The following is a 72,089-nucleotide window of genomic DNA, read 5'->3' on the forward strand; positions in this document are numbered from 1 at the left end:
ATCTTACCGAAGTTACCCATTCATTAATAAAGTTTATGTGGCCTTAGCAGCTTTCTGAAAAAGCTGTATCAAGTCTTCATTTAAAGCAGAATTAATACTAAGTTAATCTATACCAATATATATTTAACACTGATACTAGAATTCATTGCGCATTACTACATGGTAAGTGTGGATGTCACCACGCTATCCCAGGTTTGAATTAAACAAAGGAGGTCAATTTTAACATCATAGGCCTCGTGAAAGATAGAATACTTCTGTGGCTCCGCCCTGAATAATCATAGGACCATCTAACCCCAAAGGAAACTATATCTGGCATTTGCAACAGATTATTGAATTAGAGTTTCTCAACACTACACTGCTAAACAATTTAGAATAAATATCAGATATTAGACTCAGGTGTTGTGGTAAGTGTGGATGTCACCACGCTATACCAAAAATATCCTTATAATCCAGGATATTCTAAGCTGACTGCACTTTCTTCTATATCAAACACAGCTTGTTGCATAATACTCAGACCCTTCTTACCGTGGACACTATAATCATATCTAGTGGTAAGTGTGGATGTCACCACGCTATACCAAAAACATCACCAGAACACGGGAATGTCTATACTAACTGCTAAGCTTCTCAATTCAAACACATCTAGCTGCAACTACATTAAGCCCTTTCTTGTCGTGGATATTAGTATTAGGTAAAGTGGTAAGTGTGGATGTCACCACCTATACCAAAATCCTCATCTTATTTCAGAGACATATATGCTAACTGCCTCCTCTAACATCTCAAACACATATGGTTGCATTTATATTCTGGAGGTCCGTCCTGTTGTGGAAATAAGCACAAAAAACCCAAAAATTTACGAATTAAAAACTATATCCAAACAAATAGACAACATAAAAGACTACTCATCTATCAATAAAAAAATTAGGGAAGAATGTATAAAATTGCAACAAACATCCGCAAAGGAAATAAACAAAACATCTTCTACTGCTATCCTGAACAACTTCTCTTCCGAATATCAATCTGTGGCTAACAACACCTCCTCTAAAGAGCTGACTGTGGCTAACAAAATCCACCAGGACACAGTAAACAAAGGCGCTGATAGACAAGAGCCGGACAATACTTGCCCTAAATGCAAGCGAAAACTACTATCAAGAGGTGTCTTCTGCATTAAAGGCAACCACTGGATTCACTATGCCTGTGAAAAGCTAAAAAAAGTTACAATTAATGATGCACTTAAAGACCAGTCACATCTCAAAACATAATCCCTCAGTCTAGAGGCCAAAGTAAAAGAATTGGAAAGCTCAAATAGGATATTGAGGATGAAAATTGTAGGAACACAACAACCATGAATAAACAACCTCCACCCTTCATTTTAGAAAATAGTCAATCAGTGTATACTCCTCAACATACAAAAACTATGGAAACTTATATCTCATCCTTAGAAAATAATATCATCAAAGATAGAATAACATATTGAAAACACTCGTGAGCTATATAGACAAATGCACGACACGGAACTGCAATCTATTCAACAGAGGCTCCAAAATTTAGAAAACACCTTATTATCACAACGAGCTAGGCCACACTAGCAGCCATATCATACAAGCCACTTAACAATGCAGAATCCTATTCCTCAAGGCCCTGCCTACAGGACTAGATTACCCACATATCCTTATCAATGCAGACCAATGAACCCAAACTGGCCAGGCCAACCCCAACACATGCCAGTTTACCTTCCAAACTTGCAAAGACCAATGTTTCCACAGAATGGATTGCCTCCCAATATTCCGCCGCCAACTTATCCTTATTATCAAACAATTGATTACGACCATCAAACCCTTACAGGAGCTAACTTGCAATTCAGGCATGAGAACAAAAACAACCAAACGGTAAATACTGATATTAATTCCACAACATGCAGGGTCTCATGCAACCATCACTGTCAACCATCCTCAAACATCTGTCACAACTACACCTACGACAGAAAAAGCAACACCAAACTTAGTAAAACCTTCAAACATTCTAACTTCAACAGATACCACTGCATGTCTTAATAAAGTTAATGAAATTAAAGAATCACAACAAGAACTCCAAACAGAGCCTGAGCAAGTCTACTTGACGGTACACAATGAACAAGTTAGCACAAACAAAGCAAAGAAATCTACACCTTTTGCCAGAACATCCAGAGGATCACATAGTACATGATACCTCTACTTCAACTCTACTAAGAATAGCCTCCTTCAATTGTAAAAATGTATATAACTCCCAAGCTTTGATAAAAGACATTTTAGATTTTAGTGATTTTATATGTATTCAGAAACATTGGATGTTCACGTTCGAACAGGACAATATTGGACAGCTCTTTAATAAAACTTCTTGGACATGCAAGTCAGTTGACGAAAACAACCCTATACCTCCAACACAAAAACCGAGAGGATTTGGTGGAGTAGATATACTATGGAAACAACATATAGATCATTTTGCAGAAAAAATGATCTTGGCTCAGAGAGAATCATATGTATAAAGCTAAATGTAAAACCAAAGCCGATTCTGTTAATCTGTGTTTATATGCCATGCAGAGGGTCAAAACAAGCAAATGAACACTTCGAAGAATGTCTAGACCAGCTTCATGAGATAATTCTCAAATACTCCGACACATGTACACCTCTCCTATGTAGAGAATGGAATTGTGATCTGATGAAAACAACGAATAAATCAGCACGAATAAATGAACTGGAAGACTTCATAAGTTCTAAGTAGCTAATGTTTAAAGCAACCCCATTAACATTCATTCATCCAAATGGCAATGACAATCACCAATTGACTATATCTTTGTACATGACAGCCTAGCGGATAAAGTTTACGCCATAAGTATGGATATGTTATCAAAGAACACCTCTGATCACTATTCACTGTTAACGGAAATCGAAACAGAGATTGTAAACAAGAAAAAGCAAGACCAACCTGTATTGTCAAATAAAATTAAATGGGGTAAAATAAATTTACAACAATATCAAGATAGTTTAACCAAGAGCCTTGAGGAAAATCCCATCGACTACATAAATGACTCGACCGCAATAACAAAACTAATGGATACCATAGTAACAGCTGAAAGAAATATAGTACCATCATCTAAAATATCAACTCAACGAAACAAACATATTTGGAATAACGAATAAATCATCACTTGATATATGGAAATTTGAAGGAAAACCAACAGCTGGCGAAACTTTGCATGAACGAAAAAAAAACATACAAAAACCACATCTTCCTATATCGAAAAAAAAGTACCTGCGCAAAGCCCGAAGACAAGAAATTGAACGGCAACGAGACGAGTCACTACAGAAGATCAGGAACATTAAACAGGGAGATATATTCCATGACTTGTGCATGCACAAATTAAAAAAAAACTCCCATATCAGACCTTACGGTAGAAGACAAAACCTATTCTTCTAAGGAAGAAATACTCCAAGGTTTGAACGAACATTCCAGCAAGCTCGCAACACCTGAGTCTAATACCCTAAATTCTGATCATACCAACAAAGAATTTAATATAGACATTATCGAAGAAATCGGCAAACAAAATGTTGTACCATTAACTTTTACAGCAGAAGAAATTGACAAAGCCATAAATCAGTAGAATACCAACAAGACATCTGGTATATGCGGTATCACAGTAGAATATATAAAATATGGTGGAGGTACATTACTGCAGGCAACCACATCTATAATAAACAACATATGTTCCTCTGCAACTTTACCAGACTGCATAAAACATGGAATTCTAGCTCCAATATTCAAAAACAAAGAACTACCAAGTGAGGCCAAACATTAAAGAGTAATCACTGTACTCCCAATTATTGGGAAAATTCTGGAAATATTACAGACGAAATTGCTAAGAGACATCATTGATATTCTCCAAAACCGGCTACAAAGAGGTTTCACTCCCGGGGTATCTCCTCTATACAGTGCCCTCATACTTCTAGAATCCATTGCAGAATCAATGGATCAAAAAATGCCTGTTTTTGTAGCTCTGTTGGACGCCAAATCCGCATTTGATGTTGTCAATCTTAACAGCTTACATCGTAAACTTTTCCTATCAAGAGTAGATGGGACCCTCTGGCTCCTAATCCGCCAACTGAGTACCTACGCCACAACCTCTATTAAATGGAATGGTCTTATGTCAAAACCGTTCACTGTGCAACAAGAAGTAAGACAAGGTGGGATACTTAGCACAGAACTGTAAAAAGTTTATATTAATGATATACTGGACCAACTAGAAAACAGCGATCTTGGTACCTACATCGGAAATATATATTGTGGATCCCCGACTTGTGCAGATGATGTTGCCCTCATTGTCAATTCTCCTAATGACCTCCAAACAATGATAAGTACGGTTGAGAATTATAGCACGCAAGAAAAATACTCACTCCAACCCACCAAAAGTGTTATATTAAAACATGGGCCACCTTCAAAAGATACAGGCTTCAACTTTAAAATAAAAAATATAGAAATGAACGAGCCAGATTCAGCTGTACATACTGGCATAAAACATAGCTCTGATTTGAAAAAAATCAGCATCCATGTTGACGAAAACATCTCAAAAGCAAGACGAACTATGTATAGCCTGATTGCGGCTAGTCTTTATGGAAAGAATGGGCTAAACTCACTAACAAGTCTACACATTTTCAACATTTATGTATTTCCTGTTCTTATCTACGGAATTGACATTCTACTACCAGACAATAATCACTTAGAGCCACTAGAAGTATTCTATCGAAAATAATTCAAACAGATCTTGTCGCTTCCTAACAACACAGCGGATGCAGCTATTTACACTATAGCTGAATTATTCCAGTCCAATAAAGGCAACAGTAGTATACCGCTGTTCGAAATTCATAAATCGATTGAGAAAAAAAACAAATCCGGGTTACAAACTAAAACTGAGGGAAACACATCAAATATAAGAGGAGAACTACGACACAACAGATTTGAAACACAACATTAAAATGTAACACACACAGAAACGAACTATAATATAACAATGGCCATTTTCCTGACTTGGTACAGGACATTTCAAGAATGAAATGGAGGGTTGAACCTGGTTTTGTGGCTAGCCAAACCTCCCGCTTTTATGGCAATGTTAAATATAACATTAAAATGAAAACATTACATGACAGGACTACAATACAAATAAATGGGAGAACATATAGGGCATTATATAAGGCATTTTACACAAAGCAGCTTTAAACATATACATGATTATAATGCAAAATTAGTTATTAGTGGCGGCATTTTGTGCACGGTTATGGTTGTCTTTCTGAAACTGTTTAACTTCATACCCCTTATTTCATTTATTTTGTATTTACATTAATTGTGTCATAGATCAAATGTATATTTATTTGTTTTGTGTTAATATGTATTTTGATTGAGTTAAGCCATTTCAGTTGATATCTCATAGTGTTGTGTTATTACACTATTGATTCAGGTAAGGGTGAATGTTGGTACCTTTTAAAACGTTTAAATCCGATGCATTTGTTTGCACCTGTTCAAGTCTGAAACCTGATGTTCAGGTTGTCGTTTGTTGATGTGGTTCATAAGTGTTTCTCGTTTCTCATTTTTTTTAAATTAGATTAGACCGTTGTTTTTCCTGTTTGAATGGTTTTTGCACATTTCATTTCTGGGGCCCTTTTTAGCTTGCTGTTCGATGTGAGCCAAGGTTCCGTGTTGAAGACCGTACTTTGACGTATAATGGTTTACTTTTACAAATTGTGATTTGGATGGAGAGCTGTTTCATTGGCACTCATACCCCATCCTTTATATCTATAATCTTTCATTCAGTTTAATTGAGGTCTGGATCTGGCATGTTAGTAACTTCTAGTAGTCCTTTGTTGATTTATGTTTCATTATCATTTTGCTTAGTTTCTTTTGTTACCTATTTGGACATGGGATTCTGATAAGTTTTACTGTTCGTATTGCTGTGTGTTTGTTTTTCCTACATTGGCTAGAGGTATTAGGGGGGGGGGTTGAAATCTCACAAAACATGTTTAACATACTCATTTTTGCGCCTGTCCCAAGTCAAGAGCCTCTGTCTTTTCGTAGTCTTGTATGAATTTAAATTTTAGTTCATTTATATGTTTTGGAGTTTATTATGAGGTCAATTTTCACTGAACTAGTACACATTATTGTTTAGGGGCCAGCTGAAGCCTCCTCCGAGTGCGGGATTTTTCTCGCAGTGTTTTTTTAACTTTCGTCGGGTTGTTCTCTCTTTGACACATTCCCAATTCCCATTCTCAATTTTTTTTAAAGTCTTTATATCCATTACATGTGAACACTTAATGTGTTAACGTAAAAATTTGTTTTAAATTAGATAATATCATTATCCTAAACACTTTTATAACTAAACATGTGATACAAGTGTTTATTTTGTAAGCACGAATTTAACAGTGCATGAAAACTTTTATAATATATGTTTCTGCTAACTTACAGGCTATGGAAGAAGAATGAGTAGCGGGATTGACGAGTAGAAATTCAGAGAATGAAGAAAACTTAACAGATAAAACACAGAACTTGAATAAATACACAGTATGTGAATTGAGTATATGGTAGGCAAGCAGGTTTTCAGACACAAGCAATTTCACTCAAAGGATTGTTTTCCATGTTAGTCCTGGCCTTCAAGGTTCCAAGACGAATCGCGTCCGAGAGGTCGCCAGAAACAGTGATAAAACTTTCATAAGCATATTTTTTTTAACAGATTGAAACTGATCCATCTAAAAGTCAGTGCTTGTTTTGAGCTTCTTGTTTGGATGTTGAATTGTTCCAGGTCCGGGACAACGGTAACAGTGCATCTATTGTCTGGATTAATGCTGTTTCCATTTTTGTAGTAGAAAAAACAACCTAAAGATAATTGACATAAAATCAGTCCATACACAGCAAAAAAGAAAACACAGAAAAAAGCACTTCTTCATTTCAAAGCTACAGTGACGCCTACAACACGGATAAAAAAAAACTCTCACCTCTTTCCTAGTTTTAGACAGTCCCAAGCAACGGTTTGAGTGGATTCGTTTGCAAAAGAATTCTTTTTTAGGTTTTACTGGAAAACGGATTGAAATAAATGATGTATCGGAATGATTTTCTCATTAAGCTGGGTTCACACATTCACGACTTTTACTGCCGTCCTTGAGAAGACCAAGCCGATTAAAATTTGTCAAAAGTTTGATCAAGATACTGTGAATCGTGGATGGAAATTGATAATTTTATTAAAAATTGTAAACACATTTACCTTTCTCGACAACAATCAGATATTGTTCAGGAAGCGTCCAAATTCAGCCGTTTCCAGCTGAATTTGTCCCGATTTATATACAATTCTCAATCTGACATTAATCCGCGCTGTATTTCTCACATGATAAAAACGACTGAATCTGTCCCGACAGCGTCCTGATTATACCGAATGTAATCCGACCAGACAGTGAACCGACGCTGACGGAAGATATCCGTTAGAAATCTGTCGCCATATTCGGGATGATTAGGTTCTGTCGGAACGCAATCCTATCACAGTCTGATTGCAAACGACTTGATCTAGACTCAGTCGTATTGTTTTCTGTAATTGTCGAGACTAAGACGTGGATATTATTGCCGAATTTCGTATTAATAAGGGACTGTTCGGGAACGGTTCTGGAAAGACTGTTCGCATTCTGCAAGATCTGGTGACAATCTTGACTCAATCGGAAAAACACAGCAATGAATTTCTCCAGATCATGCCCGTTTCACAGGACACTGTCCAGAAAACACTGAACATTGTTACTATATTGATCCGATACTGCAGAATCTTTCACAACATAGTCACGATTGTATTCTGATTAGACAAAATCGGCGGAGTCTCCCCGATTGCTACGGACGCATCTTACTGTCGTGCTGCTTGGCCGACCTCACGTGACCATTCCCGATCCGTAGTAATCTGCTACGAACGCATACAATTGCGTTCAGATAATGATAGGACATTCCAGATGATTAGGGTAGTAATCCTATTTTCACTTTCCGTGTATTATCGCTGTCTGATCTCAAGCGGGAGTCATAATCGGCACTGTTTGAACGCCGCATTATACCCCGTCACACTAGGCCACAATCGCACTACGATCTCTGAAAAAAAATGCAAATTTTGACGATCGTTTAAATCGCAGTAAGGTCGTGATACGGTTTTGGTGAGGTCTTCATGGTCGTGATGAGCATAGACAAACTGAATATGTTCAAAACAATCGTGGTGCGGTCATGCCGAATTCACGGCGTAGTAGAAGCGTAGTGAGAGCGCAGTAAGGTCGTGGTAAGATCGCTGTACCATCGTAGCGAGAGCGTAGCGAATGCACGATTCTAGTCAAAGAGACTCTGCTACTATCTCACAGCGACATTACTATGACCATCACGTTCTCACCGCGACCCAACCACGCTTCTACTATTCTCCAGGTTTTTTTAACCATCTATTTCAATTGAACCATGGCATTACAAGACCATGTACATGTAGTAATGCTTCTACAATCATTAACACAGATAAGAAATCTAAACAACCAGGTCATGTAATTGTCATTGCGACATTGTCATTTGATCTTGATTGACCAGCAATAGGTTGTGATTCAGGTCAGATTGGTCGGTCCGGCATCTCTACTGGATCAGGATTCATATCAAAGGCCCATCTGCCTCTACCTTTACCCCTACCACCACTACCGCGAGTTCTGGAAGATTTTGACTGCATGACTGTGATGTTTCCGAGAAATCTTACGTATTATTCAGAAATGAAAGGAATTAAACAGTATTTATACGGAACACGATGATGGCGTTATTGCTGAGAGCGTAGTAAGATCGCTGTATGAACGTGGTATGATCGTAGTATGAACGTGGTAAGAGTGTGCTATAATCGCAGTAGCAGTGTGGTAAGCTCGTTTTGCAATCGGATAAATCGTGGTATGGTCGTAGTGAGAACGTGATGAGTGTAGTAAGATCGTGATAATCGTAGTAAGGTTGCAGAATAAGCGTGGTTAGAACGTTGTATAATGAAAATGGGATCGTTGTCGAAGCGTAATGAGGACGTAGTAGCATCGTGAAAACAACGAAAATTTACATTCTCATGTTGCTGATACCGCGATCTCACCATGATCTAAATTTATTTTAGATCGCGGTGAGCGTGGTGAGATCGTGGTCCATTGTGACTGGGGCTTTAAGAAATAATATCTCTTTGTCAGTATAGCTATTTATTTCATGACCTCTGAAGCAATCGAATAGCTGAGGAGGCTAGTTAAAATAGCCACATTTGAATTGTGCCATTAAGCCACCAATAATTGAATAGCTTAGTGTAACCATAGGGTCGTATATAAGTCACTAGGAAAGAGGAAAATGCTGTGCAAAACTGATTGGAAAACCCAAAATTGACCAGTGGATAATGAACATCGTGTCTAAATGTACTTCTTTATAAGAGTACAATTGTACGTGTATATTCTACAAATGTCAGTGATAGTTTGTCTGTAATATCAAACCTGTCATGATTAATTGTCGAAGTTTCTACTTTGTTTGGATGTATTGCACCATATCATCGTATTTTTTCATATTAAAAAAGTATCGCATTTTTATTACATAAATATCGCATTGGAAAAGTTTTTCAAATAAGAAAAACAGCGGAATTATATAAGAAAATATTGCAGTTTTATCCAATTATCCGATTACAACTGATTATGAATGCAATCGAATACGCTCAAAGGCCATTTCACTGTCTTTGGTAAATGATTGACAAAGTATCTGGACACCTCAACATTTAAGATCGTGGAAATATTGTTGTATTTAATCTAAAAGCAAATTTACTCGAATAAATACTCGAATAAATACAACATACGTCCAGAACACATGGCAAGTTGTATTCCTACAAATGTCAACATTTGTCTGAGATTTTCCCATAATGCGCCTAGCTAGCTTACAAAAGAAAATATCACTACTCCACATAAGAAACGGGTTTCCTGATTCGCACTTTCCATGAACTGTTACCATCAATTTTCGTCTTGCTTTCTTGGATGGTCAAATTGTGATATGAAACGTCTGTGTCAATTTAAACAAAATTTGGTCATACTAATTCATAGTATCTTTTCAGAATATGTTCCTGGTGATTCTGTTGATCAATTAACGTGTCTGTTGTTATAATTAGAAGAACATGAAGGCTGAATTGAGGTAATTATCTTATATCTGGAAATATATAATAGACAGAGCAAAGACTTGAGCGTGTAGAAAACGATACGATCTTTTGTTACCTTGTTTAGTATCTATACATGAAATCTTTTGGAGGGCCAAAGAGCAATCCAATTGAAAGGTGGATTCTAATGAGTTGTTTATTATTTGTCTGTATTTTTCATGCAAATCTTAACTTAGCTGGATTTAAAGACCTAAAAAAAGGAAGAGAAAAAATACCCTTTATATGCAACTATTATTTACATTGGAAGGAAATAAAACTCAACGTGTTTCTGTTCATTTTTCTGTCCGTTTTATCACAATTTCCTATTTGTCGAGCCTGCCTTCGACTTTTGTCGAAAAAGCGAGACATAGCGATCCTACATTCCGTCGTCGTCGTCGGCGGCGTCCACAAATATTCACTCTGTGGTTAAAGTTTTTGAAATTTTAATAACTTTCTTAAACTTTCCTGGATTTCTACCAAACTTGGACAGAAGCTTGTTTATGATCATAAGATAGTATCCAGAAGTAAATTTTGTAAAAACAAATATCCTGTTTTTCCGTATTTTACTTATAAATGGACTTAGTTTTTCTGCCAGGAAACATTACATTCACTCTGTGGTTAAAGTTTAAAAATTTTTAATAACTTTCTTAAACTATCCTGGAGTTGTACCAAACATGGACAGAAGTTTGTTTATGATCAAAAGCTAGTATCTAGAAGGAAATTTTTATTAGAATTTTGTTCTTGTTTCTCCATATTTTACTTATGAATGGACTTAGTGTTTCTTCCAGTTAACATTACATACAGTCTGCAGTTAAATTTTTAAAAATATTTATTAGATTCATAAACTATCCTGATTTTTACCAAACTTGGACAGAAGCTTCTTACAATAAAAAAATTGTATCGAGAGGAATATTTTTATTAATTTTTTTCCTCATCTCATTTTGTTGAGCCTGCGATTAACAGAAAAAGTAGGCGAGACACTGGGTTCCGCGGAACCCTTACGATTTTTTTAGCTCACCTGGTCCAAAGGGCCAAGTGAGCTTTTCTCATCACTTGGTGTCCGTCGTCCGTTAACTTTTACAACAATCTTCTCCTCTGAAACTACTGGACCAAATTTAACCAAACTTAGCCACAATCCTCACTAGGGTATCTTGTTTTAAAAAATATATCCGATGATCCAGCTTGCCAACCAACATGGCCGCCATGGCTAAAAATAGAACATAGGGGTAAAATGCAGTTTTGGGCTTATATCTCTGAAACGAAAGCATTTAAAGCAAATATGACAAGGTGTAAAAATGTTTATCAGGTCAAGATCTATGTGCCCTGAAATTTTCAGATTAATCAGACAACCCGTTGTTGGGTTGCTGCCCCTGAATTGGTAAATTTAAGGACATTTTGCAGTTTTTTGTTATTATCTTGAATAGTATTATATATAGAGATAAACTGTAAACAGCAATAATGTTCAGCAAAGTAAGATCTACAAATAAGACAACATGACCAAAATGATCAATTGACCCCTTAAGGAGTTATTGCCCTTTATAGTAAATTTTAAATTTTTTGGTTAATTTTTGTAATCTTTTACAAAATATTTTCCTCTGAAACTACTGGGTCAAGTTCATTATAGATGGAGATAATTGTAAACAGCAAGAATGTTCAGTAAAGTAAGATTTACAAACACATCACCATTACCAAAACACAATTTTGTCATGAATTCTATTCTTGTCTATGTGTGTCCTTTGTTTAATATGGACATAGACCAAGGTGAGCGACACAGGCTCTTTAGAGCCTCTAGTTTTTTTTTTTCGGAAGGTGGGTGTAGATTGTTATTGAATAATCTAAATAGAACGAACTTGTCGCTTCTCAGTCCTGTTTCACCTTTTCATGACCAGTTAATTCAAATATTAGATTTAGATTTGTAGACATGCAGTTCTGATAATTATATATGTCACTAAATCCTTAATCTGACCTAGATTTAGTTAGACTTTAGCCGGTCATAGTACTTTCCAATTGTTTGTTGTTGAGTCAAGCGATACATTTACGTATGCCTAAAAATTATCTGCACTAGTCTTGCAGATCATGATATACAACTAAATTCTGTGATATTGATTAAACAAACTTAAAATGTAAGTAAGATGAATGAATTTGAAATATCAGAGGACACATCCCAATATTTTGGAGGTTCAGGTTTAAGAATGACAATAATGGTACCAATATTATATATTCATTTATGTTCGAGGACAAACTAGTTGAAAGTAAGAAACGTAATACAATTTAGAATTAAATGGTTTTTTTTTGTAAATTCATTGGGGTGTAAAAGCGTTGACCGAAGCACATTTTGTATGAAGCGCGGAAGCGCTTCATTCTAAAAATGTACGCACGGTCAACGCTTTTACAACCCTATGAAATTACCAAAAGAAGCATTCAATACTTGTAATTACATTTTTGTCGCTATGATCATGAAAATACAATTCCTATCAAGTTTTTCTTTTATTTGCCTGTGCACTTTGTTGTGAAAACGTGTGTCATCATGAATGTTACAATTCATGCAATTCATTTTTGAAATTTTTGAAATGAAGAATGACGCGAGATTTCTGTAAGCCAATCAAAATAACGTATAATAATGAAACATACATCTAATGTAATTATATTAAAGTTAAAGAGCTGATGAAATAACAATTGACAATTAGTCAAGTAAAATCCAGACCATCAGAGCTATGCATGATGAATATACATCCAATTTTGAGATAATTACAAAAGCGCAATTGTCTTCAGTGCAGATCATATAAAGGTTGCATGGATACGTATTCAAATGGATTGTATTATTGCCTTGCAAACCATTAATACACAAGTGATGATGTTTTTTTATCTCATATTGAAGAAACTGCATCAATCTGACTGCTAAAGGCATGAATAGCTAAATATTTTTATATTCCGCTTTTATAATGTTTGAAATAAAAATAAAAAATAAATCATATTTAAAAAACAAATAAAGGATTTTAGAATAACTCTACATGAACATGACTAGGTCAACCTAAGTGAAAGGTCCATGTAAAAGATCACAATGATATATGGTAGCTTTACAACTTTCTTTAAGTAAGATATATATGTTACAGGACATAAGTAACAAATCAATCAAATCATAGACCCTTATAAAATAGAAAGTTGAATGAACAACGGTAGGATACGAAGCAACATTACTTTACCGAGTTGGTGACAGTTGAAAGTAAAGATTGTTATTTACAAACCAAACCAGCTCTTTAAAACAAATTCTCCTTCTTTGTGACACCCTTCTTATTCAACTAAATTCAATTGATGTAAGCTTTTTTTTTTAATTGATGAATAATTCTTTTAAATGTGTAAACATTGAAAAAACAAGGATTTAATTTAAAATCCTTATAGTCATACGATTGACATCAAATATTGAATTTAGTTAGAAAATATATTTTAAAACCGACTGGTAAAACTGTTTTCAAAATGTTATTTATGGTCCCTTATTTTTTATATTGGTTCTTTGTCTTATCATTGACTCCGAATCAATGTAGTACCCGAGCTTATGATGATTTCATGGTTCAGCCAGCAATTTTGGTAACGAAAACATCTATTAACACAAATGTCAAAATCCAAGGTAAATTCACGAAGTGGAAAGTGCGTAAACCACGACAAAATCAAACGCGCAACTAAATTAGCCAACGGAACATCTGGAAACAATTGTCATATTCCTGACATGGAACAGATATGTTTTTGAAACAACAATGGTGGATCAAACCTTATTTTTTATCTAGTTAAAATTGCAATTTGTATCACACTTGTTTATAATTCCGTTATATTGAAAAAAAATAAGAGAATAACCCTAACAGACATAATTAGTTTAACTTGACAATAATTTGGATCGAGCAGCCAAAGCATGTCAACATATATTATATACAACCCAACTGGCTTACCAAATCCAAACACATGTACAATTTAGTCTAACAAAGACACTGATCAATGTATTTGTAGTTGAGAGTTCATTAAACAATGTACAGACATTTGGATGCACAAATAATAAGCCACGTCAGATATACTTCCAAATGGGAATTAGTAATTCAAACACTATAGTAGAAACTAAAACTAAAAGATCCTGTTTTTACTACACACTCAAGTATGTGTGCTGTTCTCAAAACATCACTATCTTCCACGTTATGTTCACATCTTAATTAATTACCAGGTAAATTAATCTATTGTATGAATTGTTGTTCCTAAAAGCATGTTATCTAACTTCAGCGTATTTCTGATATGTTGAAACCAATGCTGATAGACAGAAACTGTAAACAGGCAAGATAACCTCAATGTAAGAACAACAAAAATGTTAATACTACTAAAATTATCATTTGTATTCTTAAACTATTTAGTTCCCATTAAAGAAAGGGCGATGCTTTCTATTTAAATTTTTCAGTTTTGCAGATCCAATGCTAGAATTATTGAAATTCATATCCTACCAATGTAGTTATTGCTCTTCAATGACGATATTTTGAAAAAAAAAAATTTTTGCTTATTACTCCCAACATCATGACAGTGGTTACAAAGCTGATTGTCAATTTCAACTTTATTTTGAATTAGGATTAAACATTCTGATATTATGTAGTAGCCCCTTTTGTTGTTTATACAACATTGTCATTTATTTATGACAATGTCATTCGATGTGTTTAAGCATATTCACCGCTCTACAAAAAAAGTAAAATCACAAAAATACTGAAACCGAGGAAAATTCAAAACGGAAAGTCCCTAATCAAATGGCTAAATCAAATGATAAAACACATCAAACGAATGGACAACGAATGTCATATTCCTGACTTGGGCATTTTCAAATGTAGAAAATGGTGGATTGAACCTGGTTTTATAGCGCTAAACTTCTCACTTGTTCGACAGCCGAATCAAATTCCATTATAATGGCATTGATGCGTGAACAAAATGTCACAAATAGGGGTACAACAACAACAACAACAACACGAACTCCACCATAAACTTGGGATTAATTCAGGTATTCCGGAATCCGTCGTGTTGCTCAAGTTATTACAAAGCCGGTCTAATTCGGTAAGTCACATTCGTGAAAAGGGAACGGGATTGTAGTGACGACATAAGGAACATATCCGATATTATCTGTATAACGGATATTCCATAACGGTCAACCAACTCGTGATGGCGTCCGCAAAATTTACGAAGTGATGACCTCAACCTCACCATTTGGAACTCTTGATTTAAAAATGAAAAGGTCACAACTAAGAAGCTAAAATCATCTTTTATGTCGTACATTTTTGTTTTCAACCGACCCCCATAGTCAATCTCCAGATATAAGTCATAATCAAATGGCAAAATCAAAAGCTCAAACACATCAAACCAAATCAACTGTCATATTTCTGACTTGGTACAGGCATTTTCTTGTGTAGAAAATGTTGGATTGAACCTGGTTTTATAGCGCTAAACCTCTCACTTGTACGACAGCCTTGTACATTGGATACCAATGACCGTTTGTCTTGCCTAATTAAATTGATCGACAACCGTATTTTAAACGTCATATCGGGACCTGATCTATTGAATTAAAAATAATTTCAGTATACAATCCAAATAGATTACCTTTTTCCATTCCATTTCAAAGCAAGCAGTGCATTTTTCAAGACATTTAGTCAAACATTTTATTTTTTTTTAAAGGCATCCTCTTCCAAAAAAGGAAAACAAAATTGTGCATAAGAAAGAAAATGTCAGCATGATAATGATATATTTAGTACCGATGTTTCAAATACTAATCACTGTGAAAAGTATTCTGGAGTTAATTTTACATTGATCCATTGATTTCCTTTTAATATGAAAACGGAGGAGTGATCTTTTGTCAAAATGTAAAAGGTTTTGCCTAAAAATGGTGAGCATAAATGTAGAATAAAGGACTTTACGGCAAACTATCAGGAGAGCTTCTAAGATGAGTTATCATAATAAATTAGGTGTTGCCGTAACCTAAGTATCCTGGATACTTTTTCCCTGAAAGATTTGTGTGATACATTTGTACTCTAGATACTTTTCTTTTTATTCAACCAAATGAATCTCAGCCTTATTTCTGCGCGTAAGAAACATGTGTCCTCCGCAGCTAAAATCAGAAGTATTTGTAGCAATTTTGTGTTTACTAAAAGGATGACAATAATATTGTGGGTTTATTTTTTGGAAAAAAGGAGAGGGAGGTCACGGTGATAGCTGCTAAACTTGGAATAGTTTTGAAATTCTACAATTGTTGATAAAAATAATTTGATGCAGATGATCAAGAACGATTTCATTACTGCAGATGATAATTTTACCCTGAAAACATTTTCCAAGAGGGGAAGGGGGGTTCCCGTAAGATTTCAAAGTTGTACTTTAAAGGAAAAATGTATCATTATAAAAGAGAAGATGTGGTTATACTATCCACAAGAGCCCAAATGACACAGAAATTAACAACTATAGGTCACCGTACGGCCTTCAACAATGCGCAAAGCCCATACCGCGTAGTCAGCTATAAAAGGCCCCGAAATGACAAATGTAAAACAGTTCAATTGAGAAAACTAACGGCCTAATTTATGTACAAAAATGAACGAAAAACAAATATGTAACACATCAACAAACGACAACCACTGAATTACAGGCTCCTGACTTGGGACAGGCACGTGCATACAGAATGTGGCGGGGTTAAACATGTTAGCGGGATCCCAACCCTCCTCTAACCTGGGACAGTGGTGTAACATTACAACATAAGAACTATAAAAATCAATTGAAAAAAGCTTAACTCATCAAATGGACACAAATACAAATACTACACACAGTGGACGTGGCCGGGTACTTGTACATCCCAACAACAAAAAAACACTAAGTACAGATCTGAGAGTACTCGCAGTTACTGACAGCTAGTTCAAAGCCACTAACAACTAATAAAAAAAATTACATGCATCTAAGACTTAATTCATTGTCTATTTATCATCATTTGCTGTACCTTCAAGCCTTTTGTCAAAACAAAATTATTGTCTGATCTGTTGTAAGGGGGTTCGAAAGTTCAATAGAACACTAAAAGAATTATTTACATATTTCACAAAAATTTGTCAAGGAATGAAGACTAATTAACCTAGATAACACACACATAAATAAGATTTTTTGAGTTAAGCATTTTTAAGATCCAAAAGTAAAGTCTGTTGTCAAGGGCTTTGGTCAAGAAGTAAATGAGTTAGTGAACGATATGTATGGAACGCCACAGCTGTCTTATGTGGAACTCTGATATTACTTTATGTTGTTTTATTATTACTTGATGATATTTTGTCTTTACTTAATATGGTTTTGACATTACGTAATGATGTTTTGATATAACTCAATATGGAATAGTCATTACTTAATAATATTTCGATATTACACGATATGGTTTCGTATTGACTTGATATAGTTTTGTCATTACTCAATATGGTTTTGTCATTACTAGATGTGGTTTCACCATTATTTAATGTGGTTTTGTCATTAATCAATGTGGTTTTAACATTACTTGATGTGAATGTGACTTAACGTTATGTAGTTGTTTCATTACATGATGTGGTTTTGTTATTTTGTAATGCTGATTTGCCTATTCTTTATATGGTTTTAACATTACGTAATGATGTTTCAAAATTTGACGATTTTACACTACATGATGTGTTTGTTTCATTATTTGATGTGGTCCTGTCATTCTTTGATGTGGTTATCCCATTACTTGATGAGGTAAAATCACGTGACCAATTCGGAAAAAAATATGTTCTATTTTCAAACAGATTTCAATATATCATTTGTTTAATGTGCTTTGGATGGGTATCGCTATCCATTGAGTTAAATTTCAAATTAAAGTTCGAGTGGTTGTTCAGAGTTATTTGGTATGAAAAAGTGGAACGGCAGACAATAATAAGAAAAAAAAGTATTAAAAAGTTTACAGTATTTCGGACATAATTGGGATATCCCCAAACTCACTTGGTCTTGTTGTTTTTATCCTAAGTTCTCAAACGGAAGCAGTATTTTTGTAATTAATTTGTAAAATATTCCACGGAACCCTGTGTCTCGCCTGATATTGCTGCTGTAAGTGTAAAAGCGTAATGACGATCGGCTGTACATTTATCTATACATTTATCGGTAAAAAAAAAATTAAAAAAAAATGTTTTTCTGTAGACTGATGCTTTTTCTTGAGGAATAACTCCTATACAAGTTTTAAAACACTTCATGGAGGTTTACAAATTTATCATGTCAAAACAGTTTAATTCGGTTTTATTTAACTAAAACAAAACTGTATGGTTTTCAACAATAAGCAAAACCTATACCCTATAGTAAGCTATAAAAGGTCCCGAAATGAAAAATGTAAAAAACTAGAAACCTAACGATCTATAGATAGATAGATAGATAGATACTTTATTCTCTAAAAACTAATTGCAAGTTTACAGAGAAACATACAATATAAATACAGATACAATAGTTGAGGTAAACAAATACAGTATGATATTCTAAAAGTACCAAATTATGATGGCATACATGTTTAGTAACATGTATAATGAGAGGTTAAACTCAATAGAAATAAAAAAAAATGGAGATGGAGACGCCGACGCCACTATCGACGACGAAATAAAGGTTTGTTGTGTCTCACTGCCGCTACATTGATGTCGCAGGCTCGACACAAATCAAAAGACTTGAACTTTATTGTTAACAAATGAAACACTTCAAATCAACTCACACTAAAGTTAAAGGGAAACGGGGGAGGAGGCTCGGACTTAGCGACAAAGCATAAACACTATAAAATAAGAATTCTCCGAATTTTTTTTTAGCGAACTTATATGAATATCAATCTTTTATTTGTAATCAATTGAATTCCCTGATCTACCTCGCACTTATTGAAAAATAAACTTTTATTGTTATGCGTTTACTTTTCTACATTGGCTAGAGGTATAGGGGGAGGGTTGAGATCTCATAAACATGTTTAACCCCGCCGCATTTTTGCGCCTGTCCCAAGTCAGGAGCATCTAGCCTTTGTCAGTCTTGTATTATTTTTAATTTTAGTTTCTTGTGTACAATTTGGAGTTTAGTATGGCGTTCATTATCACTGAACTAGTATATATATTTGTTTAGGGGCCAGCTGAAGGACGCCTCCGGGTGCGGGAATTTCTCGCTGCATTGAAGACCTGTTGGTGACCTTCTGCTGTTGTCTGTTCTATGGTCGGGTTGTTGTCTCTTTGACACATTCCCCATTTCCATTCTCAATTTTATTTTAGGAATATTTGTTTCACATGTGACGACAGACATGTTCCAGTGGTCGTAACCATAATACCGTCATCTTTTCCTTGAATGTGAACTACCAAATAAAATCAAATCACTGGGTTTGTACTTTCTCGAATAACACGACGGGTGCCTTTCTGGAGCATTCGAGATCACCCCGATGGATTTATATTACCCCGATGGATTTATATTACCCAGTCATACCGATCTATTGAGTCAGCCAAATGAAACTGTTTTGTATGCCACCGCAGCTGAAAGTTGGGGGCATAATGTTTTACCCCTGTCCGTCCTTCCGTCCGTCTGTCCGTCCTTCCGTCCGTCTGTCCGTCCCATTATGGATATATAGTTATTCTGCATAACTCCTCCTTCAGTTTGAATCCTAGGAAGTTTTCTCTTTACTGTCTGTTTGTACATATATTGAAGGTGTGTATGTGGTCAGGGTTTAATGTTTATTGATATATGCTCTTTTGGGAGATAGTTGAACTTTTTTTTGTAATTTTTGGGGAAAATTACTTGCATAAGAAGAGCGTTTCCAGATAACTCCTCCTACAGTTTGAATGCTAGGAAGTTTTCACTCTGCTGGCTGTTTGTACTCTTTTGTATTCAAAGTTTTTGCAGTTGTCTTTTGTCTAAACAAATTGACACACAAAGTGAACAACCTAAAATGTTCGATACATTGATAACACCGGTTACTAGGATAATTATCCTGTCAAGTATGAGTTGGGTAAAATATTTCAGAAAAGAAGATGGGAATGTGAAAGTTTACGGGCGGTAGACGCAACTAGATACAAACAGCTCACTTGGCTCGTCAGGTTGAAAGCTAAAAAGTCGATCAAAGTCCATGAAAATTTGAGTTTAAACCTTTATTCATTCCAATAAAGGTATTGATATTTTGTTGAGGATTTTAACACTTACTGCAACAGGAAAACGTTTAGAATTTAATGCAAGAAGGTGTAACATCTTTCGCTTCAAAAATACATTAAAGTTCTTCTTATCCTATAGATATAAGAAGATGTGGTATGAGTGCCAATGAGACAACTCTCCATCCAAGTCAAACTTTAAACCATTATAGGTCAAAGTACGGTCTTCAACACGGAGCCTAAGCTCACACCGAACAGCAAGCTATAAAGGGCCCCAAAAATGACTAGTGTAAAACCATTCAAACGGGAAAACCAACGGTCTAATCTATATAAAAAACGAGAAACGAGAAACACTTATGAACCACCTATGTTTACCTCCATGTAATCTCCATCTTTTTATGATCTCATAAATAAATTGAATTGTAAAATACTACTTAGTATCTTCCATATGACTTTATAATGTCGGATGTATATATATTTATAACAATAAACACAAGATTCACTGCACAGTTTCAAAGTTCTGCAAAACCAAATATTCAAATATGAACTTAAGATTTGCGAAATCTGTTTGATGTGTACCGAATGATATTTTAATCTTAAAAGAACATTGTTTATCTATTAGTTGAAAATACTGCTTTGAACTAGCTTCACTAGCTGCGAGTACTCTTGGTTCAATAATTTGTGTCTTTAGGGGACGACCATTTGATATTCTGGGGGGTGGGGTGGGGTGGGGGATTTGTTTTAGATCGGTCATTCATTTTTGTAGACAAATTGTACAGATTATTTATTTTCTGTACTGTTGAAGCAAGATTTTTCATTTTCATTAAAACAAGGGACTGATTATTTATTTTCACCACTATATTAAATTTTATAATATTTGAAAACATAAATTAATTTTTTTATTCTTAAATAAAATAAAATAATACATGTATAGTCAAGTCATTATGTACCAGAATTAATCATCATCCTCTGCGGAAATGAATCTTCTGAATTCCAAACTGCATATGCATATACATGTATTGCATATATACACGGTATTAAAGTTGGGCTATAACTAGCCTCTTTTCAAGGTGTTGCCAAGCATTTTTCGCCGAGCTGAGCGAGACTAAAATATTAACAAAGGGTTTGGGATCTGCTGAAGGCCACAAGAAGCTATAGAACACATGATGCAAAATCGTGCTTTCTGGGCGTTTCCCAGACACTTTCTTAATCTGAAAACGCAATTAAGTTCTGTTTTAATCATTTTTTGACAATATTTTGGTCACAAAGCAAAATGTATAGATTCAGTGTAAGACTTTAGTATTTAGGGACAACATCAAAAGACCAATATGTAGGATAAAGCAAAAATGTAATTCACATAGTTAAGTATGTGGCTGCTGTTTTTCTTTTTGGTGTTTCGGCTTGCAGAATAAAATAAAACTCATGATCAAGTTTAAAACGAAATTACTAAATTACAAAAGGAATGCAACACTAAGAGAATACAGAAGGGCAGTCATTGAACAAAAGACAAACCCGGAAACAAATAAAACACAAAACGACAAACAATAAGACAAATAACACTGAAAACTAAAAATAAATAAGAAACATGGATCACGAAAAAACAGGGGCTACGTCCGAGGGAGAACAGAACTTGTTTCTTGGAAGACACTTGTCCTGAAAACAATTTAACAGGAAGACAAGCTTTTAGTTTTGAAATTTCCTACATGAGGCACTTGCCTCAATGTAGTTACAGCCCTTGGACGGTGTAAACTTCCCCCAAAAAGGTGTATAGTGAAATGGTATATGGTGCAATGGTAGAAGGTGTATGGTGCTACGGTGTATGGTGTAAGGGGAATAGTGTAATGGTGCAACGTGCAATCGAGAATGGTGTGAATGAATGGTGTACGACATTTAAAACTGCAAAATATTGATAAGAACTGATTTTTATAATCATACATTAATTTACGATATTGTGATCAAAATTCGTTTTTTTAAATACATAAATAATTTTGTTGTTGCACGCTTTCTTTGAAATTAATTTGCATTATGGTGTAATGTGTAAGGTGTATGGTGCAAAGGTGTAACGTGTATGGGGTAATGGCACAGGGTGTATGGTGTAATGGTGTATGGTGTTAGTGGGAAGTTTACACCATCCAAAGACTGTACGGCCCTGTAGTAAAAGCGAGGTAAGTGTTCCTGAGACAATATACCTCTCAAGTTAAATGAAACCCATTTATAGACTTTTCAAGTATATCTAAATAATATTTATACTTTTATTGTTAAAAGATTCGGGAAGTGTTTCCCGAAATCTTTTTGGAAAAAAGATGAATTTTATGAAGAATCTGGTGCCATGTTATACTTTCGAATAACAGTTATAAAATAGCTTAAAAGACCTGCCGAGTTATTAATTTTTCAATACATTGTAAGTCAGGTTATTGATTTTCAAATTACCTAGAACAAACCATTTATTTTTGTGATTATCAAGGCCGAGTCATTTTTTTTCAAAATCCTCCTGCCATCCTTCCCCACCCCAGAATATCAAATGGTCGTCCCCTTATGTTATTATTGTGTGTGCTAAGTGTTGTGATTTTACACCATTGTACCAATGAAGTTGAAAGGGGAGGGTTTGATGGGTAGAGGTGGGGAGGGGGATGCGGATCACAAACATGTTAAGCCCTGCCACGAGTGCCCAAAACCAGTGGTTGTTGCTAGTTGCTATCTAGCTGTCATATTTGGTTTTTTTTGTTCAAATTTGTATTTTAAATCAGGCCGAAGGACAACATTTGTATAGCAAGTGTTTTCTATGATTTTTGCTCTTTGTTGAAGGGCATACTTTGAATTGCAATTGTTCACATCTTGTTCCATTCTAGTAAGTTTTTATTAGTCATGTATGAAAAGCAAGTCTATGTCGTATTTTTTTATCCAGTCGAAATGTATTGGAGACAAATTGTATATACTAAGGAAGAAATTAAAGGCAGCAGTCGTTAGATCATCTGACCTCGTATATTTAACTGAAATAAACCAATCAAACGTGTATTATAAATGTAGTTTTACTCTAAGCACCTTTTAAAATTGTTTTAGTTAGCATATTAACTTAAGATTCATTCTTGAATAAATATCAAAGAGATATGAATAAATTATTATTTTAATTGGCAAAATAAAGGCTACGAGTGCTAAATTTATCAAACATTATCATCAATAGAGATAAAACATTAGCATGATCATAAATCACAAATGATCAAAATTAACACATTAGCGTGGATCACTGTTGATCAGTTATAATATTAGAATGGATCACGATTGATCAATTAAAACCTAAGCATGGATCACGATTGATCAATTATAACATTAGCATGGATCACGATTGATCAATTGTAACATTAGCATGGATCAAGAATGATCAATTAGAACCATCTGTACAAAAAAAGCACTTTATCATTACTGTCCATTAATGAATACTGACAATGACTTTAAAAATACTGGCCCTGGGAACAGTAGCTCAGTAACGGATATTATATAGTCCATTATGTGAACATGGTGCAAGATTGTTGGCGTTGTGTCGCTTTCCCGTCAATCTTCTTCAGATAGTCCTTCAAAACATAAGTTGAATTTTAAGAAAATGAAAATGTACATTTTTTCAACGCTTCTCTGTCAAAATATTTCAACATTTTGTCCATTAGTTAAGGTGTAGAAAGTTCAATTATAGAATAATGATCAAAATTTGAACGGAATATAGAAGCTCTTGAGTCATCTTGGAATTTGTACACTTGGTGAGCCATGACGAATCATCATACAACATTGGGTACACGGAAATAATATATGTCCATAAAAACCTGAAAAATAAAATCAAAACAGCAACAGTATATATATTGCCAACGAAAGTGTAGTTTGATTTTCACAAAATCGCAAACCTACATTATAAAGAAACTGTATCAAGAAAGGTAACTCGAATAACTGAAACGGCAACTTCACAAAGTTAAAGCAATCTATCCCCTATTAGGATACTAGATTGAATAATGTTGAGAATCGTCAATTTATAACGACAGGTGCCACATTTGGAGCAGGATCTGCTTACCCTTCCGGAGCACCTGAGATCACCCCAGTTTTTGGTGGGGTTCGTGTTGCTTAGTCTTTAGTTTTCTAAGTTGTGTCTTGTGTACTATTATTTGTCTGTTTGTCTTTTTCTTTTTTAGCCATGGCGTTGTCAGTTTATTTTCGATCTATGAGTTTGACTGTCTTTCGTCCCTCTTTTTAAGGGCATTTAATATCTTAAATAAAACTATTCTAATTAAATGACGGAAGATTTTGCCATTTTATGTAATATAAGTAACGGCTATTTTAAAACACTTATTAAACAGCCAAATGAATGCACAAAAGTAAAAATAGGAGTCACAAATTCGATTGAATACAATTCTCTGCTCAATTTTATTGATTGTGTAACGTTTGTTTTATATTTTACAAAAAAATCATCAGCACCGTATCAGGACCCACCAGCACAGAATCAGGACATGTCTAAACTGACAAAATGCATAATTTTGATAAATTGCACAGGTTGTTCACAAAATAATTTTGTCGTGTGAATTTGGGTATAGAAAGCAGAATCCAGGAGCATATTTTTTTTATTATTTCAGTTCTAGATTTTCTAAAAATGAGCACTTTTGTGGTACGCTTACTGAAACAGTTTAGAGGGTCACATTTTTAATTGTTTGCCTTTGAACCCACAAGAGACAAAATTAAAACATCTTTCATTTGGTTTTGAGAAAACGTCAAAAATCTTAATTTTCGTCTTTGTTTACATATTTTCAATAACCACCAGCACCAGTCAGCGCCAAATCACCAGCACAGAACGTTCTATCGTAGGACAACCTTACCCACCATGTGCGTAAATATACTTTTGTAAAAGAGGCAATGCAGTTCACACACTATAAGCTTAAATGTTTATCTTTACTAAAACTTCGCGATGTATTTTATGAACAAAAATGTAATAGATAAAAACAAAATACCGTTTTCGTTGGATATTATTCGGTGCAATGAGATTGGAAAACTTCCCCTGTATTTTTTTTAACTTGCAAGCTAAATGCGTGTATTTAAAATTCTGCATCGCTATAAACCAAATCTAGTAAGTTCGAATCCGAAAGACATTACATTATAAACCTTCTTTATCAACTAGACTCAAGCTGGCAGACACTTTTAGCAGCCAATCAAGATAGCAGTCTTTATCATGATAGGTTGGTAATAACTATACACGTTCGAACTTATTCTTTGAATAAAGAAAGTCTGTGAAGTAATTTTTATTATGTTGAATGCAAACGATATGAACCTACGAAGTCTTATATTATAGGACTAAGGGTGGAATGAATTTTTGTATAAAGCAATCAAATACTAGTAAACATAATTGAATTTGAATCTAGTTGAAATGACAGCAACATAATGCCCACAAAACAAAACTTCGAGTACACGAGGAGACCTTTCTAGCTTTAAAACGGTTCCAATTCCTTACTGTGAGCTAGAGCTAGCTTCGACCTTGGTGTCTTTTTTTTTTAATTACTTCGTTGATGAACTTATCACTGCTTATTACTTGCAAAATCTTCGTTCAAGTGAAAATTAAGAGTTGTTTAAATTTAAATTTCAAATTTCATCAAGGTCTCTTCTGTGAAACTGTCTGACGGGCTTCAAAGTCGACGGGATGAGAGGTCAATTATATTGTGAAAGCTGCAGACTACTGGTTCGATATAGAATTTTTTTCGACAAATTGCTTTGTAACCACTGTCATGATGTCGGGTGTATATTGAAATTAAAGAATGAAAATATACATATCATGCGTTCAAAACTTTTTATTTATAGATTTACCATCATCAAAACATTCTAACCTAAACATTTGAAATCCACGGAGGTATAATTTCGTAGAAGCGTAAGGAGAAAAATGATCTAAAGGAACCTAAAACGATAATAGAAAATCAGCGCTAACTTTGCAGAGGGAGTTGAAACCTTAGTTTTTTAAAACTGTTTTAATTTAAATAGCGAAGACGTTGAGACAACTATGTTATAAATCATGACAGTACCGAGTTATTGACTACTAAGCTGATGATATCATCGGAGACTAGCAGTTTACCAGCAGGTAGAAACGTACGAAGCTATATGGACGAAATGAACTAAAATAAAAGCCTTATTCACGTTAGGTTAACTTTGCCTGAGGGAGTTGAAACCTTAGCTTCTACGCAATTTTTTAACTGCCTAATAAGCTGGTGATAATCTTGGAATTTAAGGACCCACCAGCATTGGACTCACTGTTAGTAATGTTTTCTTTTATACGGAAGCCGATAAGGGTCATTCAAAAAAAAAAAATGTCGTAATTACGACATAACTATGTCGTAATTTCGACATAGCATGTCGTAATAACGACATCACTATTTCGTAATTACGACATCGCTATGTCGTAATAACGACATCCTTATGTCGTTATAACGACATCGCTATATATATATATAAAATAGTATGTATTATGATTGCCAAGTACGGAAGCCGATAAGGGCCATTCGAAAAAAAAAATTTATGTCGTAATTACGACATAGTATGTCGTAATAATGATATCGTTATGTCGTTATAACGACATATTATGTCGTAATTACGACATCCTTATGTCGTAATAACGACATCCTTATGTCGTAATTACGACATAATTTTTTTTTTCGAATGACCCTTATCGGCTTCCGTATAAGTATGTATATATAAAAAAAAACGTGCAAGGGACCTCAATATCGTTCAAGACAGAGAGGTTAAATCCTTTTTGAAAAAAAGGACCACAAAATCGTCTTCAATCTCAAAAAGATTGGAAACAGTGTCGTCAGGTCACTCAAGACACTATTTCATCGTAGTGTAAAAATTGGTGTAAACGGGAAAAATCTGATAAAAAATCTCTTTATTCTTATTTTAATAAATGTTTGAATGTAGAGGATATTCGAATATCCCCTTTTGAAAATAATTAAGAAATTGATTAATAAAAGAGTACATAAGATACCTATTTCTAGAATAAGAAATAAACTTTAAGAACTTTCAAAGCGGTTTGTGTTTGTACCGACCAACAAAGCAGCCAACAATGTAGGGATGGTTTGCCGAAAATACTACACGAACGTTCTTAAGAATGAAATTTCAAATTCATCTACATTCAAGTCTGTGCGCTCAACATATAGCCATATAGTAAACAAACATATCATAACCACAACACAGCTAAAGGACTCTTCTGAACATTTGAAGGTCCCTTCTATATATTGGTTACCTAAACTACACACAAAACCTGTAAAATATTGTTTCATCTCGGCCTCTAGTAAGTGTTCTACAACTAATCTTTCAGTGCTTTTAACTAGTTCTTTAAATGCTATCAAAGAAATTATTATCAAATTTTGTAATTAAATATATGAAAATAGCGGAATTAACTATTTTTGGAGTGTAAAAGATTCTTTTGATGTTGTAGAGAAACACGTGTTTTTAATGGTCATTTTGATTCTGTTGACAGTTTTGACCTTTCAACTCTCAACACTACACTTCATAATATTCTTATAAAGCAAAAATATTCCTATTTTATTAATAATTTGGTAAATCTGAATGCAAATATAATTGCTGCAACTCATTAAATGTATTCTATTCTAATGAGAAAGGTAATTATGTTAGGCTGTTAGTTTTCTCGTTTGAATTGTTTTACATTTGTGATTTCGGAGCTACTTATAGCTGACTATACGGTATGGGCTTTGCTCATTGTTAAAGGCGGTACGGTGACCTATAGTCGTTAATTTCTGTGTCATTTTGTCTCTTGTGAATACAATGTACTAGTTGTCTCGTTGACATTTATACAACATCTATTTTTATATATACACAAGAGTTAGTTTAGTAGATATGCATGGTTTGGTTCTATAATTTGGATAACACTTACATTTCAAGAAATTCGTTTCATATGACTTTAAATTTGTAATACTTTTTCAAAATTAAGTGTATACTGCAGTACCTCAAACAAATTAATACGTCGATTCTTTTTTCTATGGTTATAATTATCATTGACAGATTAAATCTTCTTAAATAACTCTTTCGGACAATATTGTGCGATTGTCATGCATGTGAGTGGTTTAAGGTTTTATTAGCTAGATATAAAACCAGGTTTATTCCCACAATTTCTACATAAGGAAATGCCTGTACCAAGGAAAAATGTGACAGTTGTTATCCATTCTTTTGATGTGTTTGAGCTTTTGATATTGCCATTTGACAAGGGACACTCCGATTTGAATCATCTTTGGAGTAAGGTATTTTTGTTATATTACTTTATACAAGCTTATCGGTATAAGTATTTAGATGTCTTTCTACGCAAAATGTTACAAAATATTTAGAATTCAAGTGTTTATACAAACTATGTGTGTGTTAATTGGTAGAAAAAAATACAACTGAAATTGTAGACGTATTTTTTATATTTCACACACTTGATATTAATCGTGATTAGAAAAATACAATTGTGAAAGGGTTGCAATAATAACACCAATAGATTGAAAATAAGATATCGCTTTCATTAATGAAAAACACTTGTTATTGATCAGGCTATTTTTTTCTTTTGAAACATTTCATATTTTGTCATGTCGGGGCCTTTCTTAGTCGGGGCCGTTCTTAGTCGGGGCCGTTCTTAACTTATTATTCGATATTGCCTTTATTTATTATTGAAGGTGATATGGTGACCTATAATTACTTACAACCATTTCATTTGAACTCTGGTAGATAGTTATCTCATTAGCAATACTACCAGATCCCCTTATCTTTTTTTTAATGTATGCACAGCTGTTAATAATTAACTAAGCATTCAATTCTTATTTATTTTACAGACAGCGATAGACTAAATTCTCCCAAAAAAATTCCTACATCACAACTGATTGGAGGGTGAAATGGGAAATAGTCAAACCTGTGTCGATTGCAAAACCGAAGTTCCGAAAAAAGTCAAATGGCTTGATAAAATACATGACGACTGGGGACGAAGATTAAGTAAATGGAAAAACAATGAAATATGGATTAAACTTGGTTCTGACAAATACTTGTGCTCTCCTTGCTTGATAAAGCGACAGAATCAAGAAAGACAAAAGCTACAAGAAGAGCAACAAAGACAGGAAAACGAAAAAAGAAAACAAGATGAAAATCAAAGAGAGGCAGAAAATCAACAAAAAGAAATGCACAGACGAAAGGAAATGCAACAGAAACTAAGAAAGGAGGCAGAACGCAGACAAAGGGAGGAGGCAGAACGCAGACAAAGAGAGGAAGCATTACGCAGACAAAGAGAGGAAGCAGAACGTAGACAAAGGGAAGAAGCAGAACGCAGACAAAGAGAAAAAGCAGAATGCAAGCGAAGGGAGGAAGCAGAACGCAGACAAAGAGAGGAAGCAGAACGCAGACAGAGAGAGGAGGCAGAACTAAGGCGAAGGGAGAAGGCAGAACGCAGACAAAGAGAGGAAGCAGAACGCAGACAGAGAGTGGAGACAGAACGCAGGCAAAGGGAGGAGGCGGAACGCAGACAAAAAGAGGAAACAGAACGCAGACAAAGAGAGGAGGCAGAACTCAGAAAAAGAGATGAGGCAGAACGTAGGCAAAGGGAGGAAGCAAAACGCAGACAAAGAGAGGAAGAAGAATGCAAGCGAAGGGAGGAAGCAGAACGCAGACAAAGAGAGAACGCAGAACGCAGACAAAGAGAGGAGGAAAAACGCAAACAAAGAGAGGAAGCAGAACGCAGACAAAGAGAGAAGGAAGAACGCATAAAAATGGAGGAAACAGAACGCAGACAAAGGGAGGAAGCAGAACGCAAACAAAGGGAGGAAGCAGAACGCAGTCAAAGAGAGGAGGCAGAATGTAGACAAATGAAGGAAGCAGAAAGCAGACAAAGAGAGAAATCAGAACGCAGACAGAGAGAGGAGGCAGAACGAAGAAAAAGGGAGGAAGCAGAATGCAGACAAAGAGAGAAGGCAGAACGCAGACAAAGGGAGGAAGCAGAACGCAAGCGAAGGGAGGAAGCAGAAAGCAAACAAAGAGAAGAGGCAGAGCGCAAACAAAGAGAGGAAACAGAACGCAGACAAAGAGAGGAGGCAGAACGCAAACACAGAGAGGAAACAGAACGTAGACAAAGGGATGAGGCAAAACTTAGACAAAGGGAGGAAGCAGAACACAGACAAAGGGAGAAGGCAGAACGCAGACAAAGGAAGGAAACAGAACGCAAACAAGTGGAGGAAGCAGAACGCAGACAAAGAGAAGAGACAGAACGCAGACGAAGGGAGGAAGCAGAATGTGTTGAAAAAGCAAAGGAATTCTTACTTTACGAGGAACGATTTTCCGATTGGCAAAGACGAGAAAACGGAGCAAAGAATGAAGTAGAATATTCACAAATCCTTCAACGGTTTCCGCCAAAAAGCATAATTTCAAATATAAAAAAGCTTTCAACTTCTAAAGACATCTCAAATTCTAAAAAGGAACCACAGATTGATAACCCACAGCAGAAAGATGATAGGTGTGTCGTACAAGAGTTGATTGACACAGGTCATATCAATGAGGACGCGAGTGCAACAATTAGTAACGTACTTCTGGCAGTTCAGAAAAAAATTCAAAACTATGAAAATCAAAATAGATATCATAGAATGAGACAATCACCAGATCATCGTTCAGTTCGGAGGTTTTGCTCCCAAAGGTCAAATTTTGCTGACAACGAAAAACAATTTTCCGACTGTATTTTTGAAATATGTTTAGCTGTGAAGTTGACTAAAAGTTATTGGCCTAGGAATACCCAGATTACATCATTATGTTTGTTGGTTAGAGCAATACAAAAAGGGATTCTTTTAGAAATAAATACTGGTGAAGGGAAAACGTGTATCATCGCAATGTTTTCTGCATTTCTTGCTTCATGCGAAATTAATATTGATATTGTGTCAAGCTCGCCTATTTTGGCTCAACGGGATTTCATAGAGTGGAAAGAATTTTACAAATCATTAAAGGTTTCAGTCAGCTGTAATTTAATTCCAAAGAAAACAGTTGAACGACTTAAATGTTACTCACATACGGTCGTTTATGGGACAGTGGCGTCATTTGCATCTGATTTACTCAGACAAACTTTTTTAATGGATAATGTTCGCGGTGAAAGGAGGTGTGAGGCTGTCATTGTTGATGAAGTAGATTGTATGCTACTTGATCAAGGTGTTCATTTTACATATCTTTCGCATGCTGTACCAGGAATGCATCATATAGAACCTATTTTATTTATGATATGGAAGCATATTATTAAACATGAGAGGATTGTTTCAGAAAAATCTGAGCACTTTTTCCTTGGGGTTTTAGACTCTTTGCCAATAGTTTTGTCATCATATATTGATTTGAGTGAATTTTATATGGAGACAGACATTCCTCCTGAAATTCAATGGTTATATCTATTTAAACAGAAAAACCTTTTCAATGCTGACTTTAGTACATATTTGTTAAAAGGGAATACCTCGGAACTTCAAGACATTTTTACGATTGAGAAGATTTTAGAATGTTTGGAATTCGTTGAAGAAGAATTCAACCTTCCAATTAAATTTCAACCATATACCATAGTTAATGAGACAACTGTTCGAGCCGTTCAATGGGGACATTCATCACATGCCACAAAAGAACAAATAATTCATGTTTTGGTTGTTGGGAAAGGCTTAGTATGTGTACTTCATCCGTATGAAGACGAAAAAGAAATACACAATTTTATAAAAGATGAAGTAAAAAATTACATTTCATTTGATGGATGCAAACCAGACAAACATCATATCCCAGCTTATTTAGAAGAGTACGTACAAAATCGTCTCATTTCGTGGATAGAAAATGCATTTACAGCAAAACATATGCTCAACGGACGAGAATATCTTGTTAAAGATAATGATGTGGTTCCTGTAGATTTTGAGTCAACGGGAGTTGTTCAACTTGATACCAAATGGGGAGACTGTTTGCACCAGTTTTTAGAAATAAAACATGGGAAGAAATTAAGTCAAATAACTTTAGTAACGAATTTTATGTCCAATCAAGAATATTTTCGTCGTTATAAGGGTAAAATATTTGGTGTATCAGGTACACTTGGTACAGAAAGGGAGAAATCATTTCTAAGGAAACAATTTAGCCTAGGCTGTCAAAAAATACCAACTCATCGGTCGAAAGTATTTGAAGAACTATCAGGAATAATATGCAACTCAAAACAGGAATGGATTATTGAAATACAAACTGTTGTGCGAGATCAAGTAACAAAAACGAAAAACAAAATGCAAAGGGCAGTTTTAGTCATATGTGAAGATATAAATACTGCAAAAGAATTGCAAGAAAACTTGAATCATACTGATTGTGCTTCCGCAGCACTTTATACAAGGAATGATGAAAATAATGATAAAATTGACAGCAAATTAAAAGCAGGAGATATTATTGTTGCAACCAATATTGCTGGTCGGGGAACAGATATTGATATAGATGATTCGGTTGAAAAAGCTGGAGGGTTATTTGTCCTTGTCACGTTTCTACCACAAAATTCACGAATTGAAAATCAACTTTTTGGCAGAAGTGCAAGGAAAGGTCAACCGGGTAGCGGACAAATAGTTCTTAATAGGCATAGTTTGCCATCATATTTTTCACTTTATAACTTAACATGTAACGAACCAGTTGAATCTTTCAAACATTTACGAGACGCAATAGAAGAAAAACGTATTTTAGATATTGAAAAACATGCATTTGAAGAAGTGAGACTGAAAGAAAATCTGTTTGCTCGCTATTGTTCGTTTCTCCATGAGATTAAGCAACATCTTAACTTCAAAGGTGTTGACGAGAAAATTATGTTAGACTCGTTACACGAATACTGGGGAATGTGGTTAAAGATGAATTGTGAGACAAAAGAAAACTGTTCTCGAACAGAAAACTTAAAACTCTTACTTAAGGATACTTTAAAAATTGCTAAAAACAGACTTAGCCGAAAAATTTCACCTTGCTCTAATGCTTCTCATATTATAAAATTTGCAAATGAACAGTTATTTGATAGAAACTACGCTCAATCAGAAGATCTTTTTACAAGGGCAATTAATATAGACAGAAAATGGGCAGCGATATCATTGTATAATAGAGCATACTGTTCTTTGCTAAACAGGAAACCAGGCTATATCACAAAGGCTATTGATGACCTATCAAACTCGCTAGAATGCTTTGCATTATTTAAAGAAGAAACTGTGTTATGTCTAACCCTTTCATCGAGCATAAACAATGAAAATAATAATGATGTATCAGTTAACGGTACTGCGTCACAGTTTAACTCACGTTGTCAAATTATTAACTACTTTGAAGAAAATATCAAAGTTTCACTACAACAACTTCGAGAATTTCAAAAAACAAAGAAGGAAGCGACAGCAGAGGGTACCAGTATTTTCACTATTGTTCTTGGGGACGATAACACCAGCAAAAAAATTGAATCTGAAATATATGTGTTCTGGGAGATGGGATTAACACAGTTAATTTTTGTAAAGGAAAAAAAGCCATTTTGTTGGAAAGGACTGTTGGTAGTAGCTCTTGGTGTACTACAAATTGCTGTTGGGGCTTTAATTATAGCATCTACAACTGGGATACTGACGCAGCTAGGGTGGGGACTTATAGCTGAAGGTGTCAATGATATTTGTACTGGAGCATATGCCGTGTGGAAAAGTGACCAAGAATTCATGAAGTCGTGGATGGTCGGCAAAGCTGTCAGCATAGCTGTATCTGTCGCTTCTTTTGGCTATAGCCAAGCTCAAACCGCTACTAAGGGTGTTAAAGGTGCAAGGGCAACTGTTGCAGCTGTGAAAAAACATTTCGAGAAAGGTGCAAAAAAGGTTTTTACTGAGTTAAAAACAATGGGATCTTTAATCACTTCAAAATCGTTTGGACCTGTCTTTAAGACTACATGTGTAGAAGTGGGAACTGAAGTAGGAAAGCAACTAGCAATGCGAGGAGAAAAATACCTATTAGAGGTTTTCCAAGAGAAAGTGAAATCGAAGTTTGCAGATATTGCAAGAGAAAGTATAAAAAAGGAAATTCATTTTGCGTTTACAGAAGGTCATATGTTTCCGGTAGTTGACGACTTTATAGCCTTCCATTGCAGAGACAGTACAGACAAAATTCAAGTTACGGCAACATATATGGATATAACAAAGAAGTTACTTTGCTCTGATAATATTATTCAATTTAGACAAGTCTTGTTAGGCTGTGTAAAAGATGTAATAAAAACAACGTCCAAACAACTGAAAACAAAGCAAAATGAATTATTTGAACAATGCAAACCAATTTTTGATATTATTAATAACATACAATGTGCATCATATGACATGAAACAGTTGGTAACAGTCTATTGTGACCATGTCAAGACTGCTCTAAACGACATTTATAAAGATTCATTAACAGGTAAAGCCTTCAGTTATTTTGAAAAAGGGAATAAGCAGCTGTGCACGATTAAACAGCAAATTATAGACCAAACAACGCAATTCTTGCTAAGCCTTTTAACAGAATCCTTCCAGTTTACAAATAGCGGCATATTGGCAGAAAAATTACAAAGTGCAGTTGAAAAATGTGTACAGGAATATGGGAACAATAAAGTTGGAAAAGATACAATCCAGAAAATAATTGCAATTTCCTCAAAAGCAGGACTAATTGGAAAAGATTTAACAACAACTGGAACAATTGATGTACAGGCTGTTGTTGAAACAGGATTGGATGCCACAGAAATTGTTGTTGATGTAGTCGCTGATGAAAATACTAAACAATTAGTAGGATTTGGTTTACGTACAACTAAAAAGGGTATAACTGCACTGCAATCTAGACAGACCTGTGATATTATTGATGCAGCAATCGATATTGCAGATGATGGCATCGACAAATTTGCAGACGATGACGTGAAATGTAAGGCAAACTTTGCTCTCACAGCAACGAAAAAGGGAGTAAAAGCTTATAAATCTGGAAAAACTGAAGAAATGTTTGATACAGTAACAGAGATCGCAGCTGACGGCATTGACAAATTTGCAGACGATGACGTGAAACGTAAAGCAAACTTTGCTCTCACAGCAACGAAAAAGGGAGTAAAAGCTTATAAATCTGGAAAAACTGAAGAAATGTTTGATGCAGTAACAGAAATCGCAGCTGACGGCATAGACAAATTTGCAGACGATGACGTGAAACGTAAAGCAAACTTTGCTCTCACAGCAACGAAAAAGGGAGTAAAAGCTTATAAATCTGGAAAAACTGAAGAAATATTTGATACAGTAACAGAGATCGCAGCTGACGGCATTGACAAATTTGCAGACGATGACGTGAAACGTAAAGCAAACTTTGCTCTCACTGCAACGAAAAAGGGAGTAAAAGCTTATAAATCTGGAAAAACTGAAGAAATGTTTGATGCAGTAACAGAAATCGCAGCTGACGGCATAGACAAATTTGCAGACGATGACGTGAAACGTAAAGCGAACTTTGCTTTCACAGCAACGAAAAAGGGAATAAAAGCTTATAAATCTGGAAAAACTGAAGAAATGTTTGGTGCAGTAACAGAGATCGCAGCTGACGGCATAGACAAATTTGCAGACGATGACGTGAAACGTAAAGCAAACTTTGCTCTCACAGCAACGAAAAAGGGAGTAAAAGCTTATAAATCTGGAAAAACTGAAGAAATGTTTGATGCAGTAACAGAGATCGCAGCTGACGGCATTGACAAATTTGCAGACGATGACGTGAAACGTAAAGCAAACTTTGCTCTCACTGCAACGAAAAAGGGAGTAAAAGCTTATAAATCTGGAAAAACTGAAGAAATGTTTGATGCAGTAACAGATATCGCAGCTGACGGCATTGACAAATTTGCAGACGATGACGTGAAACGTAAGGCAAACTTTGCTCTCACAGCAACGAAAAAGGGAGTAAAAGCTTATAAATCTGGAAAAACTGAAGAAATGTTTGATGCAGTAACAGAGATCGCAGCTGACGGCATTGACAAATTTGCAGACGATGACGTGAAACGTAAAGCAAACTTTGCTCTCACAGCAACGAAAAAGGGAGTAAAAGCTTATAAATCTGGAAAAACTGAAGAAATATTTGATACAGTAACAGAGATCGCAGCTGACGGCATTGACAAATTTGCAGACGATGACGTGAAACGTACAGCAAACTTTGCTCTCACTGCAACGAAAAAGGGAGTAAAAGCTTATAAATCTGGAAAAACTGAAGAAATGTTTGATGCAGTAACAGATATTGCAGCTGACGGCATTGACAAATTTGCAGACGATGACGTGAAACGTAAGGCAAACTTTGCTCTCACAGCAACGAAAAAGGGAGTGAAAGCTTATAAATCTGGAAAAACTGAAGAAATGTTTGATGCAGTAACAGAGATCGCAGCTGACGGCATTGACAAATTTGCAGACGATGACGTGAAACGTAAGGCAAACTTTGCTCTCACAGCAACGAAAAAGGGAGTAAAAGCTTATAAATCTGGAAAAACTGAAGAAATGTTTGATGCAGTAACAGAGATCGCAGCTGACGGCATTGACAAATTTGCAGACGATGACGTGAAACGTAAAGCAAACTTTGCTCTCACAGCAACGAAAAAGGGAGTAAAAGCTTATAAATCTGGAAAAACTGAAGAAATGTTTGATGCAGTAACAGAGATCGCAGCTGACGGCATTGACAAATTTGCAGACGATGACGTGAAACGTAAAGCAAACTTTGCTTTCACAGCAACGAAAAAGGGAATAAAAGCTTATAAATCTGGAAAAACCGAAGAAATGTTTGATGCAGTAACAGAGATTGCAGCTGACGGCATAGACAAATTTGCAGACGATGACGTGAAACGTCAAGCAAACTTTGCTCTCACAGCAACGAAAAAGGGAGTAAAAGCTTATAAATCTGGAAAAACTGAAGAAATGTTTGATGCAGTAACAGAGATCGCAGCTGACGGCATTGACAAATTTGCAGACGATGACGTGAAACGTAAAGCAAACTTTGCTCTCACAGCAACGAAAAAGGGAGTAAAAGCTTATAAATCTGGAAAAACTGAAGAAATGTTTGATGCAGTAACAGATATTGCAGCTGACGGCATTGACAAATTTGCAGACGATGACGTGAAACGTAAGGCAAACTTTGCTCTCACAGCAACGAAAAAGGGAGTGAAGGCTTATAAATCTGGAAAAACTGAAGAAATGTTTGATGCAGTAACAGAGATCGCAGCTGACGGCATTGACAAATTTGCAGACGATGACGTGAAACGTAAGGCAAACTTTGCTCTCACAGCAACGAAAAAGGGAGTAAAAGCTTATAAATCTGGAAAAACTGAAGAAATGTTTGATGCAGTAACAGAGATCGCAGCTGACGGCATTGACAAATTTGCAGACGATGACGTGAAACGTAAAGCAAACTTTGCTCTCACAGCAACGAAAAAGGGAGTAAAAGCTTATAAATCTGGAAAAACTGAAGAAATGTTTGATGCAGTAACAGAGATCGCAGCTGACGGCATAGACAAATTTGCAGACGATGACGTGAAACGTAAAGCAAACTTTGCTCTCACAGCAACGAAAAAGGGAGTAAAAGCTTATAAATCTGGAAAAACTGAAGAAATATTTGATACAGTAACAGAGATCGCAGCTGACGGCATTGACAAATTTGCAGACGATGACGTGAAACGTAAAGCAAACTTTGCTCTCACTGCAACGAAAAAGGGAGTAAAAGCTTATAAATCTGGAAAAACTGAAGAAATGTTTGATGCAGTAACAGAAATCGCAGCTGACGGCATAGACAAATTTGCAGACGATGACGTGAAACGTAAAGCAAACTTTGCTTTCACAGCAACGAAAAAGGGAATAAAAGCTTATAAATCTGGAAAAACTGAAGAAATGTTTGATGCAGTAACAGAGATCGCAGCTGACGGCATAGACAAATTTGCAGACGATGACGTGAAACGTAAAGCAAACTTTGCTCTCACAGCAACGAAAAAGGGAGTAAAAGCTTATAAATCTGGAAAAACTGAAGAAATGTTTGATGCAGTAACAGAGATCGCAGCTGACGGCATTGACAAATTTGCAGACGATGACGTGAAACGTAAAGCAAACTTTGCTCTCACAGCAACGAAAAAGGGAGTAAAAGCTTATAAATCCGGAAAAACTGAAGAAATGTTTGATGCAGTAACAGAGATTGCAGCTGACGGCATTGACAAATTTGCAGACGATGACGTGAAACGTAAAGCAAACTTTGCTCTCACAGCAACGAAAAAGGGAGTAAAAGCTTATAAATCTGGAAAAACTGAAGAAATGTTTGATGCAGTAACAGAGATTGCAGCTGACGGCATTGACAAATTTGCAGACGATGACGTGAAACGTACAGCAAACTTTGCTCTCACTGCAACGAAAAAGGGAGTAAAAGCTTATAAATCTGGAAAAACTGAAGAAATGTTTGATACAGTAACAGAGATCGCAGCTGACGGCATAGACAAATTTGCAGACGATGACGTGAAACGTAAAGCAAACTTTGCTTTCACAGCAACGAAAAAGGGAGTAAAAGCTTATAAATCTGGAAAAACTGAAGAAATGTTTGATGCAGTAACAGAGATCGCAGCTGACGGCATAGACAAATTTGCAGACGATGACGTGAAACGTAAGGCAAACTTTGCTCTCACAGCAACGAAAAAGGGAGTGAAAGCTTATAAATCTGGAAAAACTGAAGAAATGTTTGATGCAGTAACAGAGATCGCAGCTGACGGCATTGACAAATTTGCAGACGATGACGTGAAACGTAAAGCAAACTTTGCTCTCACAGCAACGAAAAAGGGAGTAAAAGCTTATAAATCTGGAAAAACTGAAGAAATGTTTGATGCAGTAACAGATATTGCAGCTGACGGCATTGACAAATTTGCAGACGATGACGTGAAACGTAAGGCAAACTTTGCTCTCACAGCAACGAAAAAGGGAGTGAAGGCTTATAAATCCGGAAAAACTGAAGAAATGTTTGATGCAGTAACAGAAATCGCAGCTGACGGCATAGACAAATTTGCAGACGATGACGTGAAACGTAAAGCAAACTTTGCTTTCACAGCAACGAAAAAGGGAATAAAAGCTTATAAATCTGGAAAAACTGAAGAAATGTTTGATGCAGTAACAGAGATCGCAGCTGACGGCATAGACAAATTTGCAGACGATGACGTGAAACGTAAAGCAAACTTTGCTCTCACAGCAACGAAAAAGGGAGTAAAAGCTTATAAATCTGGAAAAACTGAAGAAATGTTTGATGCAGTAACAGAGATCGCAGCTGACGGCATTGACAAATTTGCAGACGATGACGTGAAACGTAAAGCAAACTTTGCTCTCACAGCAACGAAAAAGGGAGTAAAAGCTTATAAATCCGGAAAAACTGAAGAAATGTTTGATGCAGTAACAGAGATTGCAGCTGACGGCATTGACAAATTTGCAGACGATGACGTGAAACGTAAAGCAAACTTTGCTCTCACAGCAACGAAAAAGGGAGTAAAAGCTTATAAATCTGGAAAAACTGAAGAAATGTTTGATGCAGTAACAGAGATTGCAGCTGACGGCATTGACAAATTTGCAGACGATGACGTGAAACGTACAGCAAACTTTGCTCTCACTGCAACGAAAAAGGGAGTAAAAGCTTATAAATCTGGAAAAACTGAAGAAATGTTTGATACAGTAACAGAGATCGCAGCTGACGGCATAGACAAATTTGCAGACGATGACGTGAAACGTAAAGCAAACTTTGCTTTCACAGCAACGAAAAAGGGAGTAAAAGCTTATAAATCTGGAAAAACTGAAGAAATGTTTGATGCAGTAACAGAGATCGCAGCTGACGGCATAGACAAATTTGCAGACGATGACGTGAAACGTAAGGCAAACTTTGCTCTCACAGCAACGAAAAAGGGAGTGAAAGCTTATAAATCTGGAAAAACTGAAGAAATGTTTGATGCAGTAACAGAGATCGCAGCTGACGGCATTGACAAATTTGCAGACGATGACGTGAAACGTAAAGCAAACTTTGCTCTCACAGCAACGAAAAAGGGAGTAAAAGCTTATAAATCTGGAAAAACTGAAGAAATGTTTGATGCAGTAACAGAGATCGCAGCTGACGGCATTGACAAATTTGCAGACGATGACGTGAAACGTAAAGCAAACTTTGCTCTCACTGCAACGAAAAAGGGAGTAAAAGCTTATAAATCTGGAAAAACTGAAGAAATGTTTGATGCAGTAACAGATATCGCAGCTGACGGCATTGACAAATTTGCAGACGATGACGTGAAACGTAAGGCAAACTTTGCTCTCACAGCAACGAAAAAGTGAGTAAAAGCTTATAAATCTGGAAAAACTGAAGAAATGTTTGATGCAGTAACAGAGATCGCAGCTGACGGCATTGACAAATTTGCAGACGATGACGTGAAACGTAAAGCAAACTTTGCTCTCACTGCAACGAAAAAGGGAGTAAAAGCTTATAAATCTGGAAAAACTGAAGAAATGTTTGATGCAGTATCAGAAATCGCAGCTGACGGCATAGACAAATTTGCAGACGATGACGTGAAACGTAAAGCAAACTTTGCTCTCACTGCAACGAAAAAGGGAGTAAAAGCTTATAAATCTGGAAAAACTGAAGAAATGTTTGATGCAGTAACAGAGATTGCAGCTGACGGCATTGACAAATTTGCAGACGATGACGTGAAACGTACAGCAAACTTTGCTATCACTGCAACGAGAAAGGGAGTAAAAGCTTATAAATCTGGAAAAACTGAAGAAATGTTTGATGCAGTAACTGAGATCGCAGCTGACCGCATTGACAAATTTGCAAATTATTCCGTGAAACTCAATGCAAATTTTGATGTAGATGCAACGAAGAAGGGAGAAAAAGCTAAAGATATTGACATTAAAGTTGAAGATGCCGACAAATTTGAAGGGGGTTATGTAACAAAAGAAACAAAGTTAACTGTAAATGCAGCAAAAAAGAAGTCAATGATTTCAATTCGAAAAAAAAATGAAGGTTATTATGATTTTGCTGACGATACTCTAGCTGAAGGTAAAGACACATTTGCGGACGACCTTAAACTGAATGCTAAACTGACAAAGAAAAATGTCCGAGATTTAATTAGTTTATGGGAACAAAAACAGTTATGACTAAATGTATTGAAGGAATTGTTGCTTTAAGTTACTTTTATTGAATACCAAAGATTTTAAAAAGTAAGACAAGTAAAACAATGTTTATTTAATTTCACCGTAGCGCAAATATATAAAAGAAACTTATAAGAAATTTAAACGCATGATATTATATATAATGATACTGTATTAGCTGCCATTCCTAACATCGATGTACCGAGTATCATCACTTGTCAGAACATATGCATATTCTGATTTTGTTTCTGTGCAGCCTTGTTATTTTCATACACGTTTATACTTTTCCAGAATTTTAATTCTTCCAAATCTACAACATTACTGAAATCACACAGCTATGCAAGTGGAAAAAGAAATGTAACAACACATCTCATTGTTCAAATTTATAAGCCTCATTATACCTTTCATGAAGTTCCAACACCCACATATATGACATTTTACAAAATATATATACAAGTTTTATCATGATTTGTTGTCATAGTTACTTGTTAAATTTGGAATTTGTTTTTATTTTCTAAATACCTTGTTCCTTAGTGTTGTTGGGAAATATTTAAGAACATATATGATAACTTTTAAATTTGCAGTAATATGTGAGCCAAAGCAGGGCCTTATTGCCCCTACTCCTTTCAATAAATGTAATAAAGGGCTTTTGCTTTTATTATCCAAAAACCACTGAATATTTGTTCTTATTTACAATTAAGTACCATAACTCTGAAACGATATTAGTGAAAACGACAAAAAGAATCGGAACCTCCTTTTTGTGATTCCAAATATTCCATTAAAATTTATTTGATTAAATATAAAGACATTAGTTTATTATCAGGAAAATAAAAGTGTGACATACAGACAGACAGACGTTCTAACGTTCAAACAGACAGAAAGACAGTCAGGTTGACACACAGTTTGATATATATGTATACCAAACAAATTGTTTGTTGTACAATATAGTTATGAAAAAAACTTTTGGGAGACGATAAGTAAATAAACATATTTTTATCGTTCAGATAATGTGTGGTTGATATAAAGCGAACGGAAATACCACGTGTGATGTTTCATAACATCTACAAATAGAACAGCTATATTTGGTATGTTAGATTTTCCAAAGTATGTGTATATTCGTTATCATTTGTAACCAATGTATATTTTTTCTATTTTTTAATCACACCTCTGACCACACTGGTAATCTGAGTCATATTCTGTTTTAATTTATTTATTTCGCTTTCACTTTCTTCAATTGTTATTTTCTCTGTTAAAAATTATTTTCCTTGTTTTTTATCAAAGGAATGTTCAGAAGGATTGTACGTGATTTGTGAATAAGGATGTTTTAACGTGTTGCACAGGAATTTCATATTTCAACTCAATTGGTTGAAAAACAAAATCATAAAGTGATTCGTCCTAGATATATAGAAAAAATGAACACAGTATGTTAAATAATTTTGTGCGTCCGACGCGCTTTTCTGGATTTACCTCATCAGGAACACTCTAAGCCGAATATATGAAAGACATTATTCTCTCAAAATAGAAATTTAAATATTTTTTTATATATTTTTTTATATTTGAATATTTCTTGTTCATCTTATTCCTGATTAAGTATAGTATTGCCATTTTTATTATTCAAAATGAAAATAAATTATGTTGATGATTTGATTCATGCATACGCATGGAGTTTAATATATATAGAATATATCCTTGGGTTATTGAATAATACAAAATTAGGTAGAAAAAATTGAATTGCGTGAACTAAAAATGAACATTAAGACAAGGAATTTCTAACGAAAGGCATCTCCACAATACATTGCCAAATCCTGCCATTAACTTCACAACTGTTTTCATGATCTCATTTAAAAGTCAGACATGATAAACTGGTTATATATCATCTTGACATTCATTCAGCTGAAACATGACATGTCTTACAGGATATACATGTCATAAGTTAGATTTACACTTTTACATGTTTTAATAACGATCATTAGATTAACTTCAACTGAAGAATAATCCTTAAAGTGATGATTTGAGTCAGTTTACCCAAGAACCTTGCTTAAAATGTTTTTGAGCTGTATTTCCACCTGATTAATTATTCTATTAATTTAGAAATTGGCGATGGTATAGTTCTCATGTATAAGAAAGTTTACCACAATATTAAATTTGGTAGTTTAATTGTCTCCGTGATTGCCAATCCTTATTAGACGTACTATGTTATATGTTAAGTTCATGATACTGTAATTGCTAGACACAAAAAATCAAAGGACTTCTTATGGTCAACATAACAATTTCACAATAGACCAGAACTACACTCAAGCTCTAGCTAACAATGTTCAAGTCAAGAAGAGTTAAGATATACATATAATGTGATTGATTTGACGTCCACATCTCTTTACTTGATTATATAATACACTGTTTGTAATTACCTGACACGACATAATAAGATAGCAGACAACAATCAAATAAGATCTGCGACAAATATATGAATATCTACAGATACAAAGATCAAACAACTAGTTTTATGATTTTCAGTATGAGTTCTTAAACTCCTATGAGACTTGTAGTGTTTAGCAGCTGTTTTGTTACAAAAAGTCTTTTTAATTTATTTTTATCCAATCAAACAATGCCAATCTTCTGTTTTAAGATGATACTATTATTTTTACTAGAATTACAAAACCATGATACCACAACAAAGAAAAAATATCTGTATACATTTAGAAGCAGAAACCAAAAAGACGAGATTGTGTATAACCTAGTGTGCTACTCTTTTTTTGATGTCGAAACGATGCATTTTTTTTTTTGACATCATTATTTTGTTCAGATTTGTATTGTATTATTTATAGAAAAAGAAGATGTGGTATGATTGCCTTTTCCTTTTGAAAGGTGGACCACATATCATCTGTGATATTTTGTTCGAATTGAAAGGTTGACGACAGACCATATGTGACATTTTGTTCTTATGGAAAGGTTTATGACAGATCATCATTGACATTTTGTCCTTATCGAAAGATGAACGACATATCAAGAGGACATTTTGTTCATACTAAAAGGTGAAATACAGGTCATCCGTGACATTTCGTTCATATTGAAAAGAGAACATTAGGTTTTTAAGAACATTTTGTTGAAAGTTTTACCATATTAGCTCACTGGTGTACTGTGTAAATATTTATATGTTACCCACTATAGCTATCTGCTACTTGTGAAAAAAAAGTAAAAATCATTTAATTCGAGTATTTAACATACGATGTCTTATATCAGGAAACGTCAATTACTAATACTTTTGTACAGTGTATTAAATATACACTGTGGAGAGCATGTGACATCGCACTACCAATGGAATTCTATGAACTCTTTAGAAGGTATGGTATAATTATACAACACTGCATGGTCTCCAACAAAGAGCAAAACCCATATCAAGCTGTTGATTGAGCTGGCATGACAACCTGTGAAAAAATTTCAAGATAGAAAAAAAACAAAGGCCAGATCAATTTTCATTCAAATTCAGCAATAGCAATTGAGCTAATATCATGAATTTCAACATCTCACTATTCAGCTTTAATATCATCTTCGATAATTTTAAACCTAGATCTTATAAATGAAACCAACTGATTGATATAAAAACCAACACATTGTATAATGTACTATAAAATTTATTGATTATAAAAAAGTTTGCATATTAAGAACATATTGGTATTAAAGAACACAAAAATACAATATTTGCCTAGCTTGAAAGAAGTCTCAAAATTTCCGACTAAATCAATCAAAACAATTTTAATCACAATCCATAAAATATAAATTTGGTAACTGGATGAAGTTCATACTTTTTTTATATAACCACGATTACACGAAATACTTGCATAACTATGTTTTGTTTGAAAAGGGATGTTGCTATAAATGTAATACAGAAATTGTTCTAACTCAGGCGGCTGTCTAATTTCGTGTTCTCTCCTTTCAGTTTGAACCTTGAACACTTTCCAAATATATATAAAAAAAATATCGATGTACGTGCTCTCTTGAAACAAAAGTATTGTGTTTGTATCGTTTGCTTACTTCCACTGAGTTGAATGCTGCTAAGAAAAATAGCTACACTGCATGTACATTATCCTCGCAAAATGTCAATCAGCGATTTGATAAGAGACGGATCTATAATAGACTAGCGAAAATCTTCGAGCATTTACATGTATTTATCACTGTTGCTATTATTGAAACAGGTGTAAGGGTCCTAATATAAAGTAAGAAATACAACCAACTATCATTTATGCGCAGAAAGTAGCCTCCAAGCTACGACAAAGACAAATACACTCGGAACGTAATCTATCCTATCACTTCTCGTAACTCAAAATTGACGCCGACCAATGGTTTCTAGCTATTATGTGCAATCGCCACTGATTTTTATGATTTACTGATAAGTTCCTTACAGTGAAGTGTCATGTTGCCTAGTGAAACGGATTTTCCTTTTAGTAACAACAAAAAAGCTTACATGATAAGAGTTCAACTGTTTACAAAGAGAACACATAACCTGAGCAATTAACAACAGTGTTAGGGAGAGCTACTCCGTTACGGCACATGAACTTGTATTTTGGCATGCCTTTCACAATTTTTGTTATCCATTGATAGGTTGAAGCAGACAAGCAGTCACAGTCAAAACATTCTTTGAAATGTCTAAAAATTAAGAAGCATTTTATGTGAATATGAATTGCTGAAGTTTGATATTTTAATGACGGTTTATATAGTTTTATGACAGGATGTCGTGATATTGTAAACGGTTGAAATACGATTATTCAGATATAAAATGGTAACAGTGATGATATCGAGGATAGAACACTTAAGAATCACATGAATAATTTTCATATTTGATTATATTAGAATAATGCATCTTAAAATGACCATCCCAAGCTTAACTGCCGAAACACTAAAATAGTGTCGGGTCCTATCATGCAATATGGGATGCGTGTTTGCATGAGTATTTTATTATAACAAAATAAAACCATACAAGAGAGGTGGTCAATTATGAAATAAAAGTCTACAAATATTCAATTATATTTTTGGGGAGTGCATTTTTATAAGAAAAAAACAACATTTGTTATTTTTTTTAATGGAAATAACTCAAATATATGCAGTATTTTTTCTTTGTTACTTTCAACAACCCTATCCTCCGTGAACAGGTAGTTTGCAAAATAAGTATATTCATTTCATGTGTACCAAAAGGTGTGTCAAAAAACTAAATCAGTAGGGTAATTTTGCTGGATGGATAAATCGATTGATATTATTTAAATCTGTATGCCCTACATTGAAATTTAAAGCACGTGCACAATAGAAAAATGAAATAATAAATTAGGTAATAATTATTTTTAAAGGATAACAATATCCTATCAAAAAATACTTATAAGGTTAGAGTCATGTTCTACTTACATATTTGTCAATGTCCTGATGTTCTCTAAAACACTGCCAATCTTCTGTTTTAAGATGATACTATTATTTTTACTAGAATTACAAAACCATGATACCACAACAAAGAAAAAATATCTGTATACATTTAGAAGCAGAAACCAAAAAGACGAGATTGTGTATAACCTAGTGTGCTACTCTTTTTTTGATGTCGAAACGATGCATTTTTTTTTTGACATCATTATTTTGTTCAGATTTATATTGTATTATTTATAGAAAAAGAAGATGTGGTATGATTGCCAATGAGAAAACTCTCCACAGGAGACCAAATGACACAGAAATTAACAACTATAGGTCACCGTACGGCCCTCAACATACCATATAGTCAGCTATAAAAGAACCCGAAATGTCAAAAGCAAAACCATTCAAACGAGAAAACTTACGGCCTAATTTATGTACAAAATAATGAACGAAAAACAAATATTTAGCACATTAACAAAAGAAACTAATGAATTACAGGCTCCTGACTTGGGATACACTGCATGAAAAGTCATCTTTTGGTCAACTTTTGTACAGCACAAAATATTATTAAAATATTATCCGTATCCCAAGATCATATTTTGTTACCTTTTGTCATAGGAAAGGCAACCTTCAGCCCTTTGTTTTAAGAAAGGTGAACACAAAATGATATGTGACATTTTTTTTCCTTTTGAAAGGTGGACCACATATCATCTGTGATATTTTGTTCGAATTGAAAGGTTGACGACAGACCATATGTGACATTTTGTTCTTATGGAAAGGTTTATGACAGATCATCATTGACATTTTGTCCTTATCGAAAGATGAACGACATATCAAGAGGACATTTTGTTCATACTAAAAGGTGAAATACAGGTCATCCGTGACATTTCGTTCATATTGAAAAGAGAACAACAGGTTTTTAAGAACATTTTGTTGAAAGTTTTACCATATTAGCTCACTGGTGTACTGTGTAAATATTTATATGTTACCCACTATAGCTATCTGCTACTTGTGAAAAAAAAGTAAAAATCATTTAATTCGAGTATTTAACATACGATGTCTTATATCAGGAAACGTCAATTACTAATACTTTTGTACAGTGTATTAAATATACACTGTGGAGAGCATGTGACATCGCACTACCAATGGAATTCTATGAACTCTTTAGAAGGTATGGTATAATTATACAACACTGCATGGTCTCCAACAAAGAGCAAAACCCATATCAAGCTGTTGATTGAGCTGGCATGACAACCTGTGAAAAAATTTCAAGATAGAAAAAAAACAAAGGCCAGATCAATTTTCATTCAAATTCAGCAATAGCAATTGAGCTAATATCATGAATTTCAACATCTCACTATTCAGCTTTAATATCATCTTCGATAATTTTAAACCTAGATCTTATAAATGAAACCAACTGATTGATATAAAAACCAACACATTGTATAATGTACTATAAAATTTATTAATTATAAAAAAGTTTGCATATTAAGAACATATTGGTATTAAAGAACACAAAAATACAATATTTGCCTAGCTTGAAAGAAGTCTCAAAATTTCCGACTAAATCAATCAAAACAATTTTAATCACAATCCATAAAATATAAATTTGGTAACTGGATGAAGTTCATACTTTTTTATATAACCACGATTACACGAAATACTTGCATAACTATGTTTTGTTTGAAAAGGGATGTTGCTATAAATGTAATACAGAAATTGTTCTAACTCAGGCGGCTGTCTAATTTCGTGTTCTCTCCTTTCAGTTTGAACCTTGAACACTTTCCAAATATATATAAAAAAAATATCGATGTACGTGCTCTCTTGAAACAAAAGTATTGTGTTTGTATCGTTTGCTTACTTCCACTGAGTTGAATGCTGCTAAGAAAAATAGCTACACTGCATGTACATTATCCTCGCAAAATGTCAATCAGCGATTTGATAAGAGACGGATCTATAATAGACTAGCGAAAATCTTCGAGCATTTACATGTATTTATCACTGTTGCTATTATTGAAACAGGTGTAAGGGTCCTAATATAAAGTAAGAAATACAACCAACTATCATTTATGCGCAGAAAGTAGCCTCCAAGCTACGACAAAGACAAATACACTCGGAACGTAATCTATCCTATCACTTCTCGTAACTCAAAATTGACGCCGACCAATGGTTTCTAGCTATTATGTGCAATCGCCACTGATTTTTATGATTTACTGATAAGTTCCTTACAGTGAAGTGTCATGTTGCCTAGTGAAACGGATTTTCCTTTTAGTAACAACAAAAAAGCTTACATGATAAGAGTTCAACTGTTTACAAAGAGAACACATAACCTGAGCAATTAACAACAGTGTTAGGGAGAGCTACTCCGTTACGGCACATGAACTTGTATTTTGGCATGCCTTTCACAATTTTTGTTATCCATTGATAGGTTGAAGCAGACAAGCAGTCACAGTCAAAACATTCTTTGAAATGTCTAAAAATTAAGAAGCATTTTATGTGAATATGAATTGCTGAAGTTTGATATTTTAATGACGGTTTATATAGTTTTATGACAGGATGTCGTGATATTGTAAACGGTTGAAATACGATTATTCAGATATAAAATGGTAACAGTGATGATATCGAGGATAGAACACTTAAGAATCACATGAATAATTTTCATATTTGATTATATTAGAATAATGCATCTTAAAATGACCATCCCAAGCTTAACTGCCGAAACACTAAAATAGTGTCGGGTCCTATCATGCAATATGGGATGCGTGTTTGCATGAGTATTTTATTATAACAAAATAAAACCATACAAGAGAGGTGGTCAATTATGAAATAAAAGTCTACAAATATTCAATTATATTTTTGGGGAGTGCATTTTTATAAGAAAAAAACAACATTTGTTATTTTTTTTAATGGAAATAACTCAAATATATGCAGTATTTTTTCTTTGTTACTTTCAACAACCCTATCCTCCGTGAACAGGTAGTTTGCAAAATAAGTATATTCATTTCATGTGTACCAAAAGGTGTGTCAAAAAACTAAATCAGTAGGGTAATTTTGCTGGATGGATAAATCGATTGATATTATTTAAATCTGTATGCCCTACATTGAAATTTAAAGCACGTGCACAATAGAAAAATGAAATAATAAATTAGGTAATAATTATTTTTAAAGGATAACAATATCCTATCAAAAAATACTTATAAGGTTAGAGTCATGTTCTACTTACATATTTGTCAATGTCCTGATGTTCTCTAAAACACTGCCAATCTTCTGTTTTAAGATGATACTATTATTTTTACTAGAATTACAAAACCATGATTCCACAACAAAGAAAAAATATCTGTATACATTTAGAAGCAGAAACCAAAAAGACGAGATTGTGTATAACCTAGTGTGCTACTCTTTTTTTGATGTCGAAACGATGCATTTTTTTTTTGACATCATTATTTTGTTCAGATTTATATTGTATTATTTATAGAAAAAGAAGATGTGGTATGATTGCCAATGAGAAAACTCTCCACAGGAGACCAAATGACACAGAAATTAACAACTATAGGTCACCGTACGGCCCTCAACATACCATATAGTCAGCTATAAAAGAACCCGAAATGTCAAAAGCAAAACCATTCAAACGAGAAAACTTACGGCCTAATTTATGTACAAAATAATGAACGAAAAACAAATATTTAGCACATTAACAAAAGAAACTAATGAATTACAGGCTCCTGACTTGGGATACACTGCATGAAAAGTCATCTTTTGGTCAACTTTTGTACAGCACAAAATATTATTAAAATATTATCCGTATCCCAAGATCATATTTTGTTACCTTTTGTCATAGGAAAGGCAACCTTCAGCCCTTTGTTTTAAGAAAGGTGAACACAAAATGATATGTGACATTTTTTTTCCTTTTGAAAGGTGGACCACATATCATCTGTGATATTTTGTTCGAATTGAAAGGTTGACGACAGACCATATGTGACATTTTGTTCTTATGGAAAGGTTTATGACAGATCATCATTGACATTTTGTCCTTATCGAAAGATGAACGACATATCAAGAGGACATTTTGTTCATACTAAAAGGTGAAATACAGGTCATCCGTGACATTTCGTTCATATTGAAAAGAGAACAACAGGTTTTTAAGAACATTTTGTTGAAAGTTTTACCATATTAGCTCACTGGTGTACTGTGTAAATATTTATATGTTACCCACTATAGCTATCTGCTACTTGTGAAAAAAAAGTAAAAATCATTTAATTCGAGTATTTAACATACGATGTCTTATATCAGGAAACGTCAATTACTAATACTTTTGTACAGTGTATTAAATATACACTGTGGAGAGCATGTGACATCGCACTACCAATGGAATTCTATGAACTCTTTAGAAGGTATGGTATAATTATACAACACTGCATGGTCTCCAACAAAGAGCAAAACCCATATCAAGCTGTTGATTGAGCTGGCATGACAACCTGTGAAAAAATTTCAAGATAGAAAAAAAACAAAGGCCAGATCAATTTTCATTCAAATTCAGCAATAGCAATTGAGCTAATATCATGAATTTCAACATCTCACTATTCAGCTTTAATATCATCTTCGATAATTTTAAACCTAGATCTTATAAATGAAACCAACTGATTGATATAAAAACCAACACATTGTATAATGTACTATAAAATTTATTAATTATAAAAAAGTTTGCATATTAAGAACATATTGGTATTAAAGAACACAAAAATACAATATTTGCCTAGCTTGAAAGAAGTCTCAAAATTTCCGACTAAATCAATCAAAACAATTTTAATCACAATCCATAAAATATAAATTTGGTAACTGGATGAAGTTCATACTTTTTTTATATAACCACGATTACACGAAATACTTGCATAACTATGTTTTGTTTGAAAAGGGATGTTGCTATAAATGTAATACAGAAATTGTTCTAACTCAGGCGGCTGTCTAATTTCGTGTTCTCTCCTTTCAGTTTGAACCTTGAACACTTTCCAAATATATATAAAAAAAATATCGATGTACGTGCTCTCTTGAAACAAAAGTATTGTGTTTGTATCGTTTGCTTACTTCCACTGAGTTGAATGCTGCTAAGAAAAATAGCTACACTGCATGTACATTATCCTCGCAAAATGTCAATCAGCGATTTGATAAGAGACGGATCTATAATAGACTAGCGAAAATCTTCGAGCATTTACATGTATTTATCACTGTTGCTATTATTGAAACAGGTGTAAGGGTCCTAATATAAAGTAAGAAATACAACCAACTATCATTTATGCGCAGAAAGTAGCCTCCAAACCTATTATACACTATAATACACTCGGAACGTAATCTATCCTATCACTTCTCGTAACTCAAAATTGACGCCGACCAATGGTTTCTAGCTATTATGTGCAATCGCCACTGATTTTTATGATTTACTGATAAGTTCCTTACAGTGAAGTGTCATGTTGCCTAGTGAAACGGATTTTCCTTTTAGTAACAACAAAAAAGCTTACATGATAAGAGTTCAACTGTTTACAAAGAGAACACATAACCTGAGCAATTAACAACAGTGTTAGGGAGAGCTACTCCGTTACGGCACATGAACTTGTATTTTGGCATGCCTTTCACAATTTTTGTTATCCATTGATAGGTTGAAGCAGACAAGCAGTCACAGTCAAAACATTCTTTGAAATGTCTAAAAATTAAGAAGCATTTTATGTGAATATGAATTGCTGAAGTTTGATATTTTAATGACGGTTTATATAGTTTTATGACAGGATGTCGTGATATTGTAAACGGTTGAAATACGATTATTCAGATATAAAATGGTAACAGTGATGATATCGAGGATAGAACACTTAAGAATCACATGAATAATTTTCATATTTGATTATATTAGAATAATGCATCTTAAAATGACCATCCCAAGCTTAACTGCCGAAACACTAAAATAGTGTCGGGTCCTATCATGCAATATGGGATGCGTGTTTGCATGAGTATTTTATTATAACAAAATAAAACCATACAAGAGAGGTGGTCAATTATGAAATAAAAGTCTACAAATATTCAATTATATTTTTGGGGAGTGCATTTTTATAAGAAAAAAACAACATTTGTTATTTTTTTTAATGGAAATAACTCAAATATATGCAGTATTTTTTCTTTGTTACTTTCAACAACCCTATCCTCCGTGAACAAGTAGTTTGCAAAATAAGTATATTCATTTCATGTGTACCAAAAGGTGTGTCAAAAAACTAAATCAGTAGGGTAATTTTGCTGGATGGATAAATCGATTGATATTATTTAAATCTGTATGCCCTACATTGAAATTTAAAGCACGTGCACAATAGAAAAATGAAATAATAAATTAGGTAATAATTATTTTTAAAGGATAACAATATCCTATCAAAAAATACTTATAAGGTTAGAGTCATGTTCTACTTACATATTTGTCAATGTCCTGATGTTCTCTAAAACACTGCCAGGTACGCTAGTTATTTTGTTGTTTGATAATACCCTACAATAAATGTAAAAAACCTTTTTTTTTATAAAATGTCTTAGATTTCGAACACTTAAATAAAACACAAGAAATACATATAGGATATTTGGTCTTATGTACATATAAGGTGGCGATAGTAAAAAAAACAAACTTAACCAACGAACACAATTAGAAAAAAAATATTTTAAAGCAACAAACGCATTGATTTTACCGGATTTTCATTCCAAAGTCCCATTGAAGTGAAATAATGTATGTACCATAGTGGAGGAACTTTAACAATAAAATAAAATGTGTAATGCACCCATCTAACACACAGCTAAATATATCATTCGAAAGCTCTACATCTGCATATCTATTTTTCCGGTTGGACAAAAATCGTACGGTGAAACTTCCGTCAAATTATCACTTATCAAACGTCTTTTTAAATATTTAAAGCGTGTTTGATTTCCTGACATTCGCGATAAATTAACAAAATGAATGAAATCAAAAGTTGTTGTTTCTAATTTAACTGCGTATCACTGAAAACCAAATAAAACCCTGCAATAAGTGTTAAGGAAGATTTTGACATCATTAAATACCTATAGCTATTCTTACTTTTTAACAAACAGCAAATTATACAAACTCAAACAGTTGCCCAAAATACCACCACATGTGGAATAAAAGCTTTAAAACGATGCTTCCTTTTTGAACATTGTACGTGGTTAATTTAAGATTGAAGGAACAAAGATCTTAAGAATGTTAAAACATTAAATGGGAACTAATATATCTGATTATCATGATATTGCTGGAAAGTAAGAGAGATATACTTATTCATAAACCTTTTAATGTGCATTGTAACTGCCAGAATGAAATAAGCATCTTTCGACTTATCTTATTGTTTGATTTGTTTCTTTCATTATAAACATTGATGTATGTAGTGAAAAAATGGTTAATCAATGATTATACAATGTCAAGCACAAATAAAGTTTGTTTATAGACAAAAATAAAAAAATATTGAAAGATTTCACTGACTTGTATATAAATTATAAAACTTGTCTTCTTGGTAGCATAAAATGCATTTTGCATTGTTTCAATGCATTTCAAAGAATAATTTTGTTGTAAAAAATCTAAAAAATTGCAATAATTTTAGTAACTACTAGTTCCTAAATAGCTTGATTGACCTATTCCTTTATTCACATTAGGCTGACTTCAAACAAGAGCTTCTAAGGACGAATGAAAAGAAGCGTCCATTATCTTTCAACTTCACTATCCGCTATATAGATGATGTCCTCTTACTGAATAATGCAAAGTTTGTGACTATGTTGAACTCATTTATCCTATTAAAATTGAAAAAAGACACAACAGATACAGTTATCATATTCTTGACTTACATTTAAAAAAAGAGGATGAACGGCGGTTGAGAACAAAACTTTACGACAAAAGAGATGATTTAAGCTTCACAATTGTGATTTTTCTATTTCTATTAGCAACATTCCAAAAGATCCTGCATATGGAGTATATATCTTCGAGTTTATACGGAATTCCAGAGCTTGCCTTCACTTTTATGATTTCCTTGATTGTTATTTGCTGCTCACAAGGAAGCTACTAAACCAGACTTCAAATGCAAAGTTGAAATCATCCCTTCGAAAAATGTTTTATCAGTACTATGTGATTGACCTTTATGGAATAACAGATGACGACAGATGCTGACCAATATCATTAACGGTACCAATAAATGTCGCGTTATTGATGCTCGAGGCCTTATTATTTAAAAATCCAAAGCTTTTCAAACAGATAAAGAGATATTATCCAAATCGTCGTAACCGCAGTCCTATCATCTCTGCCTCGAATGTAAACTACCAAAATAAACTTAACATCGGGTTAATTATTACATGACCAACAAGATGGGTGCCACATGTGGAGCAGGATGTGCTTACTCTTCTAGACCCCTTGAGTGTACCCACATTTTTTTATTTCTTTTTATAATTATTTTTTTTTATTCATCATGGGTTGACAGGCATAACATATATTATCTAATAAGCATAATCAAGCAAATGAGAATAAAATAGTAATAATAATACGATATATAAAAACAGAATACATATATATATATATATATATATATATAGATTGCCTAACAATGTAATTTTAACACACTATTTAGTATGTAAATATAAGAATGTTTAAAATATTTACAAAATGATGAAAATAAACGCAATATTTCGCTAGACTAACTAGCTTTATCAAGCGTGCATCTATCCAGGTGAAATCGGATGTAGATGATAAGAAACTTTTGCAGCTCAATGTATATGTTGCACTTGAATTTAGCTGCCTTGAAAATAATACATAATTTGGATGAAGTTCAAGATTTTTACAAAATTGGTAGTTGAAGTTAGCAACGTCCATTGGCCAATATTACAGGATAAAAAGGACGATGTTGTGTACTAAATTATTCTTTATCTTTCCTGTATCTTTTCTCATCTTTTTCGTTAAGACCATCAGGTTCTAAGGTGTGGAGTTGGTGGATCCAAAAATTTTCTCTTCTCCTTCTCGCCGTGGTGTCCCACTCGGTGTTGACTTCTATGATTTGGAAGGTAACATTATCAAAAGAATGTTTCGTTGAACGAAGATGTCTTGTGAGAGGACAGTTTTTGTTGGTTTTGTACCATGAACGATGGTTATTGAGCCGAATATTAAATTTGTCCATTGTTTCTCCCACATACTGAATGCCACATGTGTCACATGTTAATATATAAATTGAGTTCTCCGTTTTACAGTTGGAATTTGAGTAGATGGTATAATTTTGTTTAGTAACGGAGCTGATGAAAGAACTGCTTGTATTGGCAGCTTTACAACACAAGCAGTTCCTTCGACCACATTGTTTGTAGCAACCGGGAGATGGAGTAGGCTGCTTTGCTAATACAGATGTCACTAATTTGTCACGGATGTTTTTAGGTCTTCTGAAGGACATGACTGGTGGTGAGGAAAATACTTTTTTAAGATTTGAATCATTTTCTATAATTTTCCAATGCTTCTGAACAATGGAAGACACATTTTTAAAATCAGGATGGTAAGTGAGTACAAGGGGTGTTCTGTTAGCTGCTTTATTCTTATCTTTGTACTCTAGAAGTTCTTGGCGACTAGTTTTGTTTGCTCTTTCGAAAGCGCTATCAATGATGTTGTTATTGTATCCTCGAACAACTAGATGTTTACGTAGTTGTCCAAGTCTAACATTTTGCGTATTTTCAGTAGAGCATATTCTCTTGATTCGCAATGCCTGGCTGAATGGGATGCCACGGGAGCAGTGTTTAGGATGGCAACTTTTAGGAGAAAGGAATTGATGTTTGTCCGTTTGTTTGGTGTGAAGGTCCGTTATAATGGTTCCGTTCTTGATGTAACTCGTAGTGTCGAGGAAGTTTATTTTCTCCATAGATGATTCATATGTAAATTTTATTGAATGGTGGAAAGAGTTACAGTGTCCTAGAAATTCATTAAGATGTTCTTGTGAATCTGTCCATTTGAAATCAATATCGTCAATGAATCGGAACCAAACAAACGGACAAACATCAATTCCTTTCTCCTAAAAGTTGCCATCCTAAACACTGCTCCCGTGGCATCCCATTCAGCCAGGCATTGCGAATCAAGAGAATATGCTCTACTGAAAATACGCAAAATGTTAGACTTGGACAACTACGTAAACATCTAGTTGTTCGAGGATACAATAACAACATCATTGATAGCGCTTTCGAAAGAGCAAACAAAACTAGTCGCCAAGAACTTCTAGAGTACAAAGATAAGAATAAAGCAGCTAACAGAACACCCCTTGTACTCACTTACCATCCTGATTTTAAAAATGTGTCTTCCATTGTTCAGAAGCATTGGAAAATTATAGAAAATGATTCAAATCTTAAAAAAGTATTTTCCTCACCACCAGTCATGTCCTTCAGAAGACCTAAAAACATCCGTGACAAATTAGTGACATCTGTATTAGCAAAGCAGCCTACTCCATCTCCCGGTTGCTACAAACAATGTGGTCGAAGGAACTGCTTGTGTTGTAAAGCTGCCAATACAAGCAGTTCTTTCATCAGCTCCGTTACTAAACAAAATTATACCATCTACTCAAATTCCAACTGTAAAACGGAGAACTCAATTTATATATTAACATGTGACACATGTGGCATTCAGTATGTGGGAGAAACAATGGACAAATTTAATATTCGGCTCAATAACCATCGTTCATGGTACAAAACCAACAAAAACTGTCCTCTCACAAGACATCTTCGTTCAACGAAACATTCTTTTGATAATGTTACCTTCCAAATCATAGAAGTCAACACCGAGTGGGACACCACGGCGAGAAGGAGAAGAGAAAATTTTTGGATCCACCAACTCCACACCTTAGAACCTGATGGTCTTAACGAAAAAGATGAGAAAAGATACAGGAAAGATAAAGAATAATTTAGTACACAACATCGTCCTTTTTATCCTGTAATATTGGCCAATGGACGTTGCTAACTTCAACTACCAATTTTGTAAAAATCTTGAACTTCATCCAAATTATGTATTATTTTCAAGGCAGCTAAATTCAAGTGCAACATATACATTGAGCTGCAAAAGTTTCTTATCATCTACATCCGATTTCACCTGGATAGATGCACGCTTGATAAAGCTAGTTAGTCTAGCGAAATATTGCGTTTATTTTCATCATTTTGTAAATATTTTAAACATTCTTATATTTACATACTAAATAGTGTGTTAAAATTACATTGTTAGGCAATCTATAATTTTATTTGTGTAATTGAATTAATCTCTGTACTGATTAATCCACACTCCCATAGATTTGTATGTCATGTGCTGCTATTTATTGGCACTTATATATATATATATATATATATATATATATCATTGTACAACTACGAAAACACGTAAAGATGTTTTCAGACTTTCAAACGCTGTTGTGATTTATCGTGTCAAGTCCGTTCAGTAATGTCAAGATAAATGAGACTGAAGGCTCTATCTGTCGATTATGATCTGATAAGAAGGGTTTGGCTGACTTCAAACCAAACATAAAAAGGCAACATTAAAAATTTTCAGATCAGGTAAAGATCCGTTCAATGGCTCAGTATGATACTAGGAGTTACGCCCCTTCTTGTTGATGATAGATTTTAATTACAAAAAATATATAATGTAAATGCTAGAATGGGCAACGTAACTTTTGAATGATAACAAATGAAAATCATTGATTATTGTTTTTATATTTCTGTTGTTTTTTTAAATAACTTGAGAATTATTAATTATCAAAATGTTTTGTTAATGTAAAATTAAGAATGGAACTGGGGAATGTGTCAAAGAGACAACAACCTATCCAAAGAGCAGATAACAGCAGAAGGCCACCAATGGGTCTTCAATGCAGCAGGAAACTCCCGAACCCGTAAGCGTGCTTCAGCTGGCCTCTAAAGAAATATGTTTACTAGTTCAGTGATAATGGACCTCATACTAAACTCTGAAATATGCACAAGAAACCAAAATTAAAAATCACACACGACTACAAAAGGCTAGAGGCTCCTGACTTGGGACAAGCGCAAACATGCGGCGGGGTTAAACATGTTTTTTGAGATCTCAACCCTATCCTTATACCTCTAGCCAATGTAGATAAAACAAACTCACAACAATACACAGAGTAAACTCAGTTCAAAAGAAGTCCGAGTCCGATGTCATAATAGGTAACGAAAGAAACTAAACAAAAAGACAATGATACATAAATTAACAAAGGACTACTAGCAGTTACTGACATGTCAGCTCCAGACTACAATTTAACTGATTGAAAGATTATAACTTCATTATATGAATATCAGGTACAATCCCTCCCGTTAGGGGTTTAGTATTATGCCATCATAAAATATATGAGAAGGTCATAACCCGTATCATGCAAACATCTGGTTTTTGAATAAAAGTGTTTATTTCCGATGCAAAGACCCTATAATTGAATCAATATTAAAGCCAACATTTGCAATCTTTAGTGACCTGCCAACAGTATCGTAACTTTATCCCTTCTTAATAAGTCTGTTTAAAGGTTGTTTTAGCTTTTGAGGTGACATTTTTGTGCTTTGTAAAGAATATTACTATAAAAATTTGTTTTGTTAAGGACATACATTATTTGTCTATAACTGTTTTTGGTGTTATTTTTAAATGTATGTATGTAGAACTCTAAAGTGTGATGGGGACACTAAAGTACGATGGTCACACTAAAGTGCGATGGTCTGCGCTAATGTGTGATGCCTCCATACGATAAAGTCCGATGGTCCGCGAAAGTATAGACATATAAAACGTAGTTGGATTATGACGTTAACAGTCGTTTATACAAACAAAATATGAATATGCCAGTAGAGAAAATAAGAATATTTGATTGACAACTTTTAAACCAAATGTTCATGACTTAATTTCAGACCTAACCGTGCTTTGTCAGCTGTGTTTTTTTCGGGTGCTGGAATGTAAACGACCATTTTACTATATAGATACAAAAAAGTATACGCATAGGTACATGTATCCTGTATCCTGCTACTATCGGAAGCGAACGGATACATTTAAATCATTGCTTACGTTGCAGTTTACTTTGCGGTTCCCGTTAAAATTTTGTCGATTTTATTGAAAAGTAATGTCGATAAAGTAAAGGTTCACGTTTTTAAGCTACTGTAAAAAAAGGGGGTTTCAGATTATTGATATACTGTGTGAGAAAAAGCTACACCAATTATCCAAATATTTTTTAATAAAATTCATTAAACATGTGACACCAAAATTACCTTTTTAAAATTATTAGTGGTCTGTCTTCTAAAATTAAAAACATTCACTTAAAAATACCGGTAAATTATAAAGCATATTACATATGTCATACCTTAGCATACTAGCTTTTGCAAAATGACTATTTTTTTTGTAAATCGATGTATTTTATCGTTTAAATCCCTCGAACGTTACTCTATTGATCCTTTAGGAAACAAACAACCATCGCACTTTAGCGTGAGACACCGTCGTACTTTAGCGTCGACCATTGCATTTTAGCGTGTCAATCGCCCTTTAGAGTGCCATCGCACTTTAGAGTCCTATATATTTATTCTCAATATATGTATTGTTTAGCAGATTATCATACAAAGAAACAGGGATTTACAAAAATATATATTTAAAATAACTTTTGATACAAATTGATACGAGTTACAATTAGTATGAGTGTTTTAAAAATTTCCGGGCTCTTACAAGCATAACAAATTTCGCTTACAGTTTACATGACACTGGGGTTACCGTCCAATTATTATAATCAATTTGTCTTCATATGAGTTCGATATACATATTAAGCATTGACTAAATATACCAGGCTTAAGATTTGCGCTACCATGTTTGAATAAAAGATTTTAAAAACAAATTATCCATAAGGTAAATACTATCATATCAGCAGCAAACATACTAACATGGTTATAGTAATTGTTTACTTACAAATATTGCAATGCCACATTGTTCCTGAAAACATCATCAGGCACGCTAGTGAGATTGTTCTCCGATAAATCCCCACATTAAATAAAACAAACAAGTTATTTTTTTCTAGCTACGTGCCTTACATTACATAAACTTACAGAAAATAGAAGAAGTATTTATATCAGAGTAATACGCATATATATAAGTACAAATAATGTGTCTTAATTTAAGCTTCTTAGATAAACATGACACAATAGGCAATCTAAAAAAATATTTCTACAGCATTAATTCTAACAGTCATGTTATACCAAAAAATCATGCCAAAGTCTCTTTAAATTAAAAAAATATAGGTATAATTTGTATAATGGTAGTCAATCTTGCCATTTGTTGGTTGTCTTGTAATACATGTTGTTTGTCTTATGTCCATTCATAATATACCTGTTATTTGAGAAGGTGGTGCAGGTTTAAGCTTTTCGTTTTAGGTGTAATACCACCATTGATTTCCCCTATTAGTCTTTGTTAAATTTGCACTTTTCAAAAAATTGTGCAGAATTTATCTTTGTTTCAAATAAAGAAATACTTGGCATGAGTAAAGTTTTATCCTGTCCAGTACTATAGAAAAAATTTCACATAACATTTCATTGCATATAAGAAAATAACCATCACTGGAAGTTAACCAATCAAATTTTCCCCCTTTTTTAACCTGTGTACAAGCTTTAGTAACCATGTAACCTCAAGTTTCCAAAATATTCTATAGAAACCCCAAATAAAGAAATAATGGTGCTTTGAAATACCCAAGATATATGTTTATGACTCAGAAATGTTTTACTGCAATGAAATGTAGGATCAATTACCTACAACTGTCAAATTCAAGGGAATATTTTTTTTCGACCTATTTTCGTATGCAACCGGATGTGACGTACTATGATTTGGTGGTATTACACCTAAAGAAGACTTTTTTGTTGAATAAACTGAATGTGACTTTTTTCCTTTGTAATACTGGTTATTTCAAGCATTCCTGTCAAGTTTTGTCATAATCAGTTCAATAGTTTGAGAAAAATCTAGTATAATGTAAGACGACATCTACAGCGATTCGAGCAAAATTTCTTCGAAAAATTCAAACCAAGCCGCATCATGATAGAATATAGTGTGGACCAATAAATGATCAAATATTTATCTCATCTGCCTACAAACAGTTGAATATGATACAAAAGATGACTTTAGGATGATAAATACTGCTAATGGACCTCTTATTCTTCCTTATAAAGTCTCTTTTGGTCCATTTATACCTCTCATTTCCTCAAAATTTCTACTTTTTAGGCCAATAAATAAAAATTTTGGGGTAACTTTCACTCATTTATGATAGAAATGTTATTATAAATGATAAATTGAAGTATTCAAGCTGCTTGAACTATCCGTATAAAAGTTTACTGTCTCCAAGGAGGTTTCAATAAGTCCTTGCGTAAAACTTAAATTTACGCCGCGTTCCAGAGAGGGACATAAAAAACTTCTCTTTTGGTGAATAATTTGTTGTTACTGCTTTAAAAATAATTTCATTTACTTAAAACTATATATTTATTAAAGTATTTCTTAGGAAAAATTTTCTAGTATAGCAGAATATAAGAAATAAGGAGAAAAAGCTCCCCAAGACTCTAAGTATGGGTTGTTCTGTCAACTAATATTCATGGTAAAGTCCTATTTCAAGGAAATTTTCTCATAAAATGTATTTTGGAGACTCAATCCACTCAGAATATTTCATTATTTGTAATATTTCACTTAAATAGCAAGAAATTTTAACACATGAGAGTACTCACAAGGTCAAAGGTGCATGTACAGCTTCCCATATTAGGTGTAATACCACCATTGATTTTCCCCTATTAGTCTTTGTTAAATTTGCACTTTTCAAAAAATTGTGCAGAATTTATCTTTGTTTCAAATAAAGAAATACTTGGCATGAGTAAAGTTTTATCCCGTCCAGTACTATAGAAAAAATTTCACATAACATTTCATTGCATATAAGAAAATTACCATCACTGGAAGTTAACCAATCAAATGTTCCCCCTTTTTTAACCTGTGTACAAGCTTTAGTAACCATATAACCTGAAGTTTCCAAAATATTCTATAGAAACCCCAAATAAAGAAATAATGGTGCTTTGAAATACCCAAGATATATGTTTATGACTCAGAAATGTTTTACTGCAATGAAATGTAGGATCAATATAACTGTCAAATTCAAGGGAATATTTTTTTTCGACCTATTTTCGTATGCAACCGGATGTGACGTACTATGATTTGGTGGTATTACACCTTTATTCCATATTTTGATAACGATTAATTGATGCATGATTATTAACAAATTTAAATTTCAATTGAGCTCTTTTCGATTTGTAAGATGATTTTTAGTCGATGAGCTTATTGAAGTATACCACAATTGTCTTATATTACGCACTTTAAATGATCAACATGACCTTTAAAATACCGAAAACTACCTTAGAACAGTAACACCACACAGGGATGTACTATTCCTATATATTATATAAGAGCTAATCCAAAAGGGTTTGATATTGAAAAATAAAAACGCATATCGGTTGATTATTTTGAATAGTTCTTATTAAAAAAATACTTGTGTTACAACACATAATGATATACCATTCAAGAGAAAACGATATATAAGTTGTCTAAACCTGCCTATATTTTCTAACAAGCGAATAATTTAGATATCTTATGAACTGTATATTTTACCTTTTATGTAAAATTAAAAATATTGTTCTCGAAACTATGTTTTAGTTTGAATACTGTTAATATAAGTATTCAACCTTGACTTTCTTGTGAAGTACTATATGCTTCAGTTTTTGGTTGAATAATTATATCACAAAGTTTCGAATGACACACAATCGAATACAAATATAATAAGACTGACAAATGTTACTTAACATGGGCAAAACGATTGGTATGATTGTCCCTTCTGTATCTCTCGACTCCGTGTAGTAACGAAATGGTTAGATTTTTTACATTCAATTCAAACTTTCTTTTCATAAACTGATTTTGGTTGAGTTGATAAAAAATATGCGCAATTAATCATTCAATTCAATGAGAACGGTTTATATAAGAGATGAAAAACAATATATTACCAGTCAGTATAATGGTTCAAAATGCCAAAATTTAATCAAAAGATTGGATTATAAATTCTACGATAGCGACATAATAACATGCTAACATGATAACAGTTTATTTCTACTTACACATATACCAATGCCACATTGTACTTGAACACATATTAGGTTGGCTGGTAATATAATTGCTAGCTAAACTCCTGAATTGAATAAAACAAATATTTATTTTTCAAATTATTGACTTACATTTCGATAACTTACAGAAAATAGATGAAGTACGTATCAAAGAGTAAATCTTGAATATACAAGTACATAAAATGTGTCGATAGTTAAGGAAGAACTACTTACACCAATGAACAAAATTAGGCAATCTAAAAACAGTGTTTCAGTACCTTACGCAATAATTCTGACAGGAATCTATTAAAAAAGTTGGTTGTTAATTTTTATAGATAAATAAGACTATTAAAAGAAGGACCACCCAATAAAGTTAACATGTAACGGGTCGTTTATTTTAGACAATACTGCGGAGATACATAATTTATACATATTCAAAAATTTATAATTGCTAGGAAAATTAAGAATTTGTATGAATGTTCTAAATTACTACGTGCTCTTTCAGGCATAACACATTTCGCGTGCTTTATACATAGAATTGTAATTACAATCTAAGTCATTTTCTGATGTGTCTGCATAGAGCTTATATGTTCTGTTCAAAACAAACAGCAAATACCATGCTTTGACAAAGTTGAATCAAAATATAAGAATTTCCAATTATGCATAAAGTAAATGAAATAATTTCAGCAAACACACTCACAAAATTACAGTTTAATGTTCACTTACAAAGAGGTCAATACCACATTGTTCCTAAAAACAGCATCAGGCAGACTTGTTAGTTTGTTGTTCGATAATTCCCTACATTAAAAAAAACAATTTATTTTTTTTTCAATTCGGTAAATTATATTTTTAAATCTTACAGAAAGAAGACATGATAGATAGAGCATTGATTGGAGAGTATGTCCTATTTATACAAGCACATATACAATGTAGATAGTCAACTAGAATATTATTCAATCTACAAATACAATATAATTAAACTAATGCATAAATATCTAACAACAATTAATAACCAGATAATCCTTCGATAGAATCTTTGAAGTGTTACACGTTATTAATAAGTTGTATTACGATAGTTTTATTGCATACTATGATTAAAATAAACAAATTTTTCAATAGTTTTGTTAAGTAAATGTCATCATTTCAGCAAACTTAGTCACAAAATTACAGTTATTTTAACTTACAAGGAATACAACTTCACATTGTTCCCGAAAACATCTACAGGTACTCTTGTTAGCCTGTTGTTTGATACTGACCTATATCAAATAAAACAAACTATGTTTTCGTTTGATGTGTTTGAGCTTTTGGTTTTGTCATTCGTTAAGGGACTTTCCTTTTTAAATTTTCCTCCGAGTTCAGTATTTTTGTGAATTTTTTTTTCAGCTAAATAATTAAAGAAAAATAGAGGAAGCGCTTATAGGAGAGCAATTCCTAATAGTTTTAATACATACAATGTGTCGATAATAAAATAAAGAACTACTTAAATCAACGAACACATTTATGCAATTTACAAATAATTTTACAGCAACTAATGAATTCATTCTGATAGCAATTTATTACCAAATGTTTGTTCAAAAATCCCTTTGGAGTGAAAGATTGTCTATACTAGATGCATACTGATGTTTGTTATATATACTATGATTATAATACACAAAACAAATTTAAGAAAGAGAGCTTTGTTATGTGTTGGTTGTTTTAGTCTCGATTTTCACATAATCTAACATAACTAATACTTGTAATTGTATGTTACCATGGTTATAACGACCAGTTTATTATATGGACCATGCACTGCCTACCTATCCGGAGCGACTACAATAACACTCCAGTGAGGGGTTCGTGTCGGTCAGTTACGTTATTCATTACTATTGGTGTGTAGAGAGTTGTCTGTCTTATAATATAATTTTCTATTTTCGCCTTGGTTTTCTCAGTTTCTAATTGAATCATGCATTTTGATATCCCGCTTCCATGTATTTACAAACTGATCATTATTTTTACTGGTATGAATTTTTTTTTCGTCAACTGGTTAAAAATTTATAATTAATTAAAATATGCACAATAAAACACGCAATTCATTGTTAACGGTTTATATTAAGTGATGATTTATAAATTGTAATACTTTAAGTGTTTTTTTAGAGCTTGTATTTCTTTGAAAAAAAATAAAATAGCAACAACCAGGGGAATAATTTGCAATTCCAAATCTGAATCAAAAAATAAAAATTATATATTCTCTTATAAATACCAGCCGCGAGGCGTTCTAAAATGATTAAAGTTAGTTCCACTTACAGATGTTCTAATGCCACATTGTTCCTGATAAAATCTACTGGTACGCTGGTTAAGTTGTTGTAAGATAAACCCCTTCATTAAATAAAAAAAAAAAATCCAGTCAGTTTTTTACATGTAAATGTCTTTGATTTTGATCACTTATAGAACACAGATGAAGTACCTATAGGAGAGAAATGCATATATACACGTTATAATTCGAAAAGGGAGAATTAAATTTTGGTCGAGTTTTTATATTTTTTCCAATCAATAAGTGCCGAAACACTGCATATAAGCCTTTTACGTCAATTGATGTGTACACCAGGGACATTTATATCAGAATAATCATCAATGCAATGTAAATCAACAGGTTTTTCTCAAGTTTTACCGAAATACGATAACTAAAATGTGTATATTACAGATTTCCCCCTTTTTATTTAACATGTTTACCTTTTCTGTAAATTTATGTTACTCACAATCTTAAGACTGTAATTGTATATCCCAACAACAAATTAAGCAGACATCAATCACTGATTTGAGTGTACTCGCAGTTTCTGACAGCTAGTTCAAAGCAACTAACAACTAATTAAAAAACATCATGCATCTAACACTAAATTATCAACCCGTACACATTCAACACCCACTGGATTTATTGTAAAGACATCAGTCAGAGTAAACATAACCTTGTGCAATGCCATGAAACAGGTATCCACAAATAGTAGATCCATGAATATGTATATGTATTTTACAATACTATTTACTCTGCTACATAAACATCGTTATATGGCGCCAAAGGAACATCGCCGTCCAGAAAAGAAAATTAACAATAGGGTTCGTAAAATCATCCCTTTTATCGTAAATTCTAGTGTTAAATTTCCCGTGTAAAACCGAAATATCTTAATCTAGGAAAGGACAGTTATTACCGTTTAAATCTGAAATATTTAAAGTAAGTTCCTTTGGGTAGATGTCGGCCGTATATTTAAAAAATGCTTCGTTAATTAACAAAAAAGTATAATCAAAATAACGGTAAATGTTGTTTAATGCATCAATTAAATGCAATTTAGACGGGTCTTTACTGAGTTTGGTCATAAACTGTGATTCATACAAAAAACAAAAACAAGTCGGGTATTAAAGGGGCGCAATAAGTGCCAACTGGAGTAACTTTAACCTGTCGATAAACTTTGTTGCCGAAACGTACATAAATATTATCAAGGAGGAAATTAACAGCTTCAATCATCTCATCACACCTCCAGTAAGTAAATCTAGCATATTTATCGTTCTCATTAGAGAAGGAGGCTTTAAATGAATTGCAGCAACTATATGTGCATTCAGATTTACAAAACGGCCATTTAATTAAAAAGGAAAACTATTCTTTCGGAAGATTGTGCTGAAGTGTAATGTAAAGATTAGAAAAGTCAAAACTCTCAACAGAAGCAAAAGAAACATCAATCGCACGTAATTCATTTATAACATCCAAAGAATTTTTTACACTCCAAAAAAAGTTAATTCTAGTATTTTCATATACAACAGTTTATGATAAGTTCTTTGATAGTAGTTGTTTAACGCACTGAAAGATTAGTTGTAGAACACTTAATAGAGGACGAGTTAAAACGATATTTTTTCTGTTTTTTGTGTAGTTGAGGTAGATAAAACATAGTAAGGACCTAAAAATGTACAGAAGAAGCCTTAAGTTGTGATGTGGTTATTATATGTGCATGTATGTTACTATGCGACTCTCTGTGAAGCGCACGGACCTGAATGTAGATGGATTTAAAATTTCACTCTTAAGAACGTCCATGTAGTATTTACGGCATACCACGACCACATTATTGGCTGCTTTGTCGGCCGGTACAAACACAAACCACTTTAAAAGTTCTTGAGGAGTATTGTCACTCTGTTTCGTTTGCAGTTCCTCTATCCCTTGAGTTCGAGACTACTGTTTAGTACTGTAATTTTACAATTATAATACCACAGAGAATCGCCCCTTTAGTGTTAGCTCTTTTGCCTTAAAGAGTATTAATATTTTTGGTAACATATTTGTTGGGAGTATCAATACTTAGATTAACCTTCCTTCCTCAAGTATTAGAAAACTCCAGTAATATTTTTTTAGAAGAACTTCTTCAACCTCTAGACTTAAAATAATCTCGAGAAAGTTGTCGTCTACACGTGTAAACAGTTTTCTACCCTGGGAGTATCGATACTTTTTTTAACTGTTTTCTACCTCAACTGTCGTGTTATCAAACACATTCATATAATTGCAATTATGGCTTACTTACAACCATTGCAATGCAGTATTGTTCCAGAAAACAGCACCAAGTTGGTCAATTAGATTGTTTTTTGATAAATCTCTAAATTAAAAAAAAAAAAAAATTTGTATAATCAATGTCTCTGATTTTGGAAAACTTACAGAAAACTGATAGTAATTTATAGGAAAGACATTCTTATATTCATGTACGTAGAATGTGTTGATAGTTAAGAAGAAGAAATACTAAAACCAAAAATACAAAATCAGGCAATATAAACATATATGACCGAATGCTATTTCAAGCAATTAAGAAACAGAACTATTATCCATATATATTTTTCCTTTATTGATAAACTAAACATAATGCTCATGAAAATCTATCTTAATTTATATTATCATACTATAACTAATTAACCTTGCATTTGTAGTACTTTGTACAAGGCAGTAGACTGTCAATATTTAGTTATAATCTTATTCATTACACAAACTTAACGTGTCTGTATTAAGTATGCATTATGATTTTTGTTGGACGTTCGTACTAAGTTTAACAAGTTTCTTCTTTGGTTGCATATTTAAGGAAGAAGTAAGAATAGTATTTGTTTTGCAAAATCATCTAAAATTAATTGTGAAAATACTGTGAAAAAGGTGTTGTGGTCTGTCAAATTTAATAGATGATACTGATATTTGCCTAGTTAAACTAATAGCAGTATACAAAGAGAGTCGAAAGATACTAGAGGAGCATTTAAATTCACCATTTATCAAGTGTATGGTTCATGTCAGTCAGTTACATTATATTTATTGTTTTGTAGACAGTTTTATCCGGTTTTGTTTTCTCCCAATCGATTCATGACTTTTGGACAGTGGTATACTACTGCTGCATTTATTTCTATCGTAAATGGATTGAGTTTTATTTTCTGTTTTTGCCGTGTTGTTATCGGTTTCTGTTCGACGCATGCATTTTAGTTGTCCCTATTGTATCTCCAGTTTATATGTCAAAACGAACTAGTCAGCTTGACATTTGATAGTTTTTTTATAAATAATACTTACAATTGGTACATATCAACATTGGAGAAAAACAAATCAAGCGGTAAATTCGTCAAAGTGTTTTCTTGTAAGTCTCTTTTAAAAATGTGAATATTGTTGAAATAAAGAAAAACATTTAAAATATAAACACAAACATTATTAGATAAAGGTTTCCGCTATATTAAATCAAAACAGACAGAGTTTTTGTGCATATCAAAAGTAAACAAAATTTAGTCAGTTGTCCCCCTTTTTTATTTTTTTTTGTTTGTTTACATAAAAGACACATCATCTCTGAATATAACAACGAATGCCAAAGAGATTCAGGAACAGCGTAAAATAATCTGTTTTACTCAATTTTGGACAAATCATTGAAACAGCCGAGTTATCAGACGATGATAATATTGTTTGAATTGACATGATATATTGATTTTCTCGCTATTTTACCTAGGAAGACGTTGTTAATTCCATTGACAACGGGCACGTGGGTCCTTAGTTTCTAGCGATAATTTTTTATATAAACTTCTGTGCTGAGAAACGAAATTGTCAGTCATTAAGATCAAAGGGAAATTTTGTAAAAGAGCGATAAGGTGATTTATAATTGAAATGCTATTATACTTATGAATTATAGCAAACGATTGTTAATAAGTGTTTGCCGAGAAATAACGAGTCTTGAACATGGATACTAGTGATCTTAGAAAAATTAACAGCTGATTTGCAAACAAACACTATTTCTTGTATTGACAAAGACTGATAAAATTGAATTAGTAAAATCATAACGGCAACTATTTACAGAAGACCATATTTAAAAAATACTAGGGCGAAACTTGCACGTATGTCCGTAGCCTTTTGATATCGCAAGCAAATGTTATTGCTTTATACAATATGTCAACACATCTGAAATCCTTCTGCGTTGCAACATTGCTCGGTCGAACATAGATATGGTTGTATAATGCCTTATTGCAAAACAAATGCTAAAGCGTCAAAAGCTAAACTGAAAAACATGCCAGATACAATCTAAACTATTTTTGATTATATATGTCGTATATTATTAAAGAAATACCAAGAGAAATGTGAACATCGCTCAAATGCATGTACTGTTGCCATAATTGAAATATAGATTTAGATTTTCAAATTCTATTAAATATCAATAATTTTAACATTATTGTGTTTTCAAAACATTATAGCCGGTTGTGTGTAGAACTAAGCAAAATGTTCGCTGAGTGTTAAATTTACATTGCCTAAACTGTTTGATGAAGGCATAGTGTTGACACTTAACATAATTCATCTCAAATCATACTAAAAAAACTCACAAAACTTGTTTTCAATTCTTTAAATTTGTAAGATGTAGAACAGAATCTTCTTTCATTACATAAGTTCTCTCACAAAAAACCTAGAACGCGTTGTATTGCAATTTCAGTCAAATGTGTCAAGCAAACTCTATTCAAATAATCAAACTCTTCTTTTTTTTTTATCTCAGTGCAGTAAAAATAGTGTAATACATTTCAAAGAAGCTATCAGATATGGGCTTAAAGTATCAAAGTTGAAGATACTTCTACGATCATTTTGCATATATCATGAGATTGTCAATCGTTATGGAATATTTGATCTTCAATTTTGTACTTGTTTGACTTAATAACTATTTTGATCTAAGCGTCACTGATGAGTCTTATGTAGACGAAACGCGCGTATAAAATGGTAAGCCTGGTACCTTTAATAACTATTTAAAACGCAGAATACCACCTACATGCTTCAGTTGCCGGTTGAAGAATCCTATCATATAGTTCCCGATTAAAACATTATATTAAATTAGTAAGACTTATCACTGTAATTTATCACGGAAAACATTATCGATATATATATATATATGTTCCTTCTGTATCTCCTGCCTTCGTGTTATAACGAACTGGTCAGTACATTTGCATATATGTTGACACTTTATTCTCATCGAATAGTTTTGTTTTAAAATAAATGAAAAATATGCACAATTAATTATGCAGTTCATTGTAATTATTCATTCTCAATCGGTTCATGTAAGAGGTGATTAACGTTCGAGCTTATATGTTCGTTATAACATACTGTTGAAGTTGACAGATTAAGATAGTACATTTTTGTTAGAGAAATACTATCATGTAAGGTAATGCATCAACATGAGAACAATTATCTTGTACTTACAAATTTGACGATGCCACATTGTTTCTAAAAACATCACCAGGTACGATGGTTAGTTTGTTATTCACTAGCTCCCTTCATTGAATAAAACAATCGTTTTTTTTTCTTCTATCTCAATTAAATGACTTACATTCCGAAACATACAAAAAATAGAGGAAGTATTTACACTACTTATAAATACTAACTTATCAATTTTGACAGCAATTTATTAAATATCACATATAAAAACTACTAGTTGATAGTTTTTATCGATATTTTTTATCGATAACTTATGTGGATTAGTTATTATTAAATATTTAACAAAGTACAAATTTTCCAATGGCGTGCAGACATTTGTTAAACCA

The 72,089-nt window shown here is 33.6% G+C and overlaps 1 protein-coding gene across 1 annotated transcript; it reads left to right on the plus strand.

The window, feature by feature from the left end:
* The first annotated feature begins 6,487 nt into the window (after positions 1-6,487).
* Positions 6,488-33,049, plus strand: LOC127725210 (uncharacterized). Its single transcript, XM_052232064.1, is given in 4 exon segments — positions 6,488-6,585; positions 10,130-10,206; positions 29,178-32,856; positions 32,858-33,049. Coding segments are annotated over 2 exon segments (3,696 nt in total). The 5' UTR covers positions 6,488-6,585; positions 10,130-10,206; positions 29,178-29,237; the 3' UTR covers positions 32,935-33,049.
* The last annotated feature ends 39,040 nt before the right edge of the window (positions 33,050-72,089 follow it).

This window comes from Mytilus californianus, unplaced genomic scaffold (assembly GCF_021869535.1).
Source record: "Mytilus californianus isolate M0D057914Y unplaced genomic scaffold, xbMytCali1.0.p SCAF_15, whole genome shotgun sequence".
Taxonomy (NCBI): Eukaryota; Metazoa; Mollusca; class Bivalvia; order Mytilida; family Mytilidae; genus Mytilus; species Mytilus californianus.